At 38.4% G+C, this 72089-nt stretch overlaps 2 long non-coding RNA genes across 3 annotated transcripts; both read left to right on the plus strand.

Annotated features, from left to right (window-relative positions):
- Positions 1 to 34104: 34104 nt before the first annotated feature.
- LOC122196210 (uncharacterized) lies at positions 34105 to 36764 on the plus strand. The gene is made up of 2 exons (XR_008226419.1): positions 34105 to 34533; positions 35216 to 36764. It is a non-coding gene; the product is annotated as an uncharacterized LOC122196210 (long non-coding RNA).
- A 3652-nt stretch (positions 36765 to 40416) lies between these two features.
- On the plus strand, positions 40417 to 49460 carry LOC122195912 (uncharacterized). 2 transcript variants are annotated; one of them, XR_008226994.1, is made up of 3 exons: positions 40417 to 40901; positions 41584 to 47269; positions 49333 to 49460. It is a non-coding gene; the product is annotated as an uncharacterized LOC122195912 (long non-coding RNA). The 2 variants fall into 2 exon arrangements; XR_008226993.1 differs by having other exon boundaries at positions 47953 to 49446.
- The last annotated feature ends 22629 nt before the right edge of the window (positions 49461 to 72089 follow it).

A 72089-nucleotide genomic window follows, 5' to 3' on the forward strand; every position in this document is an offset into this window, starting at 1 on the left:
AATGAGCCGACTCTACGAGTTGGTGAGGATTTGTCCCATTGAGCTTGATCATGCAATAACGCGACGAGTTGGGGGTCAGCTCGACGAGCTGAGTTGGACCTTCACGAGACTTCTGAGGAAACGAATGGACTCGACGAGTCACATGGGCGCACTCGGCGAGTCGGGTCAAACATGGACTGTTGACTCGAGTTTGACTTCTGCTGACTTCAGGGTTGGGTTAAACATGAGTAATGGAGACCATGGAGGGGGTAAAATGGTCATTTATCTACTTCAAGAGTTAGAGAGAGAAAGAATAGACTTCGGTTATTAGAGTCGTGAAAAGAGTATTAATTATAGATATTCATCCTTTGTGTTAGGCGGAGGTTAGTTCGAGATTCGAGTACGATGTTATTTGCTTGCTTGCTTGCGAGGCGAGTCTTCTCACTATACTTACCATGAGTAGTATCTTTGTGTGACCGGAGGGTCTTGTATGCTTATCTTGAGTATTGTGATATCCTACATTATGTTTTTGTGATTTATGATGTGTATTATTGTTATGAGCTACCAGAGGGTCCACCCGAGTTGTGGGACCGGAGGGTCTCCACTGAGACACATTGACCAGAGGGTCTTATTCGCGTTATAGCCTCGAGTGGCTAATGTGATATGTGTGGTATTTTGGGGAACTCACGAAGCTTCATGCTTACCATGTTATGTGTCATGTGTTTCTAGTTTTTCTTTGGATCACAGGAAGGCACCGACTTTGTTGTACACACCAGTGAAAGAGTCATGTTTTGAGGATCCCGGATTTTAATCAAACAATTATGGAGTTGCGATTTGTAATTTAAATAAATGAGATTTATGTGAAACGTGTTATGAGAATTATATGATTTTAAATGAAAATTTTGTTTGGAAATTTTCGGTGTTTCACGAGGAGGAGGGACTAAAAATGTTAACATGGCTGAAGTTTGACCATTGGACTTAAATTCAAAAGAATTTAGAATGTTGAGGGCTAAAGAGTAAAATCTGGACCTAAATTGAAAAGGATTTGTAGAGGGAGGGTCTGTTTGGTAAAATTCGGACTTCATTTGTAAAGGATTCATGAGGCAGGGTTCAAATGGTAAATTTTGGACCATGGTTGAAAAGAATTTTATTGAGAGGGACTATTTATGCCATTATGGCAATAAGATTTTAGGGCACAGAGTATATAACCACAGCACCACCAGCCACTAAACCCTAACCCTAACGATATGAGCAACCGCTACCCTTATGCCTCCCACTCCTTTCCAGCCCCCGGAGCCAACCCTTCTACGTTGGAAAGAAAGCAAGGCCGTCGAAGGTTGTTGTTGTGTATCGTCGTTTCCGTTCCCCGAGCAGTTATGTCGCCACCACTCTTTCGTAATCTTCCTTGTCTGCCTTCTGTCGTCACCTACAGGCAAGCGACGTCGTCACCAGTGTTACTCTAACTGCCCACCGCCGCCTTCACATGTCGTTCCAGTCGAGAACGAATTCGCCGTTGCTCCGCCACCTTTTACGTCGTCGATACGTGACTACTCCAACTATTTCCTTTCCGACTGCCACCCTATCCCATTGTTGCGCCATCCGTCGCCGTCTTTAAAGAGTGTTGTTGCTGCCGTTAGATGAACGCCACCACGTGGGTGGCTACTTTTGGACCTCAAGAGAGGCATGTGTGTGGTCGCTATCTTGCTGCCGCCATGTATGTTCACGGTTCTGCCCCCACCAGCCGTCATGTGGTGGTGGTTCTGGGCATGTCTTGGTGCGTTGTGCATGTTTCTGCTATTTGTGTGCTTATCTTAATAAAGTGTTTTTGGATTGTTTGGCCATAAAACTGAGGCAAGGCCACCACCACCACTGTGAGGTGGTGGCTGCCACCTTGTACCACCACCGGCCACAATAAGGGTGGTTGTGTGTATGTGTGGTTATCATAGTGTGTATGGGTGTGTTTGTTTTAGGGTATTGCACTGTAAATTGTAACTGAATAATGAAAAGAAACTCTAACCACCACCGTGAGGTGGTGGCTGCCGCCACCAGCCGCCGTGTTAGGTGGCGGTGTGCTTGTTGTGTTTGATTCATTTGGGATGGTTGGACAAATGGACTAAAACCCTAATGGGCCTAATGAAACCCTAATGGGCCTAATATACCCTAATTAATCTAAGGACTTGATTTTGGTCCTATTGGACTATGAATGGGTTGGAAACCCTAATTAGGGTTTAGAAAACCCTATTTTTTTTGATATATATGGGCTTTGGACTTATATAGACCCATATTTAGACCATTGGAATGGAACTGTGAATTACACCCAATCACACCATATGCCTTATCTAGTAGAGTAATGGACTTAATGGATTAAGTCCATAATGGGTTAAGTGAGAAACACTTAACCGTAATTGGCATTTTATGTGAAATCCTAATTTCAATTGGGCCTTAAGTTGGGCCTTTCTATTGGGCTTTCGTGATTGGTCCATCCAAGAACAAGCAAATGGGCTAGAATAATTCAATAGGCTTTAGGGTAAGGCCCATGTAAGGGATTTGGGTCCAATTTGGAAAATTGGGCGTGAGATGAGCTATAATTGGGCCTTTATGATTATGAGATATTAGGCCATTAGAAATGCCAAGTGTTTGGACAGGACTAAATGGTTGGCCTTTAGAATAAGACCATGTAAAGGTTTGGGCCCAATTTGGAAAATTGGGCCATATTTTGGGCTTTGATTCATAGTTGGACTTTTGGGCCTTTGGACTGGGCCTTGAGTTTGAATCAAGCTAAGATGGGGGGTAAAGTAGTCTTTTACCCCAAGCATGGACTTATGGATATGTATTGGAACCCAATTTCTGATTGGATGTTATTTCGATTATTGACAGTTCGATAACCTATCATCCAACAGCTAGAGTTTTGTCTACGAGACTTCAGCAGTGTGAGGTGAGTTACCTTCCAATAGAGGTGGGTCTAAGGCACCAATGTCGTCCCACCAGTAGGTGATTATGTATGAGATGATTGTCTTTGTGATAATTGTCTTGTCTGCCATTATCTGATATGTTCTATGTGCTAGGATGCTCTGTTATATGTGTTAGCAGTAGTAGGGGTGAAATAGTCCCTGAATACCGGTTGAAAGATACCGAAGGGGTAGTCAATACCCATGCATGCCTATCAGTATGTTTATGTCATGTTATTATGTGGTAGTAGTGGGGGTGAAATAGTCCCAAATAGTCGGTTGAGATAAACCGACGGGTAAGTGAAGCACCCCAGAATGGCTTGACCTGGGTAAGTCAAGCACCCCAAAATGGTTTGACATGGGTAGGTCAGGCACCCTTGAATCGCCTGGCAGTATGTTGTTGTATGGTTTGTGGTATGATGGGGAACTCACTAAGCTTCGTGCTTACGGTTTCCAGTTTTGGTTTCAAGCACTCGTTTTCAAGGACAGGAGTCGGCTTGATCGCAGCGCATCACACTATGTTTCTGCATATGAGATCTTTTGGATTACACTCTGATATTATTTTATGATAACATGTTTGACTATTGACACTTTGTTTTTGACATGAGATATTATTATGGATGTTTTTATACTTATGGTGTTATAATAACCTATTTAAAAATGAAATTTTTAGCCTTGAATTTTGGGATGTTACATTATGGGGATGATGTCGAGGCTGGATTTAGTGAGGTGTTCAAAATGGGATTTCCAAACAGTATACATTGTATACCAACCGGATCCTACCTCCGATATGATCCTACCTTGTTGTCTCTTATCAACTATAGATCAGTAGACTTTGAATTAATGATGAATCTAGACTAATAACTAGTCACATTAAATATTAGACTAAGACTTAGTGATAATGATACTAGGTTATGTAAAAGGAAAAGACAGTTGCTAGAAGCGAAGCGCTGTCTGAATTCTTAATCGTCTCTTTAACGAGTGAGTGCATAGTTACTTTCATCTTACACATAGATATGAAGTATTTAATATAAATACATGATATATGTGCCTATTATCTGTGTTCCTGATATCTATGTTAGATGAACAGTTTTTACATGTTTTACTCGATTTAAACTGTATATGTATTTTTATACCTATAAATATATTGGGTAAAGATGGGTTGATGAAAGATGATATAGATGATAAGAGATGAAAGATTTTAAGGTACGATGTAAGATAGGATGAAAAAGGAAGTAGGAAATGATAGAATGCCATGAATTTGGAACTGTTATCTTACCAACAATGTAGTCACTTAGCAAAGTATATGTGACAACTACCAGACTAATTGATGATAGTATTGTAGAACACTAGCAACTATGGACTTAGTGCCTATTTGATATATACTGGCAGTTATGAACATAGTGCCTGACATTGGCAGCTATGGAATTAGTTCCCTATAGATAAACATTGGTAGCTATGGACTTAGTGCCCAGTAGATGAACATTGGAAGCTATGGACTTGGTGCCCCATAGATGAGTATTGGCAACTATGGACTTAGTGCCTAATAGATAAACACTGACAGCTATGGACTTAGTGCCTATTAGATAAACCTTGGGAGTGATGGACTTTGTGCTTATTCCTTATTACAAATCCTTAGGAATAAATATAGAAGATTACCTACTGACAAGTATCATGGAGGAATCCATGAGCTAGTACTATCAGCATAGATGATCCTTATGGTAGATCCTTAAGAATAAAGAAGATAATGGGGATGGGAAATTGGGTTAATTTTCTGTTGATTAAACTTATTAATTATATTATTATGGGTTGAAAACTCTATGTACTCACTAGGTTTCCCAACCTGAGCCACTCAGTTTATTGTATCACAGGTAGCAATATTAAAGATACATTCTGCTGAGAGATTCAAGGAGATGTAGATCATTAGTGTAAATTAATGTAAGGTTTGTTTATGCTTTTGTTTCTGTATTGATGATGACATCCCGATGTTTTAATATAAATAAAATACATTTCTTCATAAATGATTTGATAATATCATTATAATTTTTTTGGGAACAAATTCCACAATATTATTCTTCAAAAGGATATTCTGATTCTAAATAAAGCATAACCAAATCGGTCTTTTCTAGCCGTGAAATATGGGATGTCACAGTTGGTATCAAATAATTAGTTTAAGCGAACTAGGAATTAGTAGGATTTCTAGACTTAAACTTAGAATGTTAAGCGATGATTGTAAGATGAGTGTCTAATATATTTAGGAAGTATGACTGAATAGACACGAGCACTAGCTTATTTAGGGAAGATGCCTAAATTAATTTTATGTACTAAATGATTTATGGTATAAGATGCCTTATATGCTTTATGATGCTATCGTTTGATTGGATCTATGTCCTATTGCCGACCGAATCTGGAAATTTTATGTGATCAGGTTTCTAAACGTTTAATTACGGTATTAGAACTGACATGTAACTTTTCGAAATGATAAGGAGATTTATACGTCTATTGTAAATAAAGCTTTCCCTCTCTTAATTTTCGTCACTATACACTAGACGTCTACTTTGGTGTATAGATCGACATGGTGATAACCCAAATCAGATCAAGAAATGCAAACGAGAACCAACACCCTGAGCCACGAGCAATTGAGTGTGTACCAGAGGTAGCAGTTGCACCCGAACCTATCACGTTGGCAATGATACAGGCGATGTTGGATCATCATATGGAAGAGACAAGGCGTCTACTTCAACAAAATAGGGATGAGCCTACTGTGCATGTTGTGTAGCCCGAACTAAATGAAGAATTGTCAGAGAGGGAAATTACAGTTGTACTGTAAGTCAAGTTGAACCCTGAGTGGTAAGGGGGAACGACTCAGACAGAGGGATTGAAAAGGATGGTCGTATGTATAAGAACTTCTTGGGTGCTAAGCCATCAAGTGTTTCTGGAAGCCCAAAGCCAGTGGAGATTATGGACTGGATCTCTGAGATGGAAATGGTATTTGAAAGCTGCAACTTCAACAATAAGCAGAAAACCGTCTTTGCAGTCAGAAAACTAAAGACCGGGGTTTTAAGTTGGTGGAAGTTGTTGGCATACACAATGCCACAAGGAGAAGTCGTGAAGATGTATTGGGAAGCATTCATGGAGCAGTTGAAAATGCAGTACTTCTTAGAGGTTGATATGATAGACCTAAACAACGAGTTTCAGAACCTAAAAAAGGGGAAGATGAGTATTGATGAGTACACCACCACATTCATCGAGAAGATGAAGCTATTCCTCTACTTTGTTCCTACTGAACTCTTCAATATAAATAGGTTTGCTAACAGATTTCTAGTGGACTTTGGTAAAATGGTAAAAATGGCAAGTACTTTGAAGACAACCATTAGAGCAACCAATAATATGGAGACCCAACTTAGGGAAAAAGGTCTGGTAAAAGATAAGGCATAAGAAAATAGGAAGCTTGAGGATCCTCAATATCCGATAAGTCCAACCTGGATGAACAAAAGTATAGGGGTTGTGGTGGAGCCAAGTGGTGTGAGAAGTGTAAGAAGAGGCACTATGGGAGATGCGATGGAGAAGTGACTTGTTGTAAGTGTGGGAGGATCGGTCACTATTCCAAGAATTGTACATTTAATGATAAGGTATGGTACGGATATGGAGATAAGGGGTATATGTCAAAATATTCCCCAAAGAAAAATGAAGCAACAATGCCAAATGTGCCGCAAAATCCAAAGGCAAAAGCATTCTACATGATCCTTGATGAAGCAAGTGACGGTGCAAGGGATTAGGAGTAAGGATCTATATATTTGAAGGTCGAGATATAAATTATCCATATAGATAGTATCATGTGGTGTAGCCTAATATAAGAGGCATATTATAGGGTGAAATTGAATATCTATGTAATCGTTTCAAGAAAAAATATAAACCTTAGTTGTGTTATCCGATGTGTTAAATGACTATGTCAAATTCTTATATGGTGACTTGGAGAAATGAGAGGCAATACTTGGGATGAGTATTAGTAGGTGTGAAAGGTAGTAAAATCCTATACTACCGGAAACACAAGACTCGCACTTGGATCAGGGAAAGTCACAAGGTTACCAAGGCGCTAGTAATTGTTTTTGTTTTGTTCATGTCTGTTGTTACCATCGTTTCAGTAATGACCAAGAAGATGATTGATATTTTGAACCTAGTGGTCATATCAAATCGCGTCCGGATAAGATATGTATGTTACGTGGTTCAAATAACCAAGTTCGATGTAGCATATAAATAAATCCAGAAGATTGAAGTGAAAGATAATCGAAGCGGTCAATAGAAGTATCGCAATCACCGTGAAAGTAAGAATCTAGTAGGTAGAATTGCTACATGCTAGAATGTGATTATACCACATTAGAACAAAGGAAGGTATCTTTCATTATGGAATTTGAATCTAAAAGACTTGAGTCTAAGCATTGCATCATACGATGAGAGGTCATTAGGACATGAACCATCGGTATGTTATGATAATCGAAGTAAAGAACTTATCTTAAGTTAAGTCTATTTAAGAAGGAGCAGGAATCTACAATAAGGATTGAGTTTGTAACTCGAAGGTTACAATTGAAAGTCCAACATAGTATGAAGAGCAGGTGCAAGATTGAGCACCGCCAGCAGTCAAGAAGTCCAAAAGTTAGATACTCATTTGAAAATACATGAAAGTTATGGTTATAACTTAGGATGGAAATGTGACGTGCAAAGTCATTATACAAGCCCTGTTTTGTTGATGATTCTGGGAAGGAACCATCCTAAGGAGGAGAGAATTGTAACGCCCATGTTTCTCGCTAGACATTAATAAGATGATGTAATAGTTAGGGTCAACAATTGTAAGCTATTTGATGTAATAAAGAAGAATTATGTGAATATTATGTGTTTTATAATTAGTATAATATAATAAAATAGGAAAAATCAGCTGAATCACCCGTAAATCGTAAAAATAAGTTCGCCAAACACACACACACACACACACACACACACACACACACACACACACATATATATATATATATATATATATATATATACTAGGTGTAAAACCCGTGTATTACACGGGTTGGATTAAACAAAAGATTAAATACTAAAATATAAATGTTAAGTATCTTTATATATAAAATTCAAAATAAGGAACGAAAGAAACTATTAATTACATTCAATACTTTACATATATAAATATATAAGTATTATGTAGCTTTTTAATTTAAAATTTGAAAAAAACCTACAAATTGACATGTGGATATTATTTATTGTAAAAATATAATAAAATGACAAGAGTAAAAAATAATCAGAGATTGACACGTGTCAAAAAAAAACCTTCATTTATTAAGGAGGATGTTGAGAAAGTATACATCATCGTGATCCTGAAAATATAAATTTCGCAGAAATCCGACTCTGTATGAATTAGATACGATTTTTATAAGATATAAAAGTCTGCCGTGCGCACAATGAATATATGACGTAAAACGCTACGAAGAGAATTGTTGACTTTTAGCTAAATCCACCAAAAAGAGAATCATAGTACTCTTTTAAATAAATTTTTGAGAAAAAGAATGTTAAAAACGGATTCCGTACGAGAGAGTTATGATTTTAGCAAACTCATTTAATTTTATAAAAATATGGACGAAAATTAAAACCAAAATTAGCCGACGGAGTCTAAATGAAAGGTGTAGATCTTATCGATAGTTACGTGTGGATATAAAGAATGTAAAAAACAGAGTTTGTATGAATTACTTATAAATTATAATAGCATATTTGCGTATTAAAATAAAGTATAAATCACATATACATGTGTGTGTGTATGTATATATATATATATATATATATATATATATATATATATATATATATATATATATATATATGTATGTATATGTATATATCATTAGAAAGGTTTTGACAATGTGGTCGTTATAAGACTAGTGTTGAGTACTTTCGACATTAGTTTAGTAAAAATATCATTAAATCTATTTAAAATAGTATTATAAATGGGTGTTTAGTCGTTTAAATAACTATATGGTCATTTAAGCAACTATAGATGGTGGTTTTTGAATATTCAATTACTATAAATAAGAGGATCTAGAATCTCATATTTCTTGCATCATTCTCTTGATTCAAGAAGTCTTTCTCTTCTTATCCCCGAGATTTTGGTCCCTGGTGAATCGACTTCTATTTCTGTAGTTTTAGTATAGTAAGGTGAACGCTGAAGCACTACATGAATCTTTTTTTTTAAAAGAAGATTCAGCGACGAAGTTCTGACCACAAAGCTCTAAGTTTTCGCTAGAAACACTGTAAGTTGAGCTACACCTATTACGCTTTAAGTGTAACTTATGTCTATAAACAAGATTTATCAGTGATTCCAACTCGTTATACTGATTGATCTACTTACAGTGATGATGTCTAGGTTGGATTTAGTGAGGTGTTTAAAGTGGGATTTCCAAACAGTATACTTTGTATACCAAACGGACCCTATCTCTGATATGATCCTACCTGGTTGTCTCTTATCAGTTATAGATCAGTAGACTTTGAATTAATGATGAATCTAGACTAATAGTTAGTCACAATAAACATTAGACAAAGAGTTAGTGATAATGATATTAGGTTACGTCAAAGAAAAAGACAGTTGCTAGAAGCAAAGTGTTGTCCGAATTAATCTTCACTTTAACAAGTCAGTGCATAGTTACTTCAATCCTACACACAAATATGAAGTATTTAATATAAATACATGCTATATGTGCCTATTATCTGTGTTCCTGATATCCATGATAGATGAACGATTTTTACATGTTTACTCGATTTAAATAGTATATGATTTTTATACCTATAAATATATTGGGTAAAGATGGGTAGATGAAAGATGATATAAATAAATAGAGATGAAAGATAGGATGAAAAAAGAAGTAGGCAATGATAGAATGCCACAACTTTGGAGGTGTTATTTTACCAACGATGTAGTCACTTAGCATAGTATAGGTGACAACTACCGGACTAATTGATGATAGTCTGTAGAACACTGGAAACTATGGACTTAGTGCCTATTACATATATACTGGCACCTTTGGACTTAATGCCTGAAAGATGAACATTGGCAGCTATGGACTTAGTGTCGTATAGATGAACATTGGAAACTATGGACTTAGTGCCCGATTGATAAACATTCGCAGCTATGGAGTTAGCGCCCTATAAATGAACATTGATAGCTATGGACTTCGTGCCTAATAGATAAAAACTGGCAGCTATGGACTTTGTGCCTATTAGATAAACCCTGGCAGCGATGGACTTCAAGCTTATTCCTTAGGACAAATCCTTAGGAATAAATATAGAAGAGTACCTACTGACAAGTGTCATGGAGGAATCCCTGAACTAGTACTATCAGCATAGATGATCCTTATGGTGATCCCTTAGGAATAAAGTGTTGGAATAGTCTCTAAGGCTGCAACTATATTAGGCAAGTATTTGACCCGGTTGTGCATGGTCCTTTTGGGTTGCCTTCACCATAGCAACTTGACAGGATGATTTATTATGAGAGTATAAATATTATTAATATATTATGAGAATAATATAAGGAATAATAATATTATTATTTGATTAATATAAGTCATAAATTAATTAGGAATTAATTTGGTGACTTAAAGAGATTAATTGAATAAAGGGGTATAAATTGTCAATTGTATGATAGTTGTACTTTGGGATATAAATCCCTTATGGATAATGGTGGACGATATCTAGGGCTTTGGATAGGCTTAGATTTCGTCCAAGGCTTATCAATTATGGTATTGGATTGCTTAGGGCCTAAGTTATCCAATTAGGGTTTAAGGGTGAAACCCTAGGAGCCTCATTAGTATAAATAGACCCTAGGGGTCAAGCGAAATCGGCACTTGTGCTTTAGAAAGGAACCCTGGCCGATTTTCACTTACCTCTCCTCTCTCTCAAATCATCCTCTTGCTAGTTGGTGTTTGTAAGCCATTAGAGGAGTGACAATTGTGACTCTAAAGCTCTAAGGACAAGAAGATCAAGCAAGTGATTCAAGGTATACTTCTAATTCTGATTTCATATTGTTATAATAGTCTATTAGCCATTAGAAGTCTTGGATTGAATGCATGTTCAATTAGAAAAACCTAGATCCAAGCATTAGGGTTTGCATGTGCACATAGGAATGTTCATATCGCCAAAACCTATTAGTGGTATCAGAGACTAGATTGGTTTCTATTGAATTGATGCATTGGTTGCTTATTTATTGCCTTCAAAATTCGAATTTTGTGGTTCTGTCTGATGGACTCGGCGAGTCCCATAGTGGACTTGGCGAGTAGGTTTGACTCGGCGAGTCCATTGGGGTACTCGGCGAGTCCAAGCGTCAGAAAGAGCAAATGTCGGGATTTCTTGTTGTTTATCTTTGAGATACTTGCCTTAATCATATTAGATCAATATAAATCCGATTTTCATATATATATATATATATATATATATATATATATATATATATATATATATATATATATATATATATATATATATATATATATGAGTATATTCTTGATCTAATTGAAGATATTTATCACTTAATAAAATATTTATTTCCTTATGTGATAATTGATTAATTATTTTAATTAAATTGGTAAATTATTTTGCAAGAAATTATTAAATAAATCAAATATGGATAATTACGTGATTAAATGTTAATTTAGATTATTTGTTATTTGATCCCATGTGTTTTGAAAAGTTTAAAACTTGCCCTCAAGTTTTGAAATTTATGTTTTGTGATTAAAAGTTTGAATTTAGACAATTTAAATTTCAAACCCTAGAATTTTACAAGTTTAAAATTCAACCCTATACTAATATAATATTACAAGATTAATATATATATATATATATATATATATATATATATATATATATATATATATATATATATATATATATATATATGTATAATTAAAATGCTAGTCTTACCGTTAGTAGGCCTCATTCACGAAGCCGGTCTATAAGGTGGGTATAAGGTTGCGGCCTATAAAATGGCGCTTAATGGGTGTACACTCACACCCACCGCTTGCTTGATCGGTGGAGGGTCGTTAGCCGAACGGGTAGGATATGGCAACCTCATCCTCTCATTAAAAGTATAATATGAAATACAAAGTAACTACATGTTTTTCAAAATTTCCCAATCATAGTTACTTTAGGAAAAGTGAATTGATGCAATCCCATGAAATTACACTTTGCATCCTTGCTAAGAAGTTAGTGGAGCGCGTGTGGTTTACCGGCACACTAATTGGTTCTAAGCAAAGGTGGCAAAGGGTGATTCATTGTTTATCATAGTTCGATGGAGCGTGTGTGGTTTACCGGCACATCGAATAGGTGATTGTTACAATGAAGGCACCATGTGAATTTGCATGGTAATTCACACCCACTTTGTGATCCTCGGTATCCCAGTCACAAACGAGAGGGGTATATCGACATTTAAACATGCCATTGAATAGTTTCAATGAATCTCATCCAAACCTAGGAATTCTCAATACATTTAGTACTTAAAGTTATGTTTTCATGGTGGAGAATTAGTGAATCGTCATTCACTTACGTTCAAATTGTTTGCATGTTAGATTACGGTATCCCTTTTCTAATATGTAAATATTGTTGTTGGATCCTAGCCCTAATTTTTCTTATTGGGTGTTAATTAGGGATTCAAATTCTAATCTATCTTTGTCCTTTCTATTTGTAGATGTCGAACGCGAACAACGCTGCTGCTAGTTTATTCACGTTGATGAGCCTTTGCCAAAAGGTGACTTTCGATGGGATGAACTTTAGCGAATGGATAAGATACATTCGCACAATTGCTCGCTACGAGGACAAGGAGTATGTCCTCGATGAGAAGCTCGAGAAGATTAACCCAGAAATCGCTACTCCGGCTGAAATGACTACTTTTAAGACTCATGAACGTGATGCGACGAAGGTTCATTGCATCATGATAGCCACTATGAACTCCGAATTTCAAAAGTCCTATGAGGACATGTATCCGTACAAAATGCACCAAGACTTGTTGGAGAGATACCACCAAAACGCGAGGCAAGAGCGTTATGAGATTTTCACTAACATGATTTCCGCCAAAATGGGTCATGGAGAATCTCTTACCGTGCACCTACAGAAGATGCAAAGGTATGTCGACCGTCTTCGCAAGTTGAATGTTGACTTTGGGGAAGACTTGGCGATCGACATGGTGCTACACTCTTTGCCTCCATGTTACAATCAATTTAGGATGACCTACCACATGAACAAAGAAGAGGTCACCCTAAGTAAGCTCCAAGGTCTCCTTAGGATTGCTGAAAGCAACCTCAAGGACAAGTTTGCTGCACCAACTCCCAATCCACCCGCTGCTCCTGTGTTGGCTATTGGGCAAGGAAGAGGAAAGAAGAGGAAGGCTTCGTCTAAGAACCATCGCAAGGTTAAGTCCCGAGATGGTGCCTCTTCTAGTGGGACCAAAGTTGATCCTGCTAAACCCTGTCCTAACCCAAAGGAGGCAGAGTGCCACCACTGCCATAAAATAGGACATTGGAAGAGAAGCTGCCCAGAATACCTGCAAGCTATCAAGGAAGGAAAGATCAAGCCATCTTTCGCAGGTATTTACACAATTAAATCTAATAATTCATCTCATGCTATTTCTTGGGTCCTTGATACCGGTTGTGGTTACCACATTTGTTCTGATTTGCAGGGACTAAGAAGAAATAGGGATGTGGAGCATGTAAGAATAAATCTAATCATGGGGAACAGAAGATCGTCGCTTGTGACCAAGATTGGAGTGTATTCTTTAGTGCTTAGGAATGGTTTATGTTTAGATTTGAACAATTGTTGCTATTCGCCAGAAATGGCAAGAAACATCATTTCATTTCATGGTTTGTTTAGACAAGGTTTTAGATTTTCTTTTAATAATGAGAATGGTTCTATTCTTGCTTATCTAAATGGTGTCTTATACTTTGAAGCAATACCGTGTAATGGAATTTATGAAACTGTTATGATTGTTGATAACTTAGGAAATGATGTTTTGAACATAGATTCTTCCACTAGTATGGATAAAGCATCCTTGTGGCATTGTCGTCTTGGACATGTCAACAAGAAACGCATAGCCCAGCTCCAAAAGTATGGAGTGTTGGAGTCATTAGACCTTAGGGAAGATGACACGTGCGAGTCTTGTTTGCTTGGAAAGATGACTAAGTCACCCTTCACTAGTACATGTGAGAGGGGTGAGGGTCTATTGGACCTCATACATACCGATGTATGTTGACCGTTTAGATCAACCACGAAGGATGGAAACCGCTTCTATGTGACTTTTACCGATGACTATAGTAGATATGGGTACATCTACTTAATCAAGCAAAAGTCAGAAATGTTTGAAAAGTTCAAAGAGTTCAAGAATGAAGTGGAGAATCAATTGGGAAGGAAAATCAAGATGCTTCGATCCGATCGAGGAGGAGAGTACCAAAGTCTTGAATTCCACGACTATCTCAAGGAGTGTCGAATAGTTTCACAATTGACGCCACCTAGGACACCGCAGGTGAATGGTGTGGCAAAAAGGCGTAATGGAACCTTGTTAGACATGGTTCGCTCTATGATGAGTCATGCTTCACTACCTATCTCTTTTTGGGGGTATGCCTTAGAGACTGCCGCCCATATCCTTAATCGAGTCCCTACTAAGAAGGTTGCCAAAACACCTCACGAGATGTGGACAGCGAAAGCTCCCTTGTTAGCACATATCAAGGTTTGGGGTTGCAAGGCTTTCGTAAGACGAGATACTCACGACAAGCTCAAACCTCGTAGTGAGCGATGTATTTTCATCGGCTACCCGCAGAAATCCTTTGGATATCTCTTCTATAGACCGAAGGACAATGTTGTCTTCATTGAGAGGAGAGGAGTTTTCCGAGAGCGAGAACTCATAAGCCAAGGAGACAGTGGGAGGCTAATCGAGCTTGAAGAGATTCAAGAGTCGATAGATGAAGGAACCTCTACCGCTGGCACTCAACCTGAGGAGGAAACTCCGGTTGAACCAATTGACGAGTCATTACCTCTTAGACATTCCGAAAGAGTTAGAGTTCAACCCTAGTTTTATGGTTTTCATATTACTACCGAAGGGGACACGTATATTAGTGATGGTACACTAATAAACCTTGATGAGCCTAATAGCTATAAGGAAGCCATGGCAGGCCCGGAGTCTGCGAAATGGAAAGAGGCAATGGACAGCGAGATCCAGTCCATGTATGACAACCAAGTTTGGAATTTGGTTGATAATGTGCCCGGACGTAAGACCGTTGGGAGCAAATGGATCTTCAAGAAGAAGACCGACGTAGATGGAAACGTACACACATATAAGGCACGATTGGTTGCGAAGGGCTTTACTCAAACTCCCAGAGTTGACTATGATGAGACCTTGTCACCAGTTGTGAAGATAAAGTCTATTAGAGTGATGCTAGCTATTGCTGCATTTCATGATTATGAGATTTGGCAAATGGATGTCAAAACCGCTTTCCTTAATGGAAAGTTGGCCGAGGATGTTTACATGGCTCAGCCAGAGGGTTTTTGTCGATCCGAAGCATCCAAATAGAGTGTGTAAGCTTGAGAAGTCCATTTATGGACTTAAGCAAGCGTCTCGCAGATGGAATCTTTGCTTCGATGAGAAAGTCAAAGAGTTTGGATTTGTACGAAGTGAAGATGAATCATGTGTATATGTCAAAGCCAGTGGGAGTATAGTAAGCTTCCTCGTTATGTATGTCGATGACATACTACTCATAGGAAACGACGTCCCGACTCTGCAGGAGGTTAAGTCCTGGCTCGGGAAGTGCTTCGCTATGAAGGACCTCAGAGAGGCTTCCTATATTTTGGGAATAAGGATAGTGAGAGTACGAAGTAAGAGACTAATAGGACTTAGTCAGAACACTTACTTAGATAAAGTACTAAAACGTTTTAGTATGGAAAACTCGAAGAAGGGAGAATTACCGATACAAAGTAATGCCAAGTTGAGTAAGACTCAAAGTCCGAGTACCGAAGCTGAAATATCAGAAATGAGCCGAGTTCCATACGCTTCCACAGTTGGCTCAATCATGTATGCTATGACTTGTACTCGCCCCGATGTAGCCTTTGCTTTGAGCATGGTTAGTAGATATCAAGGGAACCCTGGCAGAGCCCATTGGATTGTGGTCAAGAATATCCTTAAGTACCTTCGGAGGACGAAGGAATGGTTCTTAGTCCTCGGAGGGAGTGATGACTTGAAGGTACGAGGGTATAGTGACGCGAGCTTTCAGACCGACAGGGACAACTACCGTTCGCAGTCGGGCTGGATCTTTACCCCGAATGGAGGAGCAGTAGCTTGAAAAAGTTCCAAGCAGGAAACCGTAGCTGATTCAACGTGCGAATCAGAGTACATTGCAGCAAGTGAAGCGTCAAAGGAGGCAATATGGTTGAAGAACTTCATCGGTGATCTTGGAGTTGTACCTGCCATAAAGGAGCCCATAGAGATTTTCTGTGATAATGAAGGAGCGGTTGCCTTGACCAAGGAACCGAGGGATCATGGTAGATCTTGACATATCGACAGAAAATATCACTTTATTAGACATCATGTAGAAGAAGGACAACTCGTAGTGAAGAGGATATCATCATAAGATAACCCAGCAGATCCGCTTACGAAGGGACTGAGTAGGGTTAAACACTTGCAGCATGCTAGGAGTATTGGGCTGAAGGATGATATTAGTATAGATTAGATAGTATTGGAAACGTGTAATAGATAAATGTAATTAACATTTGATGATTAAATAAAAGAGTATTATTTATGAGTAATGTTACTGTCTTATGTTAATTGTTTAACTATTGTTTCACTTTGCATGTTTTGACTTCCAGAATAATTGAGTTTATTAAGAATAATCGAATTATTCAAATTATCCACAATCGTTCATATATTGGAAGTAGGTATGAATGAAGATTGTCATGAATTGGTGTGTAGATTGTCTAAATGGTATTAGACATAGCAAAAGTTTGCTGCAACGTTCATGAGTGCTTATGAACTAGTTTTTAGCACTGGAACAAACCCGCGCTTGCTGGAATCACCTTATGGAATGTGATAAAAGGGTGATCGCAAGACGATAATATCATATAGTCTTAAAACCAAGATATATGGTTTGTTATTTGTTAATTGGTTGTACATTGATAATGCGAAACCGCATCAGTAACTTGATGTTATAAAGCGCATTGTTGTGTATAGTTGATTAATGAATTAGTAAATGCATATAAGTCGAAGTTTATCTGTTACTTTTATCCTAAGAGGGTAAAAGCGATATCTCGGCCGCTCGATGATTTGATTTGACTTATGTGTCGGGCCCGGTCAGAACTGAATTGATGTGTTCGATTAAGTTCTATGTCAAATAAATCGGAGATCGAGAAACCAAATGCTAGACAAATTGTTCCATACAATTGTCAGCATGATATCTGAGTAGAGGACTGTTCGATCCCTTATCTAAAGATAAGATTGATTAGATCAGAGTTTGACAGCGTCTTTGAGAGCTACGATTGCTAATCGGATTATACTTGTATATAGTTACTAGATTTATCCAAGTGGGAGACTGTTGGAATAGTGTCTAAGGCTGCAACTATATTAGGCAAGTATTTGACCCGGTTGTGCATGGTCCTTTTGGGTTGCCTTCACCATAGCAACTTGATAGGATGATTTATTATGTGAGTATAAATATTATTAATATATTATGAGAATAATATAAGGAATAATAATATTATTATTTGATTAATATAAGTCATAAATTAATTAGGAATTAATTTGGTGACTTAAAGAGATTAATTGAATAAAGGGGTATAAACTGTCAATTGTATGATAGTTGTACTTTGGGCTATAAATCCCTTATGGATAATGGTGGACGATATCTAGGGCTTTGGATAGGCTTAGATTTCGTCCAAGGCTTATCAATTAGGGTATTGGATTGCTTAGGGCCTAAGTTATCCAATTAGGGTTTAAGGGTGAAACCCTAAGAGCCTCATTAGTATAAATAGACCCTAGGGGTCAAGGGAAATCGGCACTTGTGCTTTAGAAAGGAACCCTAGCCGATTTTCACTTACCTCTCCTCTCTCTCAAATCATCCTCTTGCTAGTTGGTGTTTGTAAGCCATTAGAGGAGTGACAATTGTGACTCTAAAGCTCCAAGGACAAGAAGATCAAGCAAGTGATTCAAGGTATACTTCTAATTCTGATTTCATATTGTTATAATAGTCTATTAGCCATTAGAAGTCTTGGATTAAATGCATGTTCAATTAGAAAAACCTAGATCCAAGCATTAGGGTTTTCATGTGCACATAGGAATGTTCATATGGCCAAAACCCATCATAAAGAAGATAATGGGGATGGTAAATTGGGTTAATTGTTTGATGATTAAACATATTAATTATATTATTATGGGTTGAAAACCCTATGTACTCACCAGGTTAGCCAACCTGACCGACTTAGTTTATTGTATCACAGGTAGCAATATTAAAGATACATTCTGCTGAGAGATTCAAGGAGATGTAGATCATTAGTGTAAACTAATGTAAGGTTTTTTATGCTTATTTTCTCTATTGACGATGACATCCCAATGTTTTAATATAAATAAAATACATTTCTTCATAAATGATTTTATAATATAATTATAATTTTTCTGGGAACAAATTCTACATTATTATTCTTCAAAAGGATACTCTAATTTTATATAAAGCATAAAGAAATCAGTCTTCTCTAGTCATGAAATTGGGGATGTCATAGATATTGGCGCTGAATCTAGAGGGTAAACACTACCGCCTTTAACTCCAGATCATGCATTCGATACTGAACCTAATGCGACTTCAGTTGTGTGGAAGAATACGCAATAACCATCCCTCTCTGCATGAGAACTGCCTCCAAACCGGTGATGGAAGCATCACAATATATGAAAAAAAATCCTTCATGCCCTCTGGAAGGTTCAACACCAAGGCCTCACATAATTGCTATCTTAGTGTCTCGAACGCAGCCTGCTGCTCAGGGCCCCAACAAAAATCTATCTACACCCTTCCTCTTCAGACGAGTGAGAGGTACAACAACCTTGGAGAAATCCTGAATAACCTACGATAATACCCTGCTAAAACCAAAAAACTCCTGATCTCCGAAGGAGACTTCGAAACCGCCCACTGCATAATGGCCTCAATATATGTCGGGTCGACTAGAATCCCGTTTTTGTTAATGAGGTGTACCAAGAACTGGATCTCTCGTAACCAAAACTCACACTTTGAGAACTTGGCATAAAACCCCTCCATCATAAAAACTCCCAAAACCTCTCGAAGGTTCTCCTTATGTTGCACCCTGGTCTTGAAATAAACCAGAATATCATCGATGAAAACAATAATTGATTGATTTGGCATCAGCTTGCATACTCGATTCATGAACCTATAAATTTCATCTATAAATTTCATCAGTGCATTGGTGAGCCAGAATGAATCACCATGAACTCGTAATGACCATATCGAGTCGAGAATGTTGTTTGCTTCACGTCCTCCTCTTTGACTCTCATCTGATGGTACCTTGACCTCAGATCGATCTTGGAAAACCAAGATGCACCCTGTAACTAATCGAAGAGATCATCAATCTGTAGAAGTGGGTAACAATTCATCATCGTCAACTTGTTCAACTCCCGGTAATCAATGCACATCTGGTGTAAACCTTACTTCTTTCTCACAAATAAAATCGGTGCTTCCCATGGAAAACTGATCGGTCCTATAAAATTCTTGCCCAACAGCTCCTGAAGCTGAGAGGACAACTCATGCGTCTCTAGTGGTGGTAATCGGTACTACACCTTAGAAATTTGCGCTCTATCGGGGATCAGATCGATCCTGGACTCCATTTGCCTTGCGAGAGGCATGTTGGGTAAATTTTTTGGGAATACATCTGAAAACTCTCTGAAAATAGCCACATCTAAAACTAAAATCCCATTCTCCACCCGAGTGTCCACCGCTTACATGAGATAACCTAGACATCCATGTTGTAGATACTTACGACCCTTGGCTGCTGAACAAAAAGTTGAACCAACTCTGGTACCCTCGCCATAAATAGTCAGTTCTCCCCCACTTGGGGTTCAAACTACCACCTGCTGCCCTTCACATATAATCATAGCACAAAATCTGCTCAACCAATCCATCCCTACTATCATGCATACATCCCCATGGGGATAGGAATCAAATTGATCTAGTAAGGCAACCCGAATATCTCCAAAGTACAACCCCGAAAAATACTCAATGCAGAAACACCATGTTCATTGGCGATGGAAACTCACAAAGGACACTCTAAATCTACAAGAGGCATATCAAATCTCATATTGAAGAACCGAGACACAAAATACCGACTCGCACCTGAGTCAAAAAGCACAAGAGCATGCAAGGAATTTACTAATAAGGTACCAGTAACGATGTTAGGCACTGCCCTAGCCTCCTCCATTGTGAGCTAAAAAGAACGACCTTTGGCCTTCAGGGACTCATCTCTCCCATGATATCCATATGTAATCCTTAAACTAGCTAGGGATGGTGCCTACACTGGTCTGGCGGCTAGCAAAGGATAGTTGGCCTTCACATGGCCAACCTGCTCACAATGGTAAAAAATCCTGGTGCTCACTAATGTGTCCTGCTAAAGAAAATCCCTAGCAATATGGCTCTCTTTGTTACATTTATGGCGCCCAGAAGAAGATCGAAAAAACCCCCATAAACCTTGCCGCACTTGAAACAAGTGTGGCCGCTATATGCCCCAGATTGTGAGTCAACGGGCTTGAACCGCTTTGTTGTAGGCTATGGCTGAACTGGAGCTTGCCTCTCCTCCATCGTCCAAGTATCAATTTCAATTTCCCGTCTCCATAAGACATTATGAAGGTCGAAGATGCTATTGTATCGTTGGGAAGACACAAACTGTCAAATCTCAGTTGTCACACCCCAAAACCGGAACGACAGAAACCTTCGGGGCGGAGGACGTCATGTTTAGTATCACAAGACATGTATCATAGTAATCAAAATAATAAACAACCATTTCATTAGAAATAAAGTGTTTACAAAGTATGTGGTTCACAAAACATAGACTATATATGTAAATAACAAAACAAGTCATGAAGCTATTATGCTCCATCTTCTGAAAACACATTGCACGAACTTGTCTATTGGTCTCCTGAGAATACAAGTTATTTTAAAAGAGTAGATCAGCATTTAAGCTGGTGAGTCCATAAGATTTTAGTGATGTAAGTTGTAATTTCTTTTTAGAAAAGTTCGTCTGTTCTTCCAGAAAATCCTATATTTCCTGCTTTGATGAAAGATAAGTAAAAAAATGACTCTACAATCCTTTCTATGAGTACTAAATGGATACAAGTTTTATAAACCCAAAGTTAACAACAGTCGGTTGTGTTAATCTGCCCTAAGCCCATAACCAAACAAGGAATAAGAAATGAGGCAGATGTCACACATCCCATTGGTTGTTAGATCATCGTTGTATATAACTCTGGTGTATTCACTTGGTACTCACGTAGTTAACTACAATAGTTCCTTTATATTTGATGAAAACATCCTATCAGAAAACCCTTATTTCTTTTAGTAAATATGGTAACCAGAATGGTTCCTTCTATAATCACTTAGTTTATACTAGCTATATATAATCTAATCTCGAATAGAAAGTTAGTTGTGTGAATCTGCCCTAAGCCCACAATGAAACAAGGAACAAGAAGTAAGGCGGAAAGCACACATCCAACTACCTATCGGGTATTAGTTATATATAACCCTGATGTATAAACTAAGGTATTATATAATTAACCACGTAAGGTCCTTTAAGTTATACTGGTTTAATAAAATGGATTAAACCCTTTACTGGTAAGTTTCTAGTTTTGTCTATCAAATGTTCTATTTGAAAAGTATGTTTTGTACTAGAAAATAGTGTATTGAATTTGTATACTATGACCTGGCCCATACCTGGTACTCCTTATGATTACTTGGTGTATACGGAATATATATATATATATATATATATATATATATATATATATATATATATATATATATATATATAGCTAAGATCAAGTAGATAGTAGGCTGGGTAAATATGGTCTAAGTCCACAACCAAACAAGGAACAGGAAATGAAGCAGAAAACACACATCCTACTACCTTTCGGATCCGATTAATATATATTCGTGTTGTATAAACTTAGGAATCATAAAGTTAGCATTATAGGCCCCTTTCTACTGAATTTACTATGACTCGACTGTTCTGTTTGTCGCTTGTATTGATGTAAGTTTTCAGTAATGTTTGTAAAAGTGACTACTGAAGCATTAACTAACTTAAAACCAGTTTGTTAATTAAGGTTAAAATGTGATGTGATTATAACCATACTGATATGACACATGATTTACCACGACGACCTAATGGCGCCCAAACTGATGTGACATTTGTCACCCGTAGACTTGTAAGTCCCACTGTAGCTAGTAGCAAGGTGTGGGGTGTCAATCCCGTATAGATATATACACAAACTCACGCTTTCCCTCCAGGAGACTCTGGTTACAAAACGCAACCTAGCAAGTATATTTCTAAGTCGTGAAGTAGTGGCTTACATTAATGTTATAGTATTCTTGTATTATTGTTGTATGTTCTCTTTATTCTAGTGTATTGTATGTTCTCTTTGTATAGTGTATAGTATGTTCCTCCCTGTTTCTCATTATAGTATGTTTGAACTCCTAAACTATACCTATTATAGTTTAATAGTATTTTTACTTGAACTGTTACTGATTTGAAGAAAAGACTCATTTATCTACTAAGTTATGATTGTACTTTAAAAATAGATTTTTGTAAACTATAAAGCAACATAACTTAAAAAGAGTTTTTGAAAATGTTTTGATCACCTATAAGTACATAACTAATCATTTAAGAGATGTTTATAACAAAACATTGAGGAGTGTATGTCCATGGGTGTATGGACATGGAGTGTATGGCCGTACACTCATGGTAAAATGTGCAAAAGAGGGTGTTTGAATGATAGGGAGAAGCTTGTGGAACTATTGCTCAACAAGAATAGGAACTACATTCTCACTTTGGAGGCCCTTTTGGGGTGTTTTGAGGGGTGTACGGCCACACATGGGTGTACGGCCATACACTCCTTTGGTTCTAGCTAAATGTCGATTCTAGGATGTTTAACATGAGTATCTAACATGTACTAAGCATAGGGAAAGGATACTTACACTTTGGAGGCTCAAAAGGGTGTTCACAGCCCAAGAACAAGTGTGTGTTCTTGGTGAAAGATGAAGATCTTGAATATCTACCCAAAAAGATGATTTTCATGGATGAAATCAAAGGGTGTTACTATGTTAAGAAGAATAACAACTAATCAAAACGGAAGAAAGGCTTACATTATTGAAGATCGGGGTGAAAAGCTTGATGATAGTTGAGAGAAAACTCAAGTTCTTGACCTAGAAACTGAAGAAATGACTTTGAAATGGAAGTATATCATACTTATGGAGGGGGTGTACAGCCACATAAACATGTGTACGGCCTTACACTCAGGTTTACTGCCGTACACTCCCTCTGATGGTCCCTTAAACAGACTCTAAACATGGCTAAAAGAACTTACGTAACTCAATCTGATAGCCAATGCTTGAATGTACTGAGCTTTAAACCCTTAAACAGACTCTAAACATGGCTAAAAGATAGCAGAAATGAGTCTGACACACGGTTGAATTGAATGGATTGACTTACAAGGAAAAAAATTTTGGGTTGTCACATCAGTCTTGCGCATGCTCAAGTATCGCGACATCTGATCCTGCTGCAAAGCAGAATACTCAGCACAGAAAAGAGCCATCTCAGTAAACATTTTGGTGATCTCTATGATGGGTTTTGAGCACTATAACAATCCTATGGTGCATATACAACCCTAATGCTTTGGATCTAAGTTTTCTCAGGTTATACATGCAATTTTCTATTATCCAAACCATGAACCTAACTAGCATAAAATTTTGAGACTTACAACATAAAACAAGTTAATTGAATACGTCTTTGTCATATCTTGTAGAATTTGGCCTTTCAAGAGCTTAATACCTCAAATGTGATACCTCAAACAAGTCACAAACACCAAGAAAAATGGAGGATTTTGAAAGAGAGGCTAGGAGGCACCAAAAATCGGCTAGGGTTTCTTCTTGGAAGTCTTGGCCAAATTTGGGAGTGCTAGGGGTTACATTTATAGTATGAAATTTCTAGGGTTTTAACTTGTAAACCCTAATTCATTTACTTAGGCCTTTAAGCAATCCAATAACCCATATGATAGGCCATTTGGACTAAATCTTCATGGACTCTCTCATAGATTTAGTCCATCCCTAATTAACATGGATCATTAGCCCAGAATATATGTATTACTGATTTACCTAATCAGTCCCTATTAATTTAATCAGACTCTTTTGATCACTAAATTAATTCCAAATTAATTCCAGGTTAATATCAATTAAATAATATGACTTCTCAATTAAAATATTATTTTTATAATATGTTAATAAATCACAAATAACCACTTTCTCAAATATTATCCAATCAAATTGCTCTGGTGAAGGCAACCCAAAAGGACCATGCTACTATCGAGTCAAGTACATACCAATTATAGTTATGGGCTTAGACACCTAATCCAACAATCTCCCACTTGGATAAGTCTAATAACTATAACTGCCAATGCAACTTCAAAATCCGATTAGCAATTCTAGCTCTCAAAAGCCACTTTCAAACTCTGACCTAGTCAATGACGCGTCCTTTAGATAAGGGATGATATAATTTGTTGTTCAATATATCATGTGGACAAAGACATGGAATAAATTCATACTCATTGTCCAACAGTTTGTTTCCCAATTTCTAATTTGTTTGACATAGAACTTAATTGAACACATCAATTGAGTCCTAACTGGGCCCGACACATAAGTCAAAACAAAATCATCAAGGGGCCCATGATATTGCTTTTAATCGTCTTAGGATAAATGGAACAGATAAACTTTGACTTATATGCTTGTACTAATTACTTATTAAATTATACACAACCAACTCATAATCAACAACTCATATATCTTGGTTTGAAGACTAGACGATATTATCGTCTCACAATCACTCGTGATAAATTCCATGAAGTGATTCATGTGAGCGTGGGTTTAATCCAATACTCAAATCTTATTTCAGGAGCACTCATGAACGTTGTAGCAAACTTTTGCTATGTCTAAACACCTTAGACAATCTACAAGAGAATTCATGACATTCTAACTTCATAACCTACTTCCAAAGTATAGTTGACTATGGATAGTTCGAATAATCATATTATTCTGGAAGTCAAAACATGCAAAAAGTGAAACATAAAATAAACAATTGACACAAGACAGTAAACTTTACTTCTAAACAAAACCCTTAGTATTTAATCATCAAATTTCAATTACATTTATTTATTACAAGTTTCTGATTACCTATCTAATCACTAAAACTAATATCGTCCCTTAGGCCAATGCTCTTAGCATGTTGCAAATGCTTAACCCTACTCAGTCACTTCATAAGGGGGTCTACTGGGTTATCCTCTGACGATATCCCCTTCACTACGAGGAATCCCTCTTCTACTTGATGTCTTATGAAGTGATATTTTTTGTTGATGTGCCTAGATCTGCCATGATCCATTGGTTCCTTGGTTAAGGCGACCACACCCTCGTTGTCATAGAAAATCTCCATAGGTTCCTTTACAGCTGGTACAACTCCAAGGTCACCGATGAAGTTTTTTAGCCATATTGCCTCCTTTGACGCCTCGCTTGTTGCTATGTACTTTGATTCACACGTTGAATCAGATACAGTCTCACATTTGGAACTTTTCCATGTTACTGCTCCTCCATTTAGGGCAAATACCCAGCCCGACTGAGAGCAGAAATTATCTATGTCGATCTGAAAGCTGGCATCACTATACCCTGTCACTCTCAAGTCATCACTCCCACCAAGGGTAAGGACCCAGTCCTTAGTCCTCCGCAGGCACTTAAGAATGTTCTTTACTGCTATCTAGTGTGTTCTACCAGGATTCCCTTGATATCGACTAACCAGGCTCAAAGCAAAATCCACATCAGGGAGAGTACATGTCATATCATACATGATCAAGCCAACGGAAAAAGCATATGGTACTCGACTCATTTCTGTTATTTCGGCATCGGTACTCAGGCTCTGAGTCTTACTCAGTCTGGTATTGCTTTGGATAGGCAATTCTCTTTTCTGGGAATTCTCCATGTTGAAACATTTCAACACCTTGTCCAAGTAGGTACTTTGACAAAGTCCTATTAATCTTTTACTCCTATTTCTCAATATCCTTATCCCTAGAATGTAAGCAGCTTCCCCAAGGCCCTTCATAGTGAAACACTTCCTAAGCCAAGACTTAACTTCCTACAAGGTTTGAATGTCGTTTCCTATGAGTAGTATGTCATCCACATACAATACCAGAAAACTAACTATACTCCCACTAGCTTTGACATATACGCAGGACTCATCCTTACTTCTCGAAAAACCAAACTCTTTGACTTTCTCATCGAAGCAAAGATTCCATATGCGAGATGCCTGCTTTAATCCATAAATGGATTTATCAAAGCTTACACAATCTATTAGGGTACTTCGCATCTACAAAGCCCTCTAGCTGACTCATGTAAACATCTTCAGCCAAGTTCCCATTAAGGAAATCAATTTTCACATCCATCTGCAATATTTCATAATCATGAAATGCAACTATGGATAGCATAACTCTTATAGATTTTATCATCGCTACTGGTGAGAAGGTCTCGTTATAGTCAACACCAGGAGTTTGAGTAAAGCCCTTCACAAAGAATCACGCCTTATATGTGTGTACCTTCGCATCCATTTCCGTCTTCTTCTTGAAGATCCACTTGCACGCGACCATCTTACAACCTGGTACATTGTCAACCAAGTTCCAAACTTGCTTGTCATACATGGACTGAATCTCGTTGTCCATTGCCTCTTTCCACTTTGCAGACTCTTTGTGACAACCCGAAATTTAGGGCTACTATTATAACCGTCAATCTATCCGTGAATCTCTTGTTTATCCGAATTACTGATTTTTAATGCACCTAAAGTAAAACAAATAATTTTATTCCATTTGTTATATGATGTCATATGATACATTACTTCCGAGTGTGTAAATCGTCAACATAATCAAACCGCTTAAATGACAACGTTAATCAATGCGTCTGAAAAACTGAAATTTTCCATTAAGCAGTTTTGAGAAAAAAAACATTAAAATATTATAGTAAATGTTCCCCTATTTCTGAAAATATAAAGAATGTCTAAAATGGAGTTCGTATGCAAAAGATACGACAGTTTTAAGAAAACAGACAATAAAACACTGTTTTTCTTTAACCGCGTAAAACCGAATCGATCCGTTGAGGCACTTACACTTTGCCGACGGGATTTCCAAGGGCGTTTTCGGACTCAGACTATAGTCTATTATTTAATTTCACACTCGAAATAATTTTTACGAAAATATTCACAAAAGTCGCGAAAACGGACACCGCGAGCCGTTTAAACGCAAAACTTTAAATGCGATTTCCCGGAGTTCCGTAACTCCAAAAATTAATCCGTTTAATGTTTTGGAATCCTTGAATTAAACTCTATCTAAAGGTATTTTCTAAAAATATTCTCGACGCACGGATCCCGATGCACCCGATTTTGTGTGTTTTTGAGCAATTAATGAATGAACATACAACCCAATGTGGGACCCACTAGGCTTGTACGAACCAAAATATCCAGCTCATTCTCACCCCTTACCCACGTATTCTTCCTTCATCCTATACTCTATCATCTTGCTTACACTCTTTCTAAATGGTACAATGCATGGGTTGTGATTTGATAGAAGGTATGGATCATATGAGAGTGTATGTGTGTGTTCGTGGCTATAAAAGGGAGCCTTGGATCCTCATGTTCCTCACAAAACTTCCAGCTATCTTCTCTTCCTCTAAAACGTCCCTATCTCTCTCTAAAACCACCTTCCATCTCTTTCCCGGTTTACCACCAAGAACACCCAAAAACCACCATCCTAACACCACCAATTCACCATCATTCTACTACCTTAACCTTCCTTATAACCCCTTGTTCATGAACACATACCTAGCCTCCTTACCTCACTATTTTGCATATCAAAAGGAGGAAGAGACACGAAGTCAGCCACCACGCTGCCACCCATCGCCACCTCCTGTTTATTTTTTTTGCTGCCGCTGTAAGTAACGATCACCCCCACCACCATTTTTAATTTGTACGTCCTTTGTGTTTCTCGTTCGTAAACTATCATAAGCAAATACCATAATTTACTTTTTATCATTTTTTTTGTATGATGCATACGCGTTGATCACAGGAAGGTGATCAAACCGGGTTAAAATCTTTACAAAACAAGTAGAAACTCCAAACTTGCATTTAAAATAAACACTTTTAGTCCTTCTTCCATTCCAAAATAATTATTTACACCCTCCCTTGGATATTGCTATCAAAATTGGTCCCATCGATTTTGTTTTAAATACATGCCATCGATTTTTATAGTAAGTGATTCAAACATATACCAAACTTGCATTTCCAAATTAATTCAATATAGACATTTCGAAAATCCTTTGCAAATCTAGTCCAAAAGCTTTAAATTCACAACCGATCACTCAAAAAATTGTGAAAATAAGTCCAGATCAATAAATTTTCATTTCATTTATTTACATGGCAACCCTCTCATGGGTTTTATTTACAAAAGAAATCCAACGACAAACATAGAAATTAAAGAAATCATTTTAACCTTTATTTGGAAATTATTAACAAACTTAGTCTCATTTAAATTATTTAAATTAGAAGATGGGTCATGTGCTTTAGTTAAAATACCAATTAACCTTTCCCTTATTAATTTAAGTTAATATTTCTAGGAAACTAAATAAATCTTGACGGTTCGTTATCAAAGCGACACTTCTCGGTTTCTCGCATCAAATACTCGAAACAAATCATCAACCACCCTTTAAGGTGAGTGTTACGGCCCCACTTTTACATATTTTCGTGGAGGGGAATACATGTAGTACTTGTATATCTAGTATATATCTATTTTCTAAATACTTTGTTTAAACATACAACACTGCCGTTTTTATGCAATATAATTCACAAAAAAAATATTGTTTATCACGCTACTACTTACGGTACGTGTAGTAAGTAATATTTACCATACAAAATACACACAAAAAAAATATCATTGTTTTGTGTAAATACTTTACCACTTTTAGAAATAATTGTTTAAACGCTTACATGTTAAGTAAACAAAATCGTTTTAAACCTCAATACTTTTATATGTTTTTTTGTTAAGATAATACGATTAATAAAAATATCATATACGTTCCGACAAAAATTGTGCTAAAACTGTATAGTCGGTTATCAACTTGGTAGTCAAATTATACCTCATACATACATAGAAAAATATAAGTTTATATAGTTATAAATGTATTGTACTCTTCAATGTGTACGCTTATCAAATATACTTGTCAATTACCTGTTTATCCGTATCTGTGGTTGTTAAGTTCAACCTTGGCAGATAACTTCATCCGTATATCCGTATGTCTGGTTCTGACAAAAATATATAGGTTTATACGTTTATACAAGTTATAGAACTTGTATCTTAGGCTCATACATGTGCTTGTGTACACTATACTAAGTTTGTCAACTGTTTAAACAAGTATCGTACACTTTATATGTATGATTATCAAGTATACTTGTTGTTTATCCGTATCTGTGATTATTAAGTTCAACCTTGGCAGATAATTTTATCCGTATATCCGTATGTTTGTTTATCCGTATCTGCGGTTGTGAATTACAACCTTGGCAGAAAACTTTCTTCGTTACCCGTACAACTATGGATTTGGTTGCTTTCAAACAAAATTTTAAGTATGGAATTATTTATGGAACATAACGTTTTGGCTTCAAAGATTCATTTCAAACACAATTTTAAGTATGGGATTACTTATGGAACATAACGTTTTGGCTTCAAAGATTCATTACAAACACAGTTTTAAGTATGGAATTACTTATGAAACATAACATTTTGGCTTTCAAAGATTCATTACAAACACAGTTTTACGTATGGGTTTACTTATACAAACTATACATTTTGTCTTTTAAAGACTCATTGCAAACACTGTTTAACTGTTGTTATACATACAAAGATAATACTTTTTAGACATACTAAAAGTATTACTGCGTTAGCAGAAAACCTGTGACACTCACCAACCTTTGTGTTGACTTTCAAACTTACATGTATTCTTAGGGGATCATCAGACAGGCTTTCAGGAAGAAGATTAGTCGTGGATTGCAGACGATCTAGCTAGCTTGTTCCTGTTATTTGTTTATCTGTTAAAGGCAAGTAATGTACTATTATTATCTGTAAGAACCCTGTATTCAAACTTAATGATGGAATACAAATGCTATTTTGTTTATCGTTGTACTTGTGCTATATATTCAGTTTATCTGTGATCCATGAACTCAGTCCCGCTCCCGGCATGTTCCGCCTTGGCCGGGGGTGTGACAGAATGGTATCAGAGCTAAATTGGCTATAGAGAACTCGTATCCTCGAAAGAGGAATACAACTATAGCAGACTAGCTTCTAATAAAAGTATTATTAATAATAACATTATTTCTCGACTACTTATGCCGTTTGATGTCCGGCCATCGTCTGTACTCGGTATTCGGGAAGAACAAACAAAATTTAATAATACTAAAAACCCCACCAACCATAATATATAAGAGTTTATATATACTCTGGCCCACGATGAGAACACTTAATAAAATTTTAACATCCCTTCAACTAAAACTACCAACTCAACCCTTTAGGTCAGACGCCTCAATTAGGGTTAGTACCGTACATAAGTCATACCATAAATAAATCTGGAATGCGCACCTATGTTATTTATGGTCAGGCCGGTGCACAACCAACCCTGAGCAAGGAGTCTGACAGACTACAACGGTTGAATGTTTTAGAGATTGAAGGATGTTCTCCAGATTCGCTACAACAACCTAGTACCTTAGAATCCATACATACATTTTAAAACACTTACAATTCATTAGCAATTAAGGTCCCCTTTCTATCCTTTCGAAATCTAAAGGATTTCTAAACCAAGCACCTTTTCCTTATCATTTGGAAATCTAGAGGATTTCTAAATCAATCCTCTTTTTCTTATAATTTATAGGATATCACAAGCAAACTATATCATAAAATGCATCCCATGCATACTTGTTAGGACTTTATAGTATTAACAAAACTTAACATGTTCGTTTTAAACATATTAGGAGATGGCCCCACGAAAGCAACCGGGAGTTCGTCCACCGCCAACTCCCCGAGGCAACTCGAGGAGAACCCCACCAATAACTCAAACATCAGTGGAACGCCAAACCAGGGAGGAGACCCAGAAGTAACAAATGTAAACCAAACATTCCAAATGAATTCCGCCATGATGCAGAACATGTTCGCACAAGGAATTGCTATGGCTTTGGCAGCATACGAGGCAGCCCGAAATGGAAACACTAGAAATAGTGGAAGTGGCACTACCGCAACTCACCAAAGCAACGCCAGACACTGCTCCTATAAGGATTTCATGAGCTGCAAACCTCGACCCTTCTACGGCACTGAAGGAGTTGTTGGGTTATCCCGTTGGATGGAAAAGACTGAGGATGTCTTCCACATCAGTGCTTTCCCCGATGACTGTAGGGTTAAGTACGCTACCTGCACGTTGATGGACTCCGCCTTAACTTGGTGGAATAACCATGCGAAGTCCATGGGAATCGCTGAAGCTTATGCCATGGGCTGGGAATCACTGAAGCAACTAATGACCAAGGAGTATTGTCCCCGACAGGAGATACAAGCTCTAGAGCAAGACCTTTGGAACCTTGTCATGAAAGGATCAGAAGTAGCTGCCTACACCTCTCGATTCAATGACCTTGCAAACATTTGCCCAGGAATGGTGACCCCGGAAGACAGGAAGATTGAAAGGTACATCTGGGGCCTAGCTTCACCTGTTCAAGGTCTGGTGACGGCATCCAAACCCTCCGGCAGGGTACCATGAACCCACCGGCAGAGAAGAAGAACACTGGAGGCACCAAAAGGAAGTTTCATGGGGAAACAAAGGAGGAATCCAAGCATCACAAGGTTGAACCAGAACCATTAGCTGTCTACGCCGCAGTTACCAACACTCCCACACCAACTAAGTCCTACTCTGGGACTTTACCTCATTGTATAAAGTGCAATTTCCATAATGTCGGAAATTACAGGGAGGTGATCTGCAACAAGTGTAACATGAGAGGTCACATCTCGAGGTACTGTAGAAGAAACCCAACCACTACGGCAGAAGTAAGTCATAACTGTTACGAGTGCAATCAGCCAGGGCATTTTAGGAAGGACTGCCCACAACTAAAGAACCAAGGTGGCAATGGAAGGGTTCTTATGATCACAGTAGGAGAGGCTCTTTCGGAACCACCTGTGGTTATTGGTACGTTTCATAACAACAATGTTTAGGCCTCGGTATTTATTAATACTAGTGCTAATTAAAGTTTTATCGACCATAGGTTTCAAAACGCGACTAAACATGAAACCTATGCAGTAGCTATAACAAAAAGTACTTGCTAGTTGCCTTATCACCCAAGTTAATCATGCCATTCACATAGAAACTAAGGACCCTTGCTGGTAATCTATGCTTGCTAAATTTATACGTTAGGGTTGTATATAATTAAGATTCTACAGACTTAGGATTTGTGATTCCGCTTTACTTCCTGTTCCTTGTTTGGTTGTGGGCTTAGAGTAGAATCACTTATTCGACTGTCTATTCAATCTTGCTTATATACGACTTATATTCACCAAGGGAATGTAGAAGGACCGGCCAGGGATCATGCGCCACGTAAGTACATTACTATTTATCGATATGGCAAAAGTACTCCCTAGTTGCTTTCTCACCTGAATTAATCACATCATTCATATAGAAACTAAGGACCCTTGTTGGTAATCTATAATTGCTAAGTGTATAAGTTGGGGTTATATATAATTAAGATTCTAAACACTTAGGATTTGTGATTCCACCTTACTTCCTGTTCCTTGTTTGGTTGTGGGCTTAGGGTAGAATCACTTATTCGACAGTTGGTTCGATCTTGATTATATACGACTTGTATACACCAAACGATTATAGAAGGACCAGGCAGGGATCATGTACCATGAGATTACATTACTATTTATCGAAGCCCTAGTACTACCAGTACCAACTTAATTTCGGGACAAAATTTCCTATAACGGGGAGGTAATGTGACAACCCGAAATTTAGGGCTACTATTATAACCGTCAATCTATCCATGAATCTCTTGTTTATCCGAATTACTGATTTTTAATGCACCTAAAGTAAAACAAATAATTTTATTCCATTTATTATATGATGTCATATGATACATTGCTTCCGAGTGTGTAAATCGTCAACATAATCAAACCGCTTAAATGACAACGTTAATCAATGCGTCTGAAAAACTGAAATTTTGCATTAAGCAGTTTTGAGAAAAAAAACATTAAAATATTATAGTAAATGTTCCCCTATTTCCGAAAATATAAAGAATGTCTAAAACAGAGTTCGTATGCAAAAGATACGACAATTTTAAGAAAACAGACAGTAAAACACTATTTTTCTTTAACCGCGTAAAACCGAATCGATCCGTTGAGGCACTTACACTTTGCCGACGGGATTTCCGAGGGCGTTTTCGGACTCAGAATATAGTCTATTATTTAACTTCACACTCGAAATAATTTTTACGAAAATATTCACAAAAGTCGCGAAAACGGACACCGCGAGCCGTTTAAACGCAAAACTTTAAATGCGATTTCCCGGAGTTCCGTAACTCCAAAAATTAATCCGTTTAATGTTTTGGAATCCTTGAATTAAACTCTATCTAAAGGTATTTTCTAAAAATATTCTCGACGCACGGATCCCGATGCACCCGATTTTGTGTGTTTTTGAGCGATTAATGAATGAACATACAATCCAATGTGGGACCCACTAGGCTTGTACGAACCAAAATATCCAGCTCATTCTGACCCCTTACCCACGTATTCTTCCTTCATCCTATACTCTATCATCTTGCTTACACTCTTTCTAAATGGTACAAAGCATGGGTTGTGATTTGATAGAAGGTATGGATCATATGAGAGTGTATGTGTGTGTTCGTGGCTATAAAAGGGAGCCTTGGATCCTCATGTTCCTCACAAAACTTCCAGCTATCTTCTCTTCCTCCAAAACGTCCCTATCTCTCTCTAAAACCACCTTCCATCTCTTTCCCGGTTTACCACCAAGAACACCCAAAAACCACCATCCTAACACCACCAATTCACCATCATTCTACTACCTTAACCTTCCTTATAACCCCTTGTTCATGAACACATACCTAGCCTCCTTACCTCACTATTTTGCATATCAAAAGGAGGAAGAGACACGAAGTCAGCCACCACGCTGCCACCCATCGCCACCTCCTGTTTATTTTTTTTGCTGCCGCTGTAAGTAACGATCACCCCCACCACCATTTTTAATTTGTACGTCCTTTGTGTTTCTCGTTCGTAAACTATCATAAGCAAATACCATAATTTACTTTTTATCATTTTTTTTGTATGATGCATACGCGTTGATCACAGGAAGGTGATCAAACCGGGTTAAAATCTTTACAAAACAAGTAGAAACTCCAAACTTGCATTTAAAATAAACACTTTTAGTCCTTCTTCCCTTCCAAATTAATTATTTACACCCTCCCTTGGATATTTCTATCAAAATTGGTCCCATCGATTTTGTTTTAAATACATGCCATTGATTTTGATAGTAAGTGATTCAAACATATACCAAACTTGCATTTCCAAATTAATTCAATATAGCCATTTCGAAAATCCTTTGCAAATCTAGTCCAAAAGCTTTAAATTCACAACCGATCACTTAAAAAATTGTGAAAATAAGTCCAGATCAATAAATTTTCATTTCATTTATTTACATGGCAACCCTCTCATGGGTTTTATTTACAAAAGAAATCCAACGACAAACATAGAAATTAAAGAAATCATTTTAACCTTTATTTGGAAATTATTAACAAACTTAGTCTCATTTAAATTATTTAAATTAGAAGATGGGTCATGTGCTTTAGTTAAAATACCAATTAACCTTTCCCTTATTAATTTAAGTTAATATTTCTAGGAAACTAAATAAATCTTGACGGTTCGTTATCAAAGCGACACTTCTCGGTTTCTCGCATCAAATACTCGAAACAAATCATCAACCACCCTTTAAGGTGAGTGTTACGGCCCCACTTTTACATATTTTCGTGGAGGGGAATACATGTAGTACTTGTATATCTAGTATATATCTATTTTCTAAATACTTTGTTTAAACATACAACACTGCCGTTTTTATGCAATATAATTCACAAAAAAAATATTGTTTATCACGCTACTACTTACGGTACGTGTAGTAAGTAATATTTACCATACAAAATACACACAAAAAAAATATCATTGTTTTGTGTAAATACTTTACCAGTTTTAGAAATAATTGTTTAAACGCTTACATGTTAAGTAAACAAAATCGTTTTAAACCTCAATACTTTTATATGTTTTTTTGTTAAGATAATACGATTAATAAAAATATCATATACGTTCCGACAAAAATTGTGCTAAAACTGTATAGTCGGTTATCAACTTGGTAGTCAAATTATACCTCATACATACATAGAAAAATATAAGTTTATATAGTTATAAATGTATTGTACTCTTCAATGTGTACGCTTATCAAATATACTTGTCAATTACCTGTTTATCCGTATCTGTGGTTGTTAAGTTCAACCTTGGCAGATAACTTCATCCGTATATCCGTATGTCTGGTTCTGACAAAAATATATAGGTTTATACGTTTATACAAGTTATAGAACTTGTATCTTAGGCTCATACATGTGCTTGTGTACACTATACTAAGTTTGTCAACTGTTTAAACAAGTATCGTACACTTTATATGTATGATTATCAAGTATACTTGTTGTTTATCCGTATCTGTGATTATTAAGTTCAACCTTGGCAGATAATTTTATCCGTATATCCGTATGTTTGTTTATCCGTATCTGCGGTTGTGAATTACAACCTTGGCAGAAAACTTTCTTCGTTACCCGTACAACTATGGATTTGGTTGCTTTCAAACAAAATTTTAAGTATGGAATTATTTATGGAACATAACGTTTTGGCTTCAAAGATTCATTTCAAACACAATTTTAAGTATGGGATTACTTATGGAACATAACGTTTTGGCTTCAAAGATTCATTACAAACACAGTTTTAAGTATGGAATTACTTATGAAACATAACATTTTGGCTTTCAAAGATTCATTACAAACACAGTTTTACGTATGGGTTTACTTATACAAACTATACATTTTGTCTTTTAAAGACTCATTGCAAACACTGTTTAACTGTTGTTATACATACAAAGATAATACTTTTTAGACATACTAAAAGTATTACTGCGTTAGCAGAAAACCTGTGACACTCACCAACCTTTGTGTTGACTTTCAAACTTACATGTATTCTTAGGGGATCATCAGACAGGCTTTCAGGAAGAAGATTAGTCGTGGATTGCAGACGATCTAGCTAGCTTGTTCCTGTTATTTGTTTATCTGTTAAAGGCAACTAATGTACTATTATTATCTGTAAGAACCCTGTATTCAAACTTAATGATGGAATACAAATGCTATTTTGTTTATCGTTGTACTTGTGCTATATATTCAGTTTATCTGTGATCCATGAACTCAGTCCCGCTCCCGGCATGTTCCGCCTTGGCCGGGGGTGTGACAGAATGGTATCAGAGCTAAATTGGCTATAGAGAACTCGTATCCTCGAAAGAGGAATACAACTATAGCAGACTAGCTTCTAATAAAAGTATTATTAATAATAACATTATTTCTCGACTACTTATGCCGTTTGATGTCCGGCCATCGTCTGTACTCGGTATTCGGGAAGAACAAACAAAATTTAATAATACTACAAACCCCACCAACCATAATATATAAGAGTTTATATATACTCTGGCCCACGATGAGAACACTTAATAAAATTTTAACATCCCTTCAACTAAAACTACCAACTCAACCCTTTAGGTCAGACGCCTCAATTAGGTTTAGTACCGTACATAAGTCATACCATAAATAAATCTGGAATGCGCTCCTATGTTATTTATAGTCAGGCCGGTGCACAACCAACCCTGAGCAAGGAGTCTGACAGACTACAACGGTTGAATGTTTTAGAGATTGAAGGATGTTCTCCAGATTCGCTACAGCAACCTAGTACCTTAGAATCCACACATACATTTTAAAACACTTACAATTCATTAGCAATTAAGGTCCCCTTTCTATCCTTTCGAAATCTAAAGGATTTCTAAACCAAGCACCTTTTCCTTATCATTTGGAAATCTAGAGGATTTCTAAATCAATCCTCTTTTTCTTATAATTTATAGGATATCACAAGCAAACTATATCATAAAATGCATCCCATGCATACTTGTTAGGACTTTATCGTATTAACAAAACTTAACATGTTCGTTTTAAACATATTAGGAGATGGCCCCACGAAAGCAACCGGGAGTTCGTCCACTGCCAACTCCCCGAGGCAACTCGAGGAGAACCCCACCAATAACTCAAACATCAGTGGAAACGCCAAACCAGGGAGGAGACCCAGAAGTAACAAATGTAAACCAAACATTCCAAATGAATTCCGCCATGATGCAGAACATGCTCGCACAAGGAATTGCTACGGCTTTGGCAGCATACGAGGCAGCCCGAAATGGAAACACTGGAAATAGTGGAAGTGGCACTACCGCAACTCACCAAAGCAACACCAGACACTGCTCCTATAAGGATTTCATGAGCTGCAAACCTCGACCCTTCTACGGCACTGAAGGAGTTGTTGGGTTATCCCGTTGGATGGAAAAGACTAAGGTTGTCTTCCACATCAGTGCTTTCCCCGATGACTGTAGGGTTAAGTACGCTACCTGCACGTTGATGGACTCCGCCTTAACTTGGTGGAATAACCATGCGAAGTCCATGGGAATCGCTGAAGCTTATGCCATGGGTTGGGAATCACTGAAGCAACTAATGACCAAGGAGTATTGTCCCCGACAGGAGATACAAGCTCTAGAGCAAGACCTATGGAACCTTGTCATGAAAGGATCAGAAGTAGCTGCCTAGACCTCTCGATTCAATGACCTTGCAAACCTTTTCCCAGGAATGGTGACCCCGGAAGACAGGAAGATTGAAAGGTACATCTGGGGCCTAGCTTCACCTGTTCAAGGTCTGGCGACGACATCCAAACCCTCCACTTTCGATAGTGCTAAGCAATTAGCCTATCAGTTGAGTGGACAGTGTGTCCGACAGGGTACCATGAACCCACCGGCAGAGAAGAAGAACACTGGAGGCACCAAAAGGAAGTTTCATGGGGAAAAAAGGAGGAATCCAAGCATCACAAGGTTGAACCAGAACCATTAGCTGTCTACGCCGCAGTTACCAACACTCCCACACCAACTAAGTCCTACTCTGGGACTTTACCTCATTGTATAAAGTGCAATTTCCATCATGTCGGAAATTACAGGGAGGTGATCTGCAACAAGTGTAACATGAGAGGTCACATCTCGAGGTACTGTAGAAGAAACCCAACCACTACGGCAGAAGTAAGTCGTAACTGTTACGAGTGCAATCAGCCATGGCATTTTAGGATGGACTGCCCACAACTAAAGAAACAAGGTGGCAATGGAAGGGTACTTATGATCACAGTAGGAGAGGCTCTTTCGGAACCACGTGTGGTTATTGGTACGTTTCATAACAACAATGTTTAGGTCTCGGTATTTATTAATACTAGTGCTAATTAAAGTTTTATCGACCATAGGTTTCAAAACGCGACTAAACATGAAACCTATGCAGTAGCTATAACAAAAAGTACTTGCTAGTTGCCTTATCACCCAAGTTAATCATGCCATTCACATAGAAACTAAGGACCCTTGCTGGTAATCTATGCTTGCTAAATTTATACGTTAGGGTTGTATATAATTAAGATTCTACAGACTTAGGATTTGTGATTCCGCTTTACTTCCTGTTCCTTGTTTGGTTGTGGGCTTAGAGTAGAATCACTTATTCGACTGTCTATTCAATCTTGCTTATATACGACTTATATTCACCAAGGGAATGTAGAAGGACCGGCCAGGGATCATGCGCCACGTAAGTACATTACTATTTATCGATATGGCAAAAGTACTCCCTAGTTGCTTTCTCACCTGAATTAATCACATCATTCATATAGAAACTAAGGACCCTTGCTGGTAATCTATAATTGCTAAGTGTATAAGTTGGGGTTATATATAATTAAGATTCTAAAGACTTAGGATTTGTGATTCCACCTTACTTCCTGTTCCTTGTTTGGTTGTGGGCTTAGGGTAGAATCACTTATTCGACAGTCTGTTCGATCTTGATTATATACGACTTGTATACACCAAACGATTATAGAAGGACCAGGCAGGGATCATGTACCATGAGATTACATTACTATTTATCGAAGCCCTAGTACTACCAGTACCAACTTAATTTCGGGACAAAATTTCCTATAACGGGGAGGTAATGTGACAACCCGAAATTTAGGGCTACTATTATAACCGTCAATCTATCCATGAATCTCTTGTTTATCCGAATTACTGATTTTTAATGCACCTAAAGTAAAACAAATAATTTTATTCCATTTATTATATGATGTCATATGATACATTGCTTCCGAGTGTGTAAATCGTCAACATAATCAAACCGCTTAAATGACAACGTTAATCAATGCGTCTGAAAAACTGAAATTTTGCATTAAGCAGTTCTGAGAAAAAAAAACATTAAAATATTATAGTAAATGTTCCCCTATTTCCGAAAATATAAAGAATGTCTAAAACGGAGTTCGTATGCAAAAGATACGACAATTTTAAGAAAACAGACAGTAAAACATTGATTTTCTTTAACCGCGTAAAACCGAATCGATCTGTTGAGGCACTTACACTTTGCCGACAGGATTTCCGAGGGCGTTTTCGGACTCAGACTATAGTCTATTATTTAATTTCACACTCGAAATAATTTTTACGAAAATATTCACAAAAGTCGCGAAAACGGACACCGCGAGCCGTTTAAACGCAAAACTTTAAATGCGATTTCCCGGAGTTCCGTAACTCCAAAAATTAATCCGTTTAATGTTTTGGAATCCTTGAATTAAACTCTATCTAAAGGTATTTTCTAAAAATATTCTCGACGCACGGATCCCGATGCACCCGATTTTGTGTGTTTTTGAGCAATTAATGAATGAACATACAACCCAATGTGGGACCCACTAGGCTTGTACGAACCAAAATATCCAGCTCATTCTCACCCCTTACCCACGTATTCTTCCTTCATCCTATACTCTATCATCTTGCTTACACTCTTTCTAAATGGTACAAAGCATGGGTTGTGATTTGATAGAAGGTATGGATCATATGAGAGTGTATGTGTGTGTTCGTGGCTATAAAAGGGAGCCTTGGATCCTCATGTTCCTCACAAAACTTCCAGCTATCTTCTCTTCCTCTAAAACGTCCCTATCTCTCTCTAAAACCACCTTCCATCTCTTTCCCGGTTTACCACCAAGAACACCCAAAAACCACCATCCTAACACCACCAATTCACCATCATTCTACTACCTTAACCTTCCTTATAACCCCTTGTTCATGAACACATACCTAGCCTCCTTACCTCACTATTTTCCATATCAAAAGGAGGAAGAGACACGAAGTCAGCCACCACGCTGCCACCCATCGCCACCTCCTGTTTATTTTTTTTGCTGCCGCTGTAAGTAACGATCACCCCCACCACCATTTTTAATTTGTACGTCCTTTGTGTTTCTCGTTCGTAAACTATCATAAACAAATACCATAATTTACTTTTTATCATTTTTTTGTATGATACATACGCGTTGATCACAGGAAGGTGATCAAACCGGGTTAAAATCTTTACAAAACAAGTAGAAACTCCAAACTTGCATTTAAAATAAACACTTTTAGTCCTTCTTCCATTCCAAATTAATTATTTACACCCTCCCTTGGATATTGCTATCAAAATTGGTCCCATCGATTTTGTTTTAAATACATGCCATCGATTTTGATAGTAAGTGATTCAAACATATACCAAACTTGCATTTCCATATTAATTCAATATAGCCATTTCGAAAATCCTTTGCAAATCTAGTCCAAAAGCTTTAAATTCACAACCGATCACTCAAAAAATTGTGAAAATAAGTCCAGATCAATAAATTTTCATTTCATTTATTTACATGGCAACCCTCTCATGGGTTTTATTTACAAAAGAAATCCAACGACAAACATAGAAATTAAAGAAATCATTTTAACCTTTATTTGGAAATTATTAACAAACTTAGTTTCATTTAAATTATTTAAATTAGAAGATGGGTCATGTGCTTTAGTTAAAAATACCAATTAACCTTTCCCTTATTAATTTAAGTTAATATTTCTAGGAAACTAAATAAATCTTGACGGTTCGTTATCAAAGCGACACTTCTCGGTTTCTCGCATCAAATACTCGAAACAAATCATCAACCACCCTTTAAGGTGAGTGTTACGGCCCCACTTTTACATATTTTCGTGGAGGGGAATACAGGTAGTACTTGTATATCTAGTATATATCTATTTTCAAAATACTTTGTTTAAACATACAACACTGCCGTTTTTATGCAATATAATTCACAAAAAGAATATTGTTTATCACGCTACTACTTACGGTACGTGTAGTAAGTAATATTTACCATACAAAATACACACAAAAAAAATATCATTGTTTTGTGTAAATACTTTACCAGTTTTAGAAATAATTGTTTAAACGCTTACATGTTAAGTAAACAAAATCGTTTTAAACCTCAATACTTTTATATGTTATTTTGTTAAGATAATACGATTAATAAAAATATCATATACGTTCCGACAAAAATTGTGCTAAAACTGTATAGTCGGTTATCAACTTGGTAGTCTAATTATACCTCATACATACATAGAAACATATAAGTTTATATAGTTATAAATGTATTGTACTCTTCAATGTGTACGCTTATCAAATATACTTGTCAATTACCTGTTTATCCGTATCTGTGGTTGTTAAGTTCAACCTTGGCAGATAACTTCATCCGTATATCCGTATGTCTGTTTATGACAAAAATATATAGGTTTATACGTTTATACAAGTTATAGAACTTGTATCTTAGGCTCATACATGTGCTTGTGTACACTATACTAAGTTTGTCAACTGTTTAAACAAGTATCGTACACTTTATATGTATGATTATCAAATATACTTGTTGTTTATCCGTATCTGCGATTATTAAGTTCAACCTTGGCAGATAATTGTATCCGTATATGCGTATGTTTGTTTATCCGTCTCTGCGGTTGTGAATTACAACCTTGGCAGAAAACTTTCTTCGTTACCCGTATAACCATGGATTTGGTTGCTTTCAAACAAAATTTTAAGTATGGAATTACTTATGGAACATAACGTTTTGGCTTCAAAGATTCATTTCAAACACAATTTTAAGTATGGGATTACTTATGGAACATAACGTTTTGGCTTCAAAGATTCATTACAAACACAGTTTTAAGTATGGAATTACTTATGAAACATAACATTTTGGCTTTCAAAGATTCATTACAAACACAGTTTTACGTATGGGTTTACTTATACAAACTATACATTTTGTCTTTTAAAGACTCATTGCAAACACTGTTTAACTGTTGTTATACATACAAAGATAATACTTTTTAGACATACTAAAAGTATTACTGCGTTAGCAGAAAACCTATGACACTCACCAACCTTTGTGTTGAATTTCAAACTTACATGTATTCTTAGGGGATCATCAGACAGGCTTTCAGGAAGAAGATTAGTCGTGGATTGCAGACGATCTAGCTAGCTTGTTCCTGTTATTTGTTTATCTGTTAAAGGCAACTAATGTACTATTATTATCTGTAAGAACCCTGTATTCAAACTTAATGAAAGAATACAAATGCTATTTTGTTTATCGTTGTACTTGTGCTATATATTCAGTTTATCTGTGATCCATGAACTCAGTCCCGCTCCCGGCGTGTTCCGCCTTGGCCGGGGGTGTGACAGAATGGTATCAGAGCTAAATTGGCTATAGAGAACTCGTATCCTCGAAAGAGGAATACAACTATAGCAGACTAGCTTCTAATAAAAGTATTATTAATAATAACATTATTTCTCGACTACTTATGCCGTTTGATGTCCGGCCATCGTCTGTACTCGGTATTCGGGAAGAACAAACAAAATTTAATAATACTACAAACCCCACCAACCATAATATATAAGAGTTTATATATACTCTGGCCCACGATGAGAACACTTAATAAAATTTTAACATCCCTTCAACTAAAACTACAACTCAACCCTTTAGGTCAGACGCCTCAATTAGGGTTAGTACCGTACATAAGTCATACCATAAATAAATCTGGAATGCGCACCTATGTTATTTATGGTCAGGCCGGTGCACAACCAACCCTGAGCAAGGAGTCTGACAGACTACAACGGTTGAATGTTTTAGAGATTGAAGGATGTTCTCCAGATTCGCTACAGCAACCTAGTACCTTAGAATCCATACATACATTTTAAAACACTTACAATTCATTAGCAATTAAGGTCCCCTTTCTATCCTTTCGAAATCTAAAGGATTTCTAAACCAAGCACCTTTTCCTTATCATTTGGAAATCTAGAGGATTTCTAAATCAATCCTCTTTTTGTTATAATTTATAGGATATCACAAGCAAACTATATCATAAAATGCATCCCATGCATACTTGTTAGGACTTTATAGTATTAACAAAACTTAACATGTTCGTTTTAAACATATTAGGAGATGGCCCCACGAAAGCAACCGGGAGTTCGTCCACCGCCAACTCCCCGAGGCAACTCGAGGAGAACCCCACCAATAACTCAAACATCAGTGGAAACGCCAAACCAGGGAGGAGACCCAGAAGTAACAAATGTAAACCAAACATTCCAAATGAATTCCGCCATGATGCTGAACATGCTCGCACAAGGAATTGCTACGGCTTTGGCAGCATACGAGGCAGCCCGAAATGGAAACACTGGAAATAGTGGAAGTGACACTACCGCAACTCACCAACGCAACACCAAACACTGCTCCTATAAGGATTTCATGAGCTGCAAACCTCGACCCTTCTACGGCACTGAAGGAGTTGTTGGGTTATCCCGTTGGATGGAAAAGACTGAGGATGTCTTCCACATCAGTGCTTGACCCGATGACTGTAGGGTTAAGTACGCTACCTGCACGTTGATGGACTCCGCCTTAACTTGGTGGAATAACCATGCGAAGTCCATGGGAATCGCTGAAGCTTATGCCATGGGTTGGGAATCACTGAAGCAACTAATGACCAAGGAGTATTGTCCCTGACAGGAGATACAAGCTCTAGAGCAAGACCTTTGGAACCTTGTCATGAAAGGATCAGAAGTAGCTGCCTACACCTCTCGATTCAATGACCTTGCAAACCTTTGCCCAGGAATGGTGACCCCGGAAGACAGGAAGATTGAAAGGTACATCTGGAGCCTAGCTTCACCTGTTCAAGGTCTGGTGACGGCATCCAAACCCTCCACTTTCGATAGTGCTAAGCAATTAGCCTATCAGTTGAGTGGACAGTGTGTCCGGCAGCGTACCATGAACCCACCGGCAGAGAAGAAGAAGACTGGAGGCACAAAAAGGAAGTTTCATGGGGAAACAAAGGAGGAATCCAAGCATCACAAGGTTGAACCAGAACCATTAGCTGTCTACGCCGCAGTTACCAACACTCCCACACCAACTAAGTCCTACTCTGGGACTTTACCTCATTGTATAAAGTGCAATTTCCATCATGTCGGAAATTACAGGGAGGTGATCTGCAACAAGTGTAACATGAGAGGTCACATCTCGAGGTACTGTAGAAGAAACCCAACCACTACGGCAGAAGTAAGTCGTAACTGTTACGAGTGCAATCAGCCAGGGCATTTTAGGAAGGATTACCCACAACTAAAGAACCAAGGTGGCAATGGAAGGGTACTTATGATCACAGTAGGAGAGGCTCTTTCGGAACCACTTGTGGCTATTGGTACGTTTCATAACAACAATGTTTAGGCCTCGGTATTTATTAATCCTAGTGCTAATTAAAGTTTTATCGACCATTGGTTTCAAAACGCGACTAAACATGAAACCTATGCAGTAGCTATAACAAAAAGTACTTGCTAGTTGCCTTATCACCCAAGTTAATCATGCCATTCACATAGAAACTAAGGACCCTTGCTGGTAATCTATGCTTGCTAAATTTATACGTTAGGGTTGTATATAATTAAGATTCTACAGACTTAGGATTTGTGATTCCGCTTTACTTCCTGTTCCTTGTTTGGTTGTGGGCTTAGAGTAGAATCACTTATTCGACTGTCTATTCAATCTTGCTTATATACGACTTATATTCACCAAGGGAATGTAGAAGGACCGGCCAGGGATCATGCGCCACGTAAGTACATTACTATTTATCGATATGGCAAAAGTACTCCCTAGTTGCTTTCTCACCTGAATTAATCACATCATTCATATAGAAACTAAGGACCCTTGCTGGTAATCTATAATTGCTAAGTGTATAAGTTGGGGTTATATATAATTAAGATTCTAAAGACTTAGGATTTGTGATTCCACCTTACTTCCTGTTCCTTGTTTGGTTGTGGGCTTAGGGTAGAATCACTTATTCGACAGTCTGTTCGATCTTGATTATATACGACTTGTATACACCAAACGATTATAGAAGGACCAGGCAGGGATCATGTACCATGAGATTACATTACTATTTATCGAAGCCCTAGTACTACCAGTACCAACTTAATTTCGGGACAAAATTTCCTTTAACGGGGAGGTAATGTGACAACCCGAAATTTAGGGCTACTATTATAACCGTCAATCTATCCATGAATCTCTTGTTTATCCGAATTACTGATTTTTAATGCACCTAAAGTAAAACAAATAATTTTATTCCATTTATTATATGATGTCATATGATACATTGCTTCCGAGTGTGTAAATCGTCAACATAATCAAACCGCTTAAATGACAACGTTAATCAATGCGTCTGAAAAACTGAAATTTTGCATTAAGTAGTTTTGAGAAAAAAAAACATTAAAATATTATAGTAAATGTTCCCCTATTTCCGAAAATATAAAGAATGTCTAAAACGGAGTTTGTATGCAAAAGATACGACAGTTTTAAGAAAACAGACAGTAAAACACTGTTTTTCTTTAACCGCGTAAAACCGAATCGATCCGTTGACGCACTTACACTTTGCCGACAGGATTTCCGAGGGCGTTTTCGGACTCAGACTATAGTCTATTATTTAATTTCACACTCGAAATAATTTTTACGAAAATATTCACAAAAGTCGCGAAAACGGACACCGCGAGCCGTTTAAACGCAAAACTTTAAATGCGATTTCCCGGAGTTCCGTAACTCCAAAAATTAATCAGTTTAATGTTTTGGAATCCTTGAATTAAACTCTATCTAAAGGTATTTTCTAAAAATATTCTCGACGCACAGATCCCGATGCACCCGATTTTGTGTGTTTTTGAGCAATTAATGAATGAACATACAACCCAATGTGGGACCCACTAGGCTTGTACGAACCAAAATATCCAGCTCATTCTCACCCCTTACCCACGTATTCTTCCTTCATCCTATACTCTATCATCTTGCTTACACTCTTTCTAAATGATACAAAGCATGGGTTGTGATTTGATAGAAGGTATGGATCATATGAGAGTGTATGTGTGTGTTTATGGCTATAAAAGGGAGCCTTGGATCCTCATGTTCCTCACAAAACTTCCAGCTATCTTCTCTTCCTCTAAAACGTCCCTATCTCTCTCTAAAACCACCTTCCAGCTCTTTCCCGGTTTACCACCAAGAACACCCAAAAACCACCATCCTAACACCACCAATTCACCATCATTCTACTACCTTAACCCTCCTTATAACCCCTTGTTCATGAACACATACCTAGCCTCCTTACCTCACTGTTTTCCAGATCAAAAGGAGGAAGAGACACGAAGTCAGCCACCACGCTGCCACCCATCGCCACCTCCTGTTTATTTTTTTTGCTGCCGCTGTAAGTAACGATCATCCCCACCACCATTTTTAATTTGTACGTCCTTTGTTTTTCTCGTTCGTAAACTATCATAAACAAATACCATAATTTACTTTTTATCATTTTTTTTTGTATGATACATACGCGTTGATCACAGGAAGGTGATCAAACCGGGTTAAAATCTTTACAAAACAAGTAGAAACTCCAAACTTGCATTTAAAATAAACACTTTTAGTCCTTCTTCCATTCCAAATTAATTATTTACACCCTCCCTTTGATATTGCTATCAAAATTGGTCCCATCGATTTTGTTTTAAATACATGCCATCGATTTTGATAGTAAGTGATTCAAACATATACCAAACTTGCATTTCCAAATTAAGTCAATATAGCCATTTCGAAAATCCTTGGCAAATCTAGTTCAAAAGCTTTAAATTCACAACCGATCACTCGAAAAATTGTGAAAATAAGTCCAGATCAATAAATTTTCATTTCATTTATTTACATGGAAACCCTCTCATGGGTTTTATTTACAAAATAAATCCAACGACAAACATAGAAATTAAATAAATCATTTTAACCTTTATTTGGAAATTATTAACAAACTTAGTCTCATTTAAATTATTTAAATTAGAAGATGGGTCATGTGCTTTAGTTAAAATACCAATTAACCTTTCCTTTATTAATTTAAGTTAATATTTCTAGGAAACTAAATAAATCTTGACGGTTCGTTATCAAAGCGACACTTCTCGGTTTCTCGCATCAAATACTCGAAATAAATCATCAACCACCCTTTAAGGTGAGTGTTACGGCCCCACTTTTACATATTTTCGTGGAGGGGAATACATGTAGTACTTGTATATCTAGTATATATCTATTTTCTAAATACTTTGTTTAAACATACAACACTGCCGTTTTTATGCAATATAATTCACAAAAAAAATATTATTTATCACGCTACTACTTACGGTACGTGTACTAAGTAATATTTACCATACAAAATACACAAAAAAAATATCATTGTTTTGTGTAAATACTTTACCAGTTTTAGAAATAATTGTTTAAACGCTTACATGTTAAGTAAACAAAATCGTTTTAAACCTCAATACTTTTATATGTTATTTTGTTAAGATAATACGATTAATAAAAATATCATATACGTTCCAACAAAAATTGTGCTAAAACTGTATAGCCGGTTATCAACTTGGTAGTCTAATTATACCTCATACATACATAGAAACATATAAGTTTATATAGTTATAAAAGTATTGTACTCTTCAATGTGTACGCTTATCAATATACTTGTCAATTACCTGTTTATCCGTATCTGTGGTTGTTAAGTTCAACCTTGGCAGATAACTTCATCCGTATATCCGTATGTCTGTTTATGACAAAAATATGTAGGTTTATACGTTTATACAAGTTATAGAACTTCTATCCTAGGCTCATACATGTGCTTGTGTACACTATACTAAGTTTTGTCAACTGTTTAAACAAGTATCGTACACTTTATATGTATGATTATCAAATATACTTGTTGTTTATCCGTATCTGCGGTTGTTAAGTTCAACCTTGGCAGATAATTGTATCCGTATATCCGTATGTTTGTTTATCCGTATCTGCGGTTGTGAATTACAACCTTGGCAGAAAACTTTCTTCGTTACCCGTACAACCATGGATTTGGTTGCTTTCAAACAAAATTTTAAGTATGGAATTACTTATGGAACATAACGTTTTAGCTTCAAAGATTCATTTCAAACACAATTTTAAGTATGGGATTACTTATGGAACATAATGTTTTGGCTTCAAAGATTCATTACAAACACAGTTTTAAGTATGGAATTACTTATGAAACATAACGTTTTGGCTTTCAAAGATTCATTACAAACACAGTTTTACGTATGGGTTTACTTATACAAACTATACATTTTGGCTTTTAAAGACTCATTGCAAACACTGTTTAACTGTTGTTATACATACAAAGATAATACTTTTTAGACTTACTAAAAGTATTACTACGTTAGCAGAAAACCTATGACACTCACCAACCTTTGTGTTGACTTTCAAACTTACATGTATTCTTAGGGGATCATCAGACAGGCTTTCAAGAAGAAGATTAGTCGTGGATTGCAGACGATCTAGCTAGCTTGTTCCTGTTATTTGTTTATCTGTTAAAGGCAACTACTGTACTATTATTATCTGTAAGAACCCTGTATTCAAACTTAATGATGAAATACAAATGCTATTTTGTTTATCGTTGTACGTGTGCTATATATTCAGTTTATTTGTGATCCATGAACTCAGTCCCGCTCCCGGCGTGTTCCGCCTTGGCCGGGGGTGTGACACTCTTGGGCCACCATGGCTTCCTTGTAGTTGTTAGGTTTATCCAAATTTATCAGTGCGCTATCACTGATAAACGTATCACCTTCACTTGTTATATGAAAACCATACAACACAGGTAGAACACTAACTCTACTGGAACGTCTCAGAGGTAAGGGCTCATCAACTGGTTCAATAGGAGTCTCATCCTCAGGTTGAGCGCTAGTTGTAGAGGTTCCTTCATCGCTTAACTCTTGAAGCTCTTCAAGGTCAATTTGCCTCCCACTATCCTCTTGGCATATGAGTTCTCTTTCACGAAAGACGCTCATTCACGCTATAAAGACCACGTTCTCACTAGGTCTATAAAAAAAAGATAAAAAGGATTTATGTGGGTAGCCGATGAAAGTACAATGCTCACTACGAGGTTCGAGCTTGTCGTGAGTCTCTTGTCCTACGAAAGCCTTGCAACCCAAAACCTTGATATGCGCTAATGAGGGAACCTTCCATGTCCACATTTCGTGAGGTGTTTTGGCAACCTTCTTAGTTAGGAATAGATTAAGGATATGGACGGTAGTCTCTAAGGCATACCCCTAGAATGAGATAGGTAACAAAGCTCGACTCATCATGGAACGAACCATGTCGAACAAGGTTCGATTGCGCCTCTAAGCCACACCATTAAGTTGCGGTGTCCTAGGTGCCGTCAGTTGTGAAACAATTCCACATTATTTAAGATAGTTGTGAAACTCAATACTAAGATACTCACCGCCTCGATCAGATCGGAGCATCTTTATCTTCCTGCCCAATTGATTCTCCGCTTCATGTTTAAACACTTTGAACTTTTCAAAGGTTTCCGACTTGTGCTTAATTAAGTAGATATATCCATATCTGCTATAATCGTCGATAAAGGTTACATAGAAGCGGTTAGCATCCCTTGTGGTGGATCTAAAGGGTCCACATACATCGGTGTGTATGAGATCCAACAAATCCTCACTTCTTTCACAAGTACGGGTGAAAGGTGACTTGGTCATATTTCCAAGCAAACAAGATACTCATTTGTCATCCGAATTTAAGTCAAATGACTCCAGCACTCCATCCTATTGGAGTTGGGCTATGTGCTTCTTGTTGACATGTCCAAGATGACAATGCCACAAGCATGCCTTGTCCAAACCATTGGACGAATCAATATGCAATACATTATTTCCTAAGTTGTCTACAACCATCACATTTTCATATATACCATTACAAGGCAATGCTTCAAAATAAAATTTACTATTATAAAAAGCATTAATAGATCCAATTTCATTGTTAAATGAATATCTAAAACCTTGTTTATACAAACCATGAAAAGAAATAATGTTTCTCGCCATTTCTAAAGAGTAGCAACAATCGTTCAAATCTAATACTAACCCATTACTAAGCAATAAAGAATAAACTCCAATCTTGGTGACAGGCGACGATTTCTTATTCCTCATGATCAAGTTCAACATCCCGTGCTCCACATCCCTACTTCTTCTTAGACCCTGCAATTCAGAATAAATGTGAAAACCACATCCTGTATCAAGGACCCAAGAACTAGTATGTGATGAGTTTTTAGATTGAATAGTGTAAATACCTGAGAAGGTGGGTTTTATCTTCCCATCATTAATTTCCTACAAGTATTTAGGGCAGCTTCGTTTCTAATTGTCACACCCCCAAACCGGAACGGCGGAAACGTTCAGGGGCGGATGACTTCATGTGGTAGCGTAACAAATGAATACATAGTAAAGAAAGAAATACAACCATCATATATATAATTGAAAGTTTACATTGTTAAAAGGGTACATGTTCAAAACCAATTACAATCTGATGCCAAAATATGAATTTAAACTAGCGCCGCAGCGTCCCTTCTTCAAAAGTTGTTTGTTACCTGTAATTACTGAATCCCTGGGACATACAAGTAGTTTTGAAAGAGTAGATCAGCATTTAAGCTGGTGAGTTTCATAAGTATTAAATGACAATGTTTGTATGAAATGAAATGTTTTGTTTTTGTTTGTTTGTTCCTAGAAAATCCCATATTTTGTACTAGCATAAATATAGTCTTCTATCAAGACCAATGTTTGTTCCTAGAAAATGTATGTACGTATAAAATTTCCAATACGTCTGAAAAACCCCGTAAATCAATGTATTTTTAATATTCCATGTGAGTTTTATAACCATGCTATTGACTAGAAATGCCAATACGCAACGTTCTTCAGGCGTTGGAATGTTCTGACGTTTGTCACCCCAAATGGTGTACTGTAGCTAGTAGTCAGGGCGCGGGGTTGTCAAGCCCGTATAGATCTATACACAAACACCATGCTCCCCCTCCAAGGGATTCTGGTATATAATACAGGACTTGAAATGTGTACGCGAATGTACATGAAGTTAATGTCTCACAAAACTTAGTATAAAAACAGATTTACGTGTGAAAATGTTCGGTTGTTCTTGTATGTGAGAGTGAATTCTTGAAAATAGTGTTTCTAGTATGTAAAACATTAGTAATTTTCTCGTAAAACTATACCTATTATAGTTTTCTTTAAGTATGTCTCGTTTGTTTAGAACTCCTTAGAAAATGAATCACTTGATATGAAAGTATAAATTTTTATAGTGTCTAAGATGGACACATATACATGCAGTCTAAGCAGAGTGTTTGATTTATACATATATAACAACATTTTTCATTTCAAAAGATATGATGTTATCGTGATATATTTTGCATACGAAAGTTTCCTTATAATAGTTATAAATCACATATGATTTCCTTCATAAAAAGTGTCTAATGAAACTTTATATAACACATGATAATAATCGTGTTTTTCACTTGTATTCCCCCCCCCCCCCCCCCTCTAAAAGCATATAATAACATTTATAAAACATTTAAAAGTGTGGATTATAGGGGTATGAACTCACTTGAAAGATCGGAAAAAGGCGAGATGAAAACCGAGCAGAACTTCGACTCGAGAAAGCGGATTTTCTCGGGACTCTCGGGAATCTCGGGAGCACAAACGACCTTCGGGACTTGAGCAAGGTAACCGGGGCTTCGGGATATCACTTGCACGGAAAACAAGGCAAAATGCAAGAAAGTTGAGAGGAAAATGAGCCATTTCTTCGGAACCCTCGCATCCCTTTTATAGGGTGTGGGAACCGCCTCGGTATGCTAGGTGTACCCGAGTATGCTGGGCGTACTCGTGCATCACGCATGAGCGCATCCTCGACTGCTTCACACTCCAGATGGGACGGGTATAGGCTCGCATAGGGCGCGACGTAGACGATCCGAGGCCTAGGCTTTGAGTACGCTGGGCGTACTCTGTCACACCCCAAAACCACGAACGGCGGAAACGTTCAGGGGTAGAGGACGTCATGTACAGTATCACAACAGTGTAATATAACAAACAAGCAACAACATCATCCATTGCATTATAAGTAAAGTTTAATACATGTGTGTTCTTTCATTGTAATAAGACACCAAAATATACAATCAAAATAAAAGACGAGACTTGACTGCTACGTCTTCTCAAAACCTGGCCTCCGTACCTGTCTACTGATGACCTGAGAATACAAGTTATTTTGAAAGCGAGAATCAGCTTTAAAGCTGGTGAATTCATAAGTATATAAGTGTCATTTCCTTGTTTGTGAAAATCTATTATGAAGTCCATGTAAAACGTTAAATGAAAATGATGAAGTACATATGAAAAACCCTAGAAAATCCCTTATTTTCTATCAGTTTGAGATGTAGTCTTCAACCAAGACCCGAATGTTTTGTAAGTATGAAGTGTAGTCTTCTACCAAGACCTGAATGTTCTGTTTGTAAAATGATAGTTTTTCCTTTGTATTGACTAGTACTAAAAGTGCTTAGTCTAACTCATCGTTTATGTGAATGTATCACAAAATAAAGTAAACAGGAAAATGTACTACTGTAAGTGTTGTCACTGGGTACTAGGACCAAAACAACATCGCATTAAGCGAAATGTATAACCTAATGAACGTCCGAAGATTATCCAATTGTCCTCTGTAGCAGCATCAGGTGGATGGAAGGGTTAGTCCCAAATCGATCTACCTAATATAAGTAGTAACCTTAGACCTCCGTAAATGGTCATCGACCACTGGTGCTAATCAGTGGGATTCGAAATGGTAAGTCCCGCCGAGCTATCCCATTGAACCGAGATAGGAAAGACAATTTACACAGTAAGTACTAATAAATCATCCTCATAGTCCTAAGTACAAGTATCCAGGTAAGTGAATACAGGATAATGCACCTATGTAAAAGTGTTCCTGTATGGTATTCATGTATGTGTGTCCATGTAACAGGTAAGTATATGTAAACATATTCATGTATCAGGTAAACCTTTGTAAGTACTCATGTATCAGGTAATGTACTAGTATAGACTCATGAATGAACTGACTCTTGTGTGATTCCTTGTAATAGAAGTAATGTTTGATATCTTCAAATTATCCCTATGATAATTTACTGTAATATAACTGGTTGATCATGTAGGTTTGTACACTCTTACTACTCAAGGGTGTGGGAAACTAAATGAAAGATGTAAACTATAACATCAATATTTATATAAGAATATAAGTGTATATGCATAGTTTAGTTCAAGAATGATAAATGGTTTTTGTAAGACATCTTATGGGCTTTGAACAATAATTAACAATGACTTGATGTCATTTTAATAAACATTTCAAAGGTAAAACATTTGGTAACAATGTGCTTTTAAGATGTAAAAACATTTCATGCATCACATTTTGTAGCATGTGAAATCTGTTAAATGACAAACACAGTTATAAAATACATATCAATGATTTAATAACATGTTTGTTTTCTACTTGTATTCCCCCCATTAAAGCATTTAAAATCATTTAAAATATTGATTAGGGGTATGAACTCACCTGTAGTTGGTGATTGGGATGAACTGAACGGTATAGGATGGCTAGGTGTCAAGCGAGGACTTGTACACACACTACGATCCTAATGAACGTATAATCACACATATATGCATTCAATTAGTCTTAAATCACTAATTGATAAAGTTAAGACATCCTAGACATAATAAACACTTTATATAAGTGTTTTAAGCCCTAAGGATTGCATCTAGGCTATTGTGGGACAAGGTATTTGTGTTTAGGGTTCCAAAGGACCCTATATGAGAGTTTACTCCCCATAAACCATCACACATGGAGTTTACGGTTGTAAACTCTTGAGTTTACGGCCATAAACTCCCAAACATGTGTGTTTGGTTTGTTTTGAAGTCCCAAATGCTTTCTAGAATTATTCTAACTTGGTGGTTCCATCCTTGAGGGGGTTTAAGGTCTAGAAACACTCCATTGAAGAGTTTACGGCCCCAAGGCCATTCCCCTTGGAGTTTACGACCGTAAACTCTCTTGGGGTGTTGTTTTTGTTGCCTTCAAGCCTATTGCACTTGTGGTATATGTTCTAGACTTTTATTCCTAGCATATGAAGGCATTAGGCACACCTTGGTGGCCTTTTTAGGAGTTTACGGCCCAAGAACCAAGTCTTGGCCGTAAACTCACTTTGTTAAGTGATTTTGATGTGGTTTGGTCCCTCCATTAAGTGGGTAACAATTTCTTGTAAATGTCTAGCGCTTTAGGTGTCATGAAAACACCCCTTTTGTCCATTTCAATGGAGTTTATGGCCTAAGATACAGTTGGGCCATAAACTCTCATTTGTTTGTGTTCTTTGATGTGTTTAATGCCCTAAATTTGATGGGAACAAGTCTAGGAAATTGTCTAAGGCTTTAGGAGCCTTAAAAGTACCATTTAGTGTTTGAAATTGGAGTTTACGGCCTATGATAATCTTGGGCCGTAAACTCCAAAACTTGGGTGGATTTTTGGTTGCTTTCTTGTCCCTAACATGCATACATATGAGTCTAAGGCTTTAGCATAACACAAGGGTCGTTTTTGGCTTTGTTTCGGGTGTTTACCGCCCAAGAACACCTTGGGGAGTAAACTCCTAGATCTAATGATTTAGCCATCTAAATCATGTTATAAGCATCTAATAAGCATTCTAATCACTACTAGAAAGAGTTACTCACATTTTTGTATAAAAACCCGAAGATCCGTGAGAGAGAAAATGGCTTTTCTCTAGTTAGAAATGTGAATAGTGAATGAGCAAATAAGAAGTTACAAATAAGAAGTTACAAATAACTAAGAAGTTACAAAATGGCCATCTAAATCATGTTATAAGCATCTAATAAGCAAATAAGAAGTTACAAATAACTAAGCGAAAAGGTGAGGGTATTTCAGTTTCATCTGATCCTCTCGTTCCCAAGTGAATTCCGGTCCACGCTTTGCGTTCTAGCGCACCTTCACTATCGGGATACATCTTATCTGAACCCGGGTGGACGGAATAACGAGTGTTGTGAGCCTTGGTCATGACCAAGTCTTTGAAGCCACCGTGTTTCGGTGTCCAGATCCGATCCATGAGGTATAAGGCTCCGCCACCCTTGACTTCCAAGTTCTTATCCATCCCTCTAAGGGATTCACCCACCACGTTTTCAGGTTTCAAAGCGTCGAGTTGAGCCTCCTTTATTTGCGTGGACAAGTGTGAATGGATAGTTAAAGTCAAAGATTTGACTCTACGACCAGTATATTCTTTCCGACTTAGGGCGTCGGCTACTACGTTGGCTTTACCCGAATGATAACGAATTTCGCATTCGTAATCACTAAGTAGCTCGACCCACCGTCGTTGTCTCATGTTGAGCTCTTTCTGGTCGAAAATTTGTTGTAGACTCTTATGGTCTGTAAAGATCGTGCTTTTTGTACAGTATAGGTAATGTCGCCAGATCTTCAGAGCAAACACAACTGCTCCTAGTTCGAGATCGTGGGTTGTGTAGTTAACCTCATGTGTCTTCAGCTGTCTCGAGGCATAGGTGATGACTTTACCTCGCTGCATCAGAACATATCTGAGTCCTTGATTGGATGCATCGCAATATACAATGAAGTCTTCTATCCCTTCGGGAAGGGATAGTATCGGGGCGGTGCATAAGGCTCGTTTGAGCGTCTGGAACGCTCTTTCCTGTTTCTCTTCGTAGTCGAAGGCGACGCCTTTCTGGGTCACGGTTGTAAGAGGTTTCGCTATGCTGGAGAAGTTCTGAATGAACCTGCGATAGTAGCCAGCCAGACCTAGAAATTGACGAATTTCAGTAGGTGTCTTTGGTGCTGACCAGTTCTCGATGGCCTTAATTTTGGAAGGGTCCACGTGTATACCTTCTTCGCTAACTACATGGCCCAAGAATTCGACTCGCCGAATCCAAAATTCGCACTTTGAGAACTTCGCGTAGAGCTTCTCCGATCGCAATGTTTCTAAGATTTTACGGAGATGTTGACTATGCTCCTCCTTACTTCGAGAGTAGATGAGTATGTCATCAATGAAGACGATGACGAACTGATCCAAGTAAGGACGACACACCGTATTCATCAGGTCCATGAATACTGCGGGCGTGTTAGTTAATCCGAATGGCATTACTACAAACTCGTAGTGCCCATAACGAGTTCGGAAGGCTGTCTTGGGAACATCCTCCTCTAATACTCGTAGTTGGTGATATCCGGATCGCAGATCTGTCTTCGAGAAGTAGTTGGCTCCTTGAAGTTGATCAAATAAATCGTCAATACAAGGCAAGGGATAACGATTTTTAATGGTAAGTTTGTTGAGTTCTCTATAGTCGATGCACATGCGAAACGATCCATCCTTCTTCTTGACGAACAAGACCGGTGCTCCCCATGGTGAGAAGCTTGGTCGAATGAATCCCTTCTTGAGAAGTTCGTTAAGTTGACTGGAAAGTTCCTGCATTTCAGCTGGTGCCAGACGATAAGGAGATTTGGCTACGAGGGTAGCCCCTAGCACTCAGTCGATTCTGAACTCGACTTGGCGTTGTGGTGGTAAACCGGGAAGTTCTTATGGGAATATGTCGGGAAAGTCGCGTACTTCTGGGATTTTCTAGATGTCTTTCAGTTCTTGACTGGTATCGACGACGTGTGCGAGGAATGCAGGGTACTCCTTCCGCAAGCACTTCTGGGCTTGAATGCACGAAATGATGCGAAGGCTCGTACTAGGTTTATCGCCGTAGATAACTAAGGTTTCGTTGTTAGGAAGGTTAAGACGAACTGCTTTTTCGAAGCACATAATGTCGGAACGAAGAAGACTCAACCAATCCATACCGATGATAACGTCGAAACATTTAATTGGGACTGGTATGAGATCTATCTTGAAAGTATGGCCATCTAAAGTTAAGGTACAACATACGTATATGCAGTTTGTACTCTCTGTTTTCCCGTTAGCCATTTCTACCGTGAATGAACTATCTAATGCACATGGTTTTTGTTTAAGCAGGTGTGCAAATTTGTGACTTACAAAACTTTTCTCGGCTCCACTATCGAAAAGTTTGCAAGCATATGAGTTATCGAGGAGGAACGTACCAGTAACTATCGTAGGATCAGCTACTGCTTCCTCGTGGCCTAGGGCCATAATTCTTCCTACTCCTCCAGCCATCCCCGTTTTAGGGCAGTTCCTCTTGTAGTGGCCCACTTCGCCACAACCGTAGCAAGCTTGGCCCATACCGGCGTTAGGAACCTGGGTAGCTTGAGCTGTTGGAGTCTTGCAGAAACGGACGATGTGTCCCTTCCTGTTGCAATTAGAGCACTGCATCTCCCTGCAAGGTCCGTGGTGGTGGTGTTGGGTTTTGAGCAATCTAACACTTCCTAAGTGTGCATGCAAACCTAATAAACCTTGGATCTATGTTTGTCTAAATACATGCAAAATAATAATTTTTCCAAGGTTCATAACCTATCTAACATGGCATGGGGTACTTTTAAACATAAAAGAATTAGATGAGATTACATACCTTTTGATGATGAGTTTGATTCCTAAGGAGTTTGAGGGCCAAGCACCAATAGTGTGAATGCCTCAAATGGAATCACAAATCACCACAAACTCTTGGAAAACTTTGAAAGAGTACACACACTTGTAATTTTCGGCCACACACAAGCACACACACTAGTGACACTAGTCACTCTAATGGCTATTTCATGCAACATAAGCATGCTTATATAGTGTACATGATTAGGGTGAAACCCTAATAACCCATGACCTTTCCTTTCCCAAGGATCCATGGGTTAAAAGCTCCATGGATCATCCATGGACTTCCATACAAGCCTAACCCATTAACAAATGAGTGTTATCCCACACCATATAAAACCAATAGCCCACAATCTAATTAGTCTTCCTTTTAATCTCTAAATTAATTCATAATTAATTTAAGACTAAGACTAATTAAATAACATGACTTCATATTAATATATTATAACTTATAATATATTAATAATCATATGTGTATAACTCTCATAAAATTATCCATAAATAGTTTGGATGAAATGCAACCCAAATGGACCATGCCGGGTCGGGTCAAATATATACCAAATAAGTTATGGACTTAGACACCTTATCCAATAGACTCCCACTTGGATAAGTCTAATAACTATATTTGTGTATGTTACTTCAGGAACCAACCAGCAATCGTAGCTCTCAAAAACTCTATTGAACTATGAAGCGCCATTTTAGATAAGTGATCATATACTCCTCTGTTCTCATGATATCAGCTGGACAAATACATGGAACAACGTCGTACTTATTGTCCAGCAGTTCGTTTCCCGATTTTCGATTTGTTTGAAAAAGAACTTAATCAAACACATCAATTTAGTTCTGACCGGCCGGTACATAGGTCACAACAAAATCATCGAGGGGCCCAAATATCGCTTCTATTTCTAGAAGGAACAGATAAACTTCGACTCATATGCTTGTTCTACTACTTGTTGAATTGTACACAAAGGCACGTTTTATAACATCGAGTTACTGATGCGTTTACGTGCAATCAATGCACAACCAACTCATAGGTAACAACTCATATCTCTAGGTTTGAAGATTTATATGATATTACCGTCTCACGATCACTCGAGATAAATTCCATGAAGTGATACAAGTGAGCGTGGGTTTATTCCAATACTCATAACTTATGAGCACTCATGAATGTTGTAGCAACCATTGCTATGACTAAACCCATTTAGCCATCTACAAACTCGATTCATGACAGTCTTGATTCATACCTACTTCCAACATATGAACGACTGTGGAGTGTTTAAATAACTTAGTCATTCGGAAAGAATAACCTAGCTATTTTGGAAGTCAAAACATGCAAAGTGAAACACAATAATAATCGAATCCAATATGGTCTCAAAACCGTTTTGAATATAAATAGAACCACCTTTTATTTATCACCATATTGATTACACATTATTCATTGTATAATGTTTCAAACAATCAACTTAAGACTTGAATAAAAACAACAGTCGTCCCATGCTCCTAGAATGTACACTTTGTTTTTCTAAACAATAGTTATGCCATACTCCAAGTATGCACACTATGTTTGTCTATGATCCTTACATTGTGATGTAGATCAATTGAACATGATTCCAATGATACTCATTTCACAATCCCAAATCCTTATTGTAAATGTGAGAATCCCTGATTCCTATCATTTACCAAAAAAAAACTGTTAGATTTTAAACTTTTATGCAATGTTCCTCTTGTAATGATTATGCACAAAGTCACCAAAACCTTGTCACCAGTCATTACAGAGTATTCAAAAGAAGGTCAACTTCTATGGAACGGATGTCTCATATTCAAAGTACATTGCTTTGAACATCCTTCTTGCATTAAGGTTTTCTAATCTTACATAGATTGAATAACTTCCACCTATGGAGACATTTCCATAGTCCCACTTTGACTATCACTTCCGAACAAGAGTTACTTCTTTTCAAAATATGTCAATATGGTCCTTTCCGACAACTTACATCATACTTCCAACTTTCCCTGAGCAACCAATCTTTGGCGAACCTCAGATTTGTCCTCGACATTTGCTTAATCACTTTAGTCATATCCAGTTCTAGACTTTTCCCTTCTCAATGCCTTAAGCATTTGGAAAATTTAGAAAAGATGAATATTATAGCACATGCAATCGATCCTATATCCGAAGCATATGGGACACGATTCATGATGTTTGACATAAAGACATGATACTAGACCAGTCTTTTTGCGATTCAAGATGTCTCACATAAAGACATGATACTAGACCAGTCTTTTGCTACAATATTTTTTTTATTTGCCATGTTTTCAAAATTTAACTATGAAGAGGGATGCCGTAGTCATAATTGAATTTTGAGAGCGCAATATATATAGAATTTCCTTAAGTCGAACCATTCAGACATAAAATTCATATATATATCCTTGACTAAAGATGATCAAAATCTCAATCTAAGCTTTAGAATTGAAACGAAGTATAATTTCCTCTCCCTTAATTATAGCAAGACAACTTTTCAACCCCTGCAACTTCACGAATTGAAACTTTGTTTTCTATAATTAACATTGCTAACTTGCAACACTAAACGTAATAATCATGCTCCCACTAACATGATGATTATCAGCACAACACTTATGCTCCTACTAGCTCTGACATATTTCCAGAAATCTGCTGGACTTCTGAAATTTAGATTCATACACCCTTTCTTAGATAGCTCACATGTGTGTCTAAACAATTTTCAGGACTATGAAAAAGGGATGTCGTAATCATAGTCTCAATTGCTTAGGCATTTGCCATTTCTCACAAGTCCATGTTAGTGTGCCGGTTAACCACACGCGCTCCACTAACGACTTTTGAAAATGAAAATAACACAATTGATATCTACGTAAAATCTACTTAGTGAAAGCGTTTCCTCACCATCATTTTCATGAATCGGAGAGAAACCTTATGACACTTAGATTTTATAGTGTATGAGTTCCTATCCATGTGAATTTGTCAAAACCATAATCACAAGATAAGGTTAGTGATAAATTCAGCTTTACATGGATTAAACTTGTTCAATCTTAGTTTCTTGTCACCTTGGTAGCACAAGGCCCACCAATGCTTCCAAGTTGAACTCTGATAACTCACATGCAAATTCAACTTATTTGAAGTAGGTACAGAAACAAGAATTATGTCAACACGATAGGTTGCAAACCTTAAGTTGTGTGCCAGTGATAAATTACAGGTTTTACTCTTGATTAAATCTTGAAACTCTTTCAGGATATTTAAGGCTCCCACTGTCCCCTTGACATATAAGTTTCCCCAGTCAAGAGCCATTCCTTGACAAAACAAATATTCAAGGGATAGTGCGGATTCTTATCAAGACTAACACTTCACACAATTGGTCTTAGTTGGTCTTTGTCTCATCCAAGACATCACAACTTACCAATCTCAAATGTACAAGAGTAGAAAACATTTTACTCTTACATTTGACTAGTGTTAATAAATCTTCCTTTATGTCACTCAAAGTTACAATCTTGGAGTATGACTCTAAGAATTGTTTTGGAACGAAGTATGACTCATCTTCTCGATCTTAACCAATCCAACAATTCATGACCTCTCTTCTTAGCCATAACAATGCACTAAGACGTCCTTAGAGTATGAATTTGTGATATGGTTTCATAATCATTAAGATGATCATGAAATATGATACTAAAGTACTCTCCCATCCTTTCAGATTTGAGAAACTTTTATCTTTCTGCCTAATTTGATTCTTCTCATTTGTTTTGTCATACATTGTAACCTTTCCAATGTTACAGAATTATACATAACCTTATAAGTATAATAATATTTACTAATCTTTAGTAAATCATGACAAATCAATCTTTGTGGTGGACCTTGACCAGCGCACACCCAGTGTACCTAATTCCTTAGTCCTTCAATTAACTCACATATACATGTGATCAAAGAATTAGTCTTAATTTTCAAAGATGAAAATTCTCATTCATCATACAATACAACTTGTATGATTCCAAGTTTCTGTCCAATTGAAACCTAGGTGATGAAAAACTTTCTTCATTTGGTAAATTCAGACACTACCACAAATGAAAGAATCAAATCCACTTTCCAATATTGCTATTACTGGAAACATATAAGCAACAATTTTCCACAAATGCCATTGTAAGGATATTTTTAAAATAAATAAAATTAAAACCCTTTTTTCTTTTATTTTAAAACTTTGCGGAAAAACATATCCTTACAATCCACATGAAAACCTCGTTGTTATCTATTCATAAGCAATATATTATAACTCTTAAGCAACAACTCAAAATTCTGATTGCCGAACCATGCGATCGAAACCCACCTTCGCAATCAGAATCAACATATACTTACTTTAAGCTTCCTATCTTTTCTTTGATTCTTAAAAACATTAGCATGTGACCCATTCACATTATGTAGTAAGAATCTCCAAATAGGAACTTAATAGAGTTAGACAGTGGACTTTACCCAAAGTAGAGTCAAACCTCTTGACTTGATCAACCTTATGACCTTTCAGGTGAATAGGGCAGCTTCGCAACCAATGCCCCTTCCTTTGGCAACAAAACACATGGACCCTTTGGTAATGGCACATGAGACTATCTCAGAATTTGCCTTTCTCTTTACTATTTGGTCAACCGAGTTGACTATAGCCGATCCCTTTCCATTGGGAAGAGAAATCCTTTTCTAGATATCCAATGCTACCATTGTCAATGTCCATTTAAGACTTGGGAAGTTGTTCTTTTAATCAAATTTGCTTTACTGGTGTTCCAAATCATTGCTGATTCCACAACACCAAGCAAATAGATAACATCATTAAGGGTCATGTCATAGTCTATCTCATAGTAGTCCCAAAGAGACTCACTATGTTACTAAGAAAGTGATTGAGCATCCAACCTTCATGAGACTTTGACACCCAACTCTCCCGGCTTGTCAATATGTGACTTTATCTCTAAGATGTGAGCACACATAGACTATGCTTGCCAATAGGGATTGAGTGACTTTAAACTTTTCAAGAACTTGTGGGTGAGGGAGAATAATTGGAGGAGGTGGAGGAAGTGAAGCATGATGTTGAGGGACACCATCTTCAAGAGATTTGGGAAGATCATAGTTGTCTGAACCAGACATCTATAATGGGAGAAAATCAAGTGAGTTGATTCAAAGTCCTTAATATAACACCCAATATGAAATATTAAGGCTAGGACCCAACACAATATTTTATAATTTGGAAGAGGGATGCCGTAATCCAAGCTATAAAATATTTGAAGGTAGGCGAATGACGATTCACCAATTTCCACCATGAAAAACGAAATAATTTATTAGGTTTTAATTGGATTTGAAATTCCTAGATCTTCTGAGATTCATTGAACTTTTCAATGGCATGTTTCAATCATGAGTGTGCCCTCTCAAATTTTGTGACTGGGATGCCGAGGATCACAAAACAAAGGTGTGAATAACCATACCAATTCACTTGGTACCCTTAATATTATCACCCAATCAATGTGCCGGTTAACCACACACGCTCCATTGATCTATGTCAAACATTAAGTCACCCTTCGTGATCCTTACTAGTCCAAGTTAGTGTGCCGGTTAACCACACACGCTCCACCAACGACTTGGTAAGGTACAAAGTGTGAATTCCATGGGCTAGCACCAAATTCACATTTTTCCTAAAGTAACTAAGATTGGGAATTAAATAAAAAAATATTTAGTTACTTTATAATATTCAATATACTTTTAATGAGAATTTAAAGTCATTGTCCTACCCGTTCGGCTAACGACCCTCCACCGATCAAGCAAGCGGTGGGTGAGAGTGGACACCCATTAAGTCGCCATTTTATAGGCAACAACCTTATACCCACCTTATAGACCGGCTTCATGAATGAGGCCTACTAACGGTAAAACGACTTGTTCTTATACATATATAATAATTAACCATTAATGTTATAATAGTATTGTAACACCGTAAATTTCAAGACAAAATTTTCATTTTAAATAATCATTTTATTCTTAGAACACTTGTTAAAAATCTCATTCATAATCAAATTACAAAACATAGCTCCATTTTCACTTGCATAGAAAACCAGGATCCTCCAAAATATGACTCTTGCTCTGGTGTGTACAATCAAGCCGGTGCCGTACCGTGATACTGAAAGAAACCTGAAAACATCATAACACAAAACACTGTAAGCACGAAGCTTAGTGAGTTCCCCAAAATACCACACACATAACACATATAAGCCACTCGAGGCTATAACTCTATGGGTCCGTGCACCCAAACTCTGTGAACCCTCAGGTTCTAACTCTGTGAACCTTCCGGTTCTAACTCTAGGAACCCTTCGGTTCCAACTCTGCAACATGCACAACATAAATCACATAGAAATAATGCAGTACAACACATAACATACATAGCATACAAATACTCTGTCACATAACTCTGGTTACCTACTCAAGGTAAAGTATAGTGAGAAGACTCACCTGGCAAGCAAAAAGCAGATATCTCCATACTCGGATCTCGAACTCGCCACTGCCTAACACGTAAGGCAAAACTCTCATGACTATAACTCTCGAGACTAGAATCAATCCTCTCAATGCACCCTCTTAAGGGTAAAAGACTATTTTACCCCTCTCTTGGCCCAAAGGCCACATCGCTGACCAAACCCTAAAAGTCAACGGTCAACCCTTGGTCAAAATCAAAGTCCTCAGTCAAGGTCAACCCCTGACTGACCCTACTCGCCGAGTCAACTCTATGACTCGCCGAGTTTCTATAATCAGATCTTCACTCAATCCGCGACCTAACTCGCCGAGTCACTCCGAGACTCGCCGAGTCCAACAACTCTGAGTCCACTCGCACACAACTCACCGAGTCATCCCTTGACTCACCGATTCTCGACTCAACCAGGGAATATCGGGACTCTTCGACAAGACTCGCCGAGTCCAAGAACAGACTCGCCGAGTCCAAGACTATCATCAACCTACTCGCCGAGTTGTTCATACAACTCGCCGAGTTCCAGGCCATCTTCATCCAACTCGTCGAGTACACCCATGTGACTCGCCGAGTACCATCGGTCTGAATCCATTCGGAAGCATTCCAGGCCATGCAATTGCTCCAAAACATAGATCTAGCCTCCTACCACTCATCCATCACGTAAAGTGGCAAACTTTACGTGAATCCAAAGAGATCTAGGCCATTTGCACATTGGGCTAGGGTTTGGGACATGAAAGCTTCACTAAACACTCCAACACAGGGACTTTCATGCTCTCTGATTCTTCTCCCTTCTAGATCTGAGGTAGCAACCTCAGATCTAACCTCTAGACTTCCCATTACATCCATAGACAAGTTCCCACAAACCCCAAAATGAAGAAACACATAATAACAACCCAAGAACGAGATATTACCTCCAAGAGATGCCCCAACTGCAATGTAATTCGAATCCAAGCAAAGCCCCTTGCTCCAAGCCTTCAATCTCCCAAAATTCCTTCAACAATTACTTCTCCAAGCTCCAATCCACTCAACAATGGTGCTTCTCCGCGATTTAGGGTTTTCTGGGGCTCAAGGGGTGATAAGGAGGCTGGGAGGAAAACATAATGTTCTTTATATAGGGCTCAACCCCGAGAATTAGGGTTTTCTCCAATCAGCGCCTACTCGTCGAGTCCTCCTCACTGACTCGCCGAGTCGGCTACTTAGCACGCGACCCAGTCGCGACTCTACTCGTCGAGTCCATCCATGGACTCGCCGAGTCACTCTTTCACAACTTACTCTTTTAGCCCTTCAACTCTACTCTTGATATTTCGGGATGTTACAATTCTCCCCCACTTAAATTATCCTTCGTCCTCGAAGCATATGGCAACTCAACTCCAAAATACTCCCACGGCGCGCCACCTGGCCCTAACTGGACCAGGTTCCTCAAAGCATAACCATCGAACTCGAACTCACTTCCTCTTTCCTTGCGGTGTCCTGACCACCGTCTCAAACCGGGCACCGGCTGTACCCTCTGATAATCACACTCAACAATCGAGAATTACTTGAGATGTATCACTGCTCCAAATCTTAACAACCGCTCGACCCATAAGGGCTAGAAAGCCATGAACCATCGGATCCCCGATCCGAATCCCACTTTATCCATTCCGTGCTGACCAGAAAGACCCACTCTTCAATCTCAGAACAACTCCCATGAGTTCTCCTCTTGCAATCACATACGCATGCTGAACTTGCCCAATACCCTCGGGTTGGGAAAAACCCGATGCACTGATGATATCCTCCAACATCCCCCCAGGATGAACCACTAGTACATATCCAATACCCTGATCAGAATCAAGCTGGGAGTCCCCGACTCCCTCCCCGCATTCATCCTAAGACTCTTGGCCCTACTCTCACGGAACCCCTTCCGCGTCCTCAGCAGACATCCCAACATGATGTCATTCCATACCACTGTCACAGACACAATGTTCAACCACCATACTCCAAATCATCCACTCTCACTACTACTTTCACTTCCATGAACCAACACTCCCCCCCCCGGGGGTTACATACCTTTCTCTTCCCTTACCCAGGGAAACCACTAGCCAACCATGCCACTACTCCATGTATCACACATGCTCTGGATCTGCTCGCAAGGGCCCTCGGGTCCATGCGCTACCTCTCCCCAAGAAATGAGGGTCCGACACCTCCTCCCATACAACAGCTCAAAGGGTGGCATACACATGCACTAATGATGGCTGTTGATATAGGATAACTCAACTAAAGATAAATACGTGCCGCAACTCCCTCCGAGATCTAATACACATGCCCGAAGCATGTCTTCGAGCGCCTGAATCGCTCGTTCGCTCTGAAGTGTCCTCAGACATCATCATGATCCAAATAACCCACTAACTTCCTCCCCGTGACCACTATCCCGGCCCAGGGACGCGCATGCCACAAAATTCTCTTTTCCTCATGCGAGAAAATACAATCCAACCGAGGATCGCCTAAAATCTAATCTCTGGTTTCTGCTGCGCATATCCCTTGCGCACCTCACCGCATCTCCCGACAGAGACGGTGACCCCAGTCTCGCCCCCGGTTCAACACCCAGGCTCCAGAACTCAATACTAGGGATACTCAAGCCCAAAACTCTTCCACATCATACACTGATCGGAGATCACTCCATCATCACATTCTCTTGCCATCTTGTGAGTACTACGGCTCCCCGCAGTATCACAACACCCTCTAACTAGTGAGTACTACGGCTCCCCGCAGTATCACAACACCCTCTGACTAGTGAGTACTACGGCTCCCCGCAGTATCACAACACTCTCTGACTAGTGAGTACTACGACTCCCCGCAGTATCACAACACCCTCTAACTAGTGAGTACTACGGCTCCCCGCAGTATCACAACACTCTCTGACTAGTGAGTACTACGGCTCCCCGCAGTATCACAACACCCTCTGACTCCACTAGTTCATGCTCCGCAGACTATCGCAGGTAGCTACCCATACTCGGCTCGAATACACATTCCAGACTCTGGAAGCAATCGACATATCAAAATGCCCACCCTTGCGAAGTTCCATTCTCTTAATAATCTCCCTGGATGCCCATACTCGAAGGGCTCCCACTAGATCCGTAGATACCTGATACACCACAAATCGTTTCAACTCAAGATTTACGAGTAACTCCGAAATAAAGGCATCATACCCGGATACCTCAGAATATCCCAACAGAACATCACAAGATCCTGCCACAACCACTGATTCCCTTACTCCCAATACCATACACTCACGACAATACATTTCCTTTGAATCCCATAATAATTTCTGATATCACACGATGCGCAACTTCAGTGCATCCAAACACTCAATTGGAATACAAGGAAGGCGCTAACCCTTCAGAACACACTGATGATCCTCCGAAACCCTTCCCACTACCACTCAAAATTCAAGCAAGAATACACATCCTAGCCCGGGAATTGGCTACTCGATAATCGGCTACCCATATCTCAACCCAGAAGTTCTCAACTGCCCATACCATCATTACGAGCCTTCCACTTGAGACGACTCTGACCACCATCAGATTCCTGATCGTTGACCACCCGCCGTGGTGTAACGACCCGTTCCCGGTATGTTAATTTATTGGTAATAGTTGTGAGTTTTGCAAGAGGAACTCGGCGAGTTCATAGCCTGACTCGCCGAGTGGGGTCGCGGCTGAGAGCACGCGTGAGCCGGGGACTCGGCGAGTCCATATCCTGGACTCGGCGAGTCCATCCGTCTGGGTGAAACCCTAACTCCCGGGTTTTGCTCACTATTTAAACCCCATTATAGCCTCCATCTCGTCACTTTCCCCCTGAGAGCACTGTGAGAAACCCTAAACCTTCCTCTTGTGAGCTTATATGTGATCTTGTTCCATTTTGTGAAGGGGTGAAGAAGGAGAAGAAGAAGGAAGCAAGGAAACGAGTTCTAGTGCCAAGATCCAAGATCAAGTGTGAACTTATTCAGGTATTTTCGGAGTTCTCTTCTGGTTTCATGCTTAAACTTCCATTTGAGCTCTTTTAAGGGCTATTTGATGCTTGTTCCAAGCTTTATGCTTGCTTGATTGTGTTATTAAGCCGAAATACCTTTGGATCTGAGTGTTGGGGTGTTGAAGAGTCCAGATCCACTGTCTTTTTGGAGTTACATTGCTTATAAGCCATGGATCTACCCTTATTATGCATATTTTAGTCTTATTTCCCTCATTCATGTGGTTGTGCACGTAAAGTTGGAAACTTTACGTGGTAAAACAGCTTAATGGACCTAGATCTATCATTTACATGTGTTGGATTCAAGAGAAATCGAGTAAAAATATGTTGCATGGCGGCGACTCGGCGAGTCGGAAGAACGACTCGACGAGTCATGTCGCGATTCCCGAGTTCTCCAGTTTCTTCAGTGTCGAGTGGACGAGGTGAGTTAGGGAGTGGACTCAGCGAGTTAAGAGTAGACTCAGTAATGGAGGGACTCGGCGAGTTGTTCATACAACTCGGCGAGTCCAAGGCAATCTCCTTGAGGATTAAGAACGACTCGACGAGTCTGTTCATCTGACTCGGCGAGTCGGATGAAGATCATCTGAGTTCTTGGATCAAGAGGGTACTCGTCGAGTCGATGCCACACTCGACGAGTAGCAGCATGTAGAGCTGAGAAGTGAGAGTAGGACTCGGCGAGTTGGGTGGCCCAACTCGGCGAGTCAGCCCCAACAGTAAGTTGACTTTGACCAAGGGTAAAAGAGTCATTTTACCCCAAGTGCAGTGTTTAGTATTTGATTGAGTGTGTTCATGGACTTGTAGCCGAGGAGTTTCGGGAGCAGCAGCCGGTAGCTTTCAGACACACACACTCAGCCGCCAGTTTACGAGGTGAGTTCCCTTTCAGTAGGAACGGGTCTAAGGCCACAATGCCGGCCCGTTTAGCTAGCAGTAGTATCCGGATGTTATCCGATGCAGTAGTTAGCATGTTTGATGCCTTCGTGGCTCAGACAAGATTATGTGTGTTCATGTTAGTGATATGTTATGCTATGATCAGTCAGCTTCGGACTTCGGTCCGATGTCAGCTTCGGACTTCGGTTCGATGTAGGGGACAAGGTCCCGGTTAGCTTCGGACTTCGGACCGATGTCAGCTTCGGACTTCGGTTCGATGTAGGGGACAAGGTCCCAGTTAGCTTCGGACTTCGGTCCGATGTCAGCTTCGGACTTCGGTCCGATGTAGGGGATAAGGTCCCGGTCAGTCAGCTTCGGACTTCGGTCCGATGGAGGGGGCAAGGCCCCGTATGTGCTTGATATATTATTGTATGGTATGTGGTAATTTGGGGGAGCTCACTAAGCTTCGTGCTTACAGTTTCAGTTCTGGTTTCAGGTACTTCAGCAAGCAAAGGGAAGAGCTCGGGATGATGGCATCGCACACACCACCGCCTCAGCTTTAGCCTGGGATTGATTTAGATGTTTTGATCTGATGTAGTATGATACAGTTCTCCGCACAGTATTTTATCATGTTTTGGAATACATCACGTATGGTTTTATTATATGATGCTCTGATTACAATTTTGATTATCTTAAAATAAAAATTTTTGGGTCGTATTTTTGGGTCGTTTCAAGTTGGTATCAGAGCCCTGGTTTGAGGGATTTGGATACACTTCCGGGTGTATCTGAACTCAAACTAAGGGGAAATAGAAAGATTTCTAAAAGTAAAATGTTTTCTAAAAGAATTTTTGAAAGCACTTAGAAAGGAAGAATTTTCAACAAGATAGAGGTGGGTGCATGCGGTCAGCCGAGCTCAAGTAAGTACTCCCAAATTATCCATACAAGTTATTTGTTCAGTTTCAGTTTCAGTTGAATAGCATGCTAGTATAGGACTAAGGATCTAGGAGGATGCCTTATGTGCCTGCTTTATGTGTTACAGCTTTATGAGTATTGCATGCTAGTATTGAGTAGACAGCAGTAGGATAGCCTGTTTAGGTTATGCCTGATAGTATGAGCTTAGCACTGTATGCTAGATCAGTTTCTCATTTTGAGAATAGTTTTGCCTGAGTATGTTTCCTTTATCCGAATGCTGCCTGCTTCGTGCTTTGTGGGAATTCTGAGTGATGGAAGTTAGCCATTAGGTGAACACGATACACCACATGTGATCAGGGTTGAATAATCCCAGAGTGCTAGAATTGACCCTATTGCGCAGCTCTTGTTTGAGTCCAACCGTTATAGGGACGGGTCTTTTACTTGAAGAATTATCTGATCTTCGTCACATGTGATGGTGTTCAGGTGATGGTTAATTAGCATTATAAGGAGACCTGCAGCAGCTGAGGACTAGTTGAGTTAAGTCTGAGGTTTCCCTGGGGCAAGCCTAGGATGAAAGTAGCAGAGATCAGTAGTATTAGAAGCGACTTGGTGGAGTCAGGGCAGTTCTTGAAGAAAGTACGGATAGATGTGGAAGGTAGTATGGGCCCGTACTACTGGAAGCAGAGGATCCGTACTCGAATCAAGAGAGGCTGAGACAAGACCAGGAAGCTAGTTGTAGTACCAATGATCCCTCAAGATATTTCTGTTTTCTGATGTGATTGTGATGTGTTTCAGAATGGTGGTTTTGCGTTCGAGACCAGCAGCCGGCAGCGGAGGTGCCGGGGAGGGATCAGGTTCAGGCTCAGGGGATGAGCGCATGGATGAGCAGACCCGAGAGTTTCTTTCTTCGGAGATTACGTGCATCATTATAGAGCAGACTCCTGTGATCTTCGGTTCGATCAAGGAGGGGATTCTAGAGTTGATGGATGAGAGACTGGGCACCTTCCGTGCCGAGGTGGCGGCCATGATGGGGTCGCGCACCCTTACCTTCAGGGAGTTCAGGGCATGTGGAGCCCCGGACTATCATGGGGCGCGGGACCCCATAGCGAGCACCAGATGGTTGGCAGATGTGGCCAACGCTTTCCGTTCTAGCAGATGTCCCGAGGGGGACAAGGTCAGATTGGCGTCCTGTCTTCTGAAGGACAGGGCACGAGATTGGTGGGAGGAGGTCGGGCATGCTATTGGGGATGATGCAGCATTGGACGCTATGACCTGGGCTGATTTCTCTACCAGGTTCAGGGCGGAGTTTGCACCGGTCATTGAGGTGCAACAGCTAGCTAGGG

This window comes from Lactuca sativa, chromosome 9 (genome assembly GCF_002870075.4).
Source record: "Lactuca sativa cultivar Salinas chromosome 9, Lsat_Salinas_v11, whole genome shotgun sequence".
Taxonomy (NCBI): domain Eukaryota; kingdom Viridiplantae; phylum Streptophyta; class Magnoliopsida; order Asterales; family Asteraceae; genus Lactuca; species Lactuca sativa.